The sequence below is a fragment of the Parasteatoda tepidariorum genome, chromosome 2 (genome assembly GCF_043381705.1).
Source record: "Parasteatoda tepidariorum isolate YZ-2023 chromosome 2, CAS_Ptep_4.0, whole genome shotgun sequence".
In the NCBI taxonomy this organism is placed as follows: domain Eukaryota; kingdom Metazoa; phylum Arthropoda; class Arachnida; order Araneae; family Theridiidae; genus Parasteatoda; species Parasteatoda tepidariorum.
Genome location: NC_092205.1, coordinates 8488017 through 8560105, shown reverse-complemented (window position 1 = coordinate 8560105; position 72089 = coordinate 8488017). Strand labels below are relative to the sequence as shown.

Below are 72089 nucleotides of genomic sequence, written 5' to 3'. Positions count from 1 at the left end.
GTGAAACTATCTGAAATATAAAAAAGAAATTTTTTTATACTGTTTTTTTTAAAACTAGTTTACATAAGAAGATTAGCAAAATTTGCATAGAAGCATAATTCTACAAGTAATTTCATTTCATTTTATAACCAGAGATGAAGAGCCAAGCCAATTTCATTCTGAATTTGCAATTATCAATGTTCAACTTCGTAACCTTGTAATTTTGAACATAAACCAGAAAACAAAGGAACTCCTGGATCAAGCAAATTTTTGTGCAGGGCTTTCTGATGGAACTGACACATATTTGTTGCTTTACATGGAAAGGAAAACTATAAAAACAGTGCACAGGCAGTCTGACTGCAAGGGGACTCTAACCCATGATTCGCAGGTAATTAGCAAAAGAATAAATAGTAAATTGCATCCAATAAAAAAAACCAAATATATAGTCTGCCTATGGAAAGAACTCCCCATATCATTCGTCTGGTACAGTGGCGGTGACTATGGTTATGAGGTTCAACTACTTCAAGAAGGGGTGTTAGGTCAATATTTAAGACAGGTTTTGGCTCAAGTCAGAGAGAGAAAGGGAATCAGAGGAAAGAGAAGGTCCCCTCTTTGAAATGCGGTGTTTCTTGTTTCCATAGAAGAAGACGACCTCGAACTTTGTGGCAAGGGTAGTTCTTTTTATATACAAAATAAACGTATTCTTTATGTTTTTGAATGTTAACAGCTGAATTTTTTTTTACTTAGAAACATTTGCAATAAAAAAGAAAAAAATTTACTTTTTGAACTGATTAAGTTCAAAAAGTAAGTGCTGCTAAGACTTTTCCAACAAGAATATTAAGATGAAAAATTGAATCTAATTATTTTTAATAAACACAGAACATAGATATACACTCAAAATTATAATTGATTGATACAATATACAATTACAACAATACTAGAAGTATTCATATGATAACAGAACAGAAAAAATACACATTTATTTATTTTCCCAAGTCAAATAGGTGTAACTCCTATTTTTAATTGAAAGTATATTTTTACTTAAAAAAAAAGAATAAATCACTGAAAATTAAATTTAATATTCTTGAATGATGTCTTAAACAATATACAAAAACAATTTTGAAATATTTGGATCTTTTAAAACATTGATTTCTATATCTTAACCTAATAAGTACATAAAAAATTTAATAGTCTTAATACGCATTTTATAAAACTCACTAACATAAGTCTTTGGTTGAAAGGTTTCTGTTGCAATAAAATAAATGAAAGTTTGTTTGCTTTCCACAATGATCAAAATTTATTTTTGCAAACTTGTTTACTTTATTATCTAGGGAAAAAATGAAAAAAAAAGGCATGCAAAAAATTTCCTCTAAAAATTTAGATAGCTGACTATAAATTATTAGATATCTGTGTAAAGGTCACTTCATTGTTCAAAACATAGATTATTTTATGGCTAAAAATGTGGCCGATTCAAGTGCCAAATTTACTTGAGATTATTGAAGTGAGTTAAAAAAGTTTTGTCACTGGTGAAACTTATGTTGAGATTTCTCATTTCCTCTGCCTCTATGTCCTAATAGTTCATCTTTTTTAACATCGTACAATGGGAAAAAATTCTTCTTAAAATTAATTAGTTATTAAAGAAGTTTATAAAAAGATCCTCAAGTCTTCCTCTTTTAACCTCATGGAAATGCTACGTTTAATAAAACAAATGTAACTTTTGATTAAATGATCAGATTTACACATTGATTGTTCTAAACATATTCACTATTTGTCAGGTATTTTTTTCAAAACACGAAGAAAAAAAAACATTTCATAGTGTCCAAAAATTAATGGACAGTTTTTAACAAAATAAATACAGTTAAGTTAAAAAAAAAACATGTAATGCTAGCAGAAAATTCACGTAACAGTTCCGGAATAAAGATATTGTTTACGTTCAACATTTAATCAACAGATGGCTCTGCAGGTCATAAACCTGTAAACAAATGAAAATAGTAATTTTTTTTAAACCTTTTAATAAAGTAAAATAAATTTACAAATTCAAATGTCCACTATCAGCAGCAATCACCTGTAGTAATTAGAAGAAAAAATTAACCTACACAATGAAAAAACAACAACATTAGAACAGTCTTGCAGTGCCCTCTGTCAAAAACTTCTTGAACCAAAACCACAGAAAATTTATGCCTGGTAACATAAAATTAATGCTATTGTTTTTTTTTTAACCATCCTGGTTTCCTGTTACAAATTTCCAAGAACAGTCTATCTAATTTAGTATGCAACACCCTTATAAATATTATATTACTTCAAAGATAAGTAATCATACAAAAAGTTATCAGATATAAAAAAAAAACTATTTATTACAGGTAAATAATTCTAACAATAGACAAATAAACAAATTTTACAAAATATATTTTATAACAAAAAACATGACTGAATGACATTTTCATGATTCATATAGGTTATAAGAAATATTTCAGTAAATGAATTAACTTATGACGCTCTAAATTAAAATTAAAAGATTTTTCACAAATGTCACATTTAAAAGGTTTTTCACCAGTATGAATCCTGATGTGCCTTCAACATTGTAGAGTAGTTACAAAAAGTACATTTATATTTTCCAACTTTTTCGAGCCAGCCTGAAACATAAAATAACTTTATAACACTTGTGACAGAATATAGTAAACATTCACATTACATACTTCTTTAATCGGTTCAAAATTTCACCTTCTACACTTTCGGTCAAAATTAAGATCATAGCAATAACCAGTCATTGTGCCTTTGCACACATTTATTCTACTATTCATAATGGTTTATTTATCAACAACTAAGAGAAATATAATATGTTTAATCAAGTATTTTTATCATAAAAAGTGAAACATCCTTTTATTTATCATAGAAAATTAGGTATGCTGCAACACATAAAAGGTGCAACAAGAAAATATGACAAAAATAAATAAAGCTCTAACTCAATGCTTTATTTAGGTCAACGAATGATCAGATCATCTCATGTAAAAGCAGATTAAATTCTTTTTTTTTCTAAAATTTTAGAGAATCAGGCACAGTTTTTTAAAATTTCACAAACTGGAAGCAATCCGGAAGAGTCAATTAGGTTAAAAAAATTAATAAAAAAAGAATTCTTAGCACAAAAATCTGCACAGGCAAATTTATTGCTGTAATTCAATATTGGTGATCGAAATGGGCTATAGGTGGTGCGCATCAGTCATAGCAACACTTTAAATGCTTTCAACATTATCATGTGGATAGTCATAAGAAAAAAGTTTCTCTCTGGATTTTTAAACCTATTAAAAATGTTTAAGCACAGAAACTAAATAGAACTCAAAACTCTAATAAACATTGTGTTTAAAGTAAAATTTAGTATATATTTATTACAATCCAAATATTTTCTTAACGGCAGGCATTGAACTTAATGTTCTTCGCCATGCTATAAGTGTTGCTGATTTTGCCTGGTGAGCACCTTGTGATCAGAGACACGGAGGCGAGCAACAGATACCCGTTTATAGGTTAGGCCACATACACACATGACAGAGGATGAAAACAAAACGGAGAGAAACGTCCATGACCTGAGCGGGATTTGAACCCGTTGGCCTCGCAGTCAGGCACGCTAACCGCTAAACACAATTCAAATATGAAAAGTATTATAGAAGAGAAAAACAATGTAAGACATTCTCATTAATTCGAGAAAATTCTAGAAATGAAACTGGTCTTTCTTCCAGACAGCATAATCAAGTGTTCAGATCGCAAATATTTTTACAAAATTATAAAAAAGATTATATCATAAAATATTTAACTTTGATACTTGTATGCTTTCTTCACTATTTCAACATACTGCATTTTGAGATTTTTAACATTGATTTTTGCTTTTTAATATGATTACCAGCAAATATAATAGTAATTATAGTTCGTATTTGATATGCATTTTTTTAGAAGTAAGCTGCATTTTTACTCATTAAAAAACTCAAAATATTTAAAGCTTAAAACATGCTTTTTTAAATAATAAATGAGCGTTAAGCAAATTAATTTCCACAAAAATCAAAGAAAATAGAAAGTATATGAATTTCAAACTGAACATACTCAATATTCAAATTAAATCAAAAAGAGAACGCATAAGTTTTAACTAGATATTTTACCAAGATCAAATCGATTGTATACTTTAAGAAAACATAACTGGTGTAAACGTAATATGGCAATATATAAATTTACAATGAGGTTTTTTCGAAAAAAAAAAATAATTTCAATAATTTGATGAAAAGGTCTAATTACAGTTTGAGTTTGATGGGAATGACGAAACAAACTTGAAAGAGATTGAATATAATTGAAAGGTATAGTTGTGAGCCTTACCGTCACTTGCTAAAAAATGAAAAATTATTAATTTATGTCTTTTAGATAAGAACTAACCGATAATAACCGTTACTGACTGTCACCTCTGCAACACTAAATTAATATTCTATTAAGCTTTAAATATATTCCCTTTTTCAGCTTTAATGCAAAATTCCTTTTATTACAGTTATTTTTTGGTATAAAAATTATTAAGCGTTTTTTGAAATATTTTTGAAAAAGAGGGACATTAAAGACCATCTATAATTGTTTTCTCATAGCTGCATACATTCAATATGTATTTTAAGAATATTTAATTGTTACTAACATGTAATTGTGGATGTCGTTTGGGCAGGGGACAGTGGGTAAGTGTTTCCCTCAATAAATAAAATTTTTTAATGAACCCCTCAAAATATTCAGATTGATAAAAAATTATGAATTACTATCATTTTAAATTCAACTAAGTCAAGAGAAAAGCAAGAAATAAAAAACAATTAATAATTTTGAAGGTGAGAAACGGTAAGAAATTTCTTTTGCCTTTTTCTTTCTGATGTATCTTGTTTTCAGACTATTTTAACTGTATAGTTTAATCTTCCAAAAAATGCAAGCCTGAAAACTGAACTGAATGGACTTTTGGAAAATTGCTATATAACCAAAAGAAAAACGATTCTTAATAAATAACAATAATAATTTAGTAAATTAAAAAAAAATTGTTTCTGCGCTGCTAAAAAGTTTATTAAAGAGAGGTTAAATGGCTTTTTGTTTGATACTTACTACATTTCTTACAGCACATGGGTCCTGTAATGCGTAAGCATATGATTTTTCAAACTACATTTATGTGAAAAGCGCTTGTTACAAATCGGACACCTAAAGGGTTTTTCACCAGTGTGAACTCTGATGTGGGAGGTCAACTTTGCTCTGTCCTTGTTTGAGTACTGGCAAAAAGTGCATTGATAAAATCCATCTTTCTTTGAAAAGGCTGCAATGTAAAATCACAAGCTGAATCGAATTTATTCTTTTACAAACAAAATTTAACTGACTGAGGATTACATAGAAATTTTTCCTCCATACTCAACTTTCTAATTAAATACAAGAGGTTATTTTGATTTTTTATTAGGAAAAACTAAAAGGTTAAAATGTTTTTAAGCTTCATAAACACTCAGTCAGTTAAAGAAATAATTTAATGTGATGCATATAGATATATNTTTTTTGAAAGTTGTTTACCTTACCATCATTTTGGAAATAATCATTAGTGTATTACTTCATCGTTTTTCCTTATTTTTAATATTATTTACAAATTTTTTTAAATTATTTTTTAGTTGGGTTTAACAATAAAAGAAACGGCTTTTTGTAGCGATTCAGAAAACCGGAAAAATCAGTTATCCGGAACAGCGATGGTCCCGACCGTTCCGGATAATCGGTTCCCTACTGTATATAAAAAGAAAATGATATGAGAAATTAAATAATAAGTAAATCTCTAACTCAATGTTTTATTTAGGTCAACGAATGATCAGATCATCTCATGAAAAAGCAGTGTAAAACAGATTAAATTATTTTTTTCTAAAATTTTAGAGAATCAGGCACAGTTTTTTAAGATAAGAAAAACTGAAAGCAATCCGAAAGAGGTTAAAAAAAATTAATAAAGAAAGAATTCCTAGCACAAAAATCTGGCACAGCAAATTCATTGCTGTGATTCAATATTGATGATCGAAATTGGCTATAGATGGTGCGCAGCAGTCATAGCAACACTTTGAATGCCATTTTTTAGCTTTAATGCAAAATTCTTTTTATTACAGTCATTTTTTGGTTTAAAAATTTCACGATTTTTTAAAAATATTTTTGAACGAGAGGGACATTAAAGACCATCTATAATTGTTTTCCCAGAGCTGCATACAAGCAATATGTATTTTAAGAATATTTAATTTTTACTAACATGGAATTGTGGGTGTCGTTTGGGCAGGGGACAGTAGGTAAGTGTTCCCTCAATAAATAATAATTTTTAAAGAACCCCTCAACATATTCAGATAGATAAAAAAATTATGAATTACTATCATTTTAAATTTAACTAAGTCAAAAGAAAAGCAAGAAATAAAAAACAATCATTTTGAAGGTGAGAAACTGTAAGAAATTTCTTTTGCCTTTTTCTTTCTGACGTATAGTTTAATCTCCAAAAAAATGCAAGCCTGAAAACTGAACTGATTGGACTTTTGGAAAAATGCTACATTGCCAATAGAAAAACGATTCTTAATAAATAACAATAATAATTTAGTAAATTAAAAAAAATTGTTTGTGAGCTGATAAAGAGTTTATTAAAGAGAGGTTAAATGGCTTTTTGTTTAATACTTACTACATTTATTACAGCACATGGGTCCTGTAATGCGTAAGCATATGATTTTTCAAACTACATTTATGTGAAAAGCGCTTGGCACAAATTGGACACCTAAAGGGTTTTTCACCAGTGTGAACTCTGATGTGGGAGGTCAACTTTGCTCTATCCTTGTTTGAGTACTGGCAAAAAGTGCATTGATAAAATCCATCTTTCTTTGAAAAGGCTGCAATGTAAAATCACAAGTTGAATCAAATTTATTCTTCCACAAACAAAATTTAACTGACTGAAGATTATATAGAAATTTTTCTGCCATACTCAACTTTCTAATTAAATACAAGAGGTTACTTTGATTTTTTATCAGGAAAAACTAAAAGGTTAAAATGTTTTTAAGCTTCATAAACACTCAATCAGTTAAAGAAATAATTTAATATGATGCATATAGATATATAATGAATATACAATTGGTTTTTGCTTGCATGCACAAGTTCTGTTTAATTGCACCGAGATTAAAAAAAACAAACAAACAAATAGTAATATGTAGTATGCACTTAGGTAATGAAAGTAAACAATGCTTTAAACTTTGACAATCCTGTCAAACAAGTTATAAGTCAGTTAAAGAAATAATTTAATATGATGCATATAGATATATAATGAATATACAATTGGTTTTTGCTTACATGCACAGGTTCTGTTTAATTGCACCAAGATTTAAAAAAACAAACAAATAGTAATATGTAGTATGCACTTAAGTAATGAAAGTAAACAATGCTTTAAACTTTGTTTGACGCAAAAACAAAAGAAGATGTTACTTGGACATCTCAGAATTGTGAATAAATATACCTGAAGAAGATAAGCTTCAGAAGATTAACAGATGAGAAAAATTGAAAAAATATATATCAAAAAGATTCCTTTAAATCATAATAATAAAATACAATTAAAAAATATTATAAAGAATAGTATATAATTTTAAAATCAAAGAAACCATGAACAAAAATAGACATTATAAATAATGTCTGAATCAGGGGTAAAAGTAGCTTCAAGTAAAATTTTCTGAAGAAATTATGTGGAAGCTTAATCTGTGCATCGGAAGCTCTTCGGAAAACAATACTCTTATAATGATAAAAAGTAAATTTTAACTTTTTCAAATAATATAGTTTGAAGGCTTTCAATTAAGAATCTCTGGTATAGAATAGAAAATAAAAATTTACTAATCATTGTATAAAAAAAGAGTATATGTACCTTGTTAGTCCGGATAGCTTAGGCAGAAACGTGCGAAATAATGCAAGATATGAACTAATTTATAGCAATTTTTTCAAAGGAACGTCTTTTTTTAAAAATAATCTCCGAAATATATTTTGTAAATAGAAGTTACAAAATTTTAGAAATAGAAGCCCAAAATTTTCGTGGCACAAGCATCCATGATATGAATGTCTCTAGAGAAACTGAAAAGTTCCCAAATTGTACACACAGTCAACAATTTAATTAATAGGGAATTCTGATTTAAGTAAACAGATTACATTTTTTATTTGATAAATTTAAAAAAAAATCATTTCTGTTCTAAAAATTTAAATTCTGTTAAAATAATGGAAAAAAATCAATTGATCTATTTATATTAATGTTAGAGTTCACATTATATCTGAAAAAAAAAAACATATTGACATTGGAAGAGACTGGATGAAATGGAAGAAACTAAAACAAACAATAGAATTGTTTTATAATAAGCATTATAAGAATAGTTCAAGTTTAATCAAATCAAATATAGTACTCAAAAAATTATTTTACATACATTAAGAAATAATTACTTTGATTTCTTAAGAAATTCAATAAATTAACTTTCCCTTCCAATTTCAGTTTTAATTTATATTTAAAAATGATATATTAAAGAGCAAATATATTATTGAAATTAGACATTTCTTTTTGAAAAATTTCTTCCATTTCTTCAGCTTGGGTTAGAAAAAAACATACTTCTTTTAGAAGCGTTTTCCCCCTCGTGTATAGCTTTAGAATATGGCTATCATGAAAAAATAGCTAAAAAGGAATTCTATTGTAAAATGCTTTTCTCTTTTGAATATCTTAGTTTCATGTCTTAATTGAAGGTTCCATTATTTCTTTAAATACTTATAAGTCTTACTTAATAATTTATATTAATAGTTTGTTGTGGCGTAAAAAATGAATTTATCTCCGGGCACTGTAAACCCTAGCTACGCCTTGACGTCTAAAACAGTTTTATGTAAAACAGTTATATGCTTAACGTTATAAACATGGAAAAAAAGAGACATTCAATAAATAAAATAAGTGGTAAAAAACAAATAAAAATAATAAAGTAGTTTTTTTGGACCCTATTTTAAAGAATAATATAGGATAGTATACTGCAAGATAAAGCAGTAAGGAATGGTTATATGTAGCGAGTATACATTTGTAAGTTAGATGGCATCTTCTGTGAAACAGGTATCTTCGGATTATGAATTTCTTCTCATGATTCTGTTCAAAGCTTGTCATTCATACCTTCAACCATTATATTGGTGACAATAAATGCAATCTGAACATACACATAATCTTAATCACTAGATGGTCGAGATGTATTTGAACTCATGCCAAGTCATTAAGTTAGAACTCAGTTCTAGCTTGATCACCAACAAAGAGAATTTCAACTGAGTTCAAGCTTAAAAACTTATAAACTGAAATCAAGCCCAAAGACTTTTAAACAGAATTTAAGATTGGAGACTTGTAAACTGAGTCCAAAAACTTGTTATAGCTTATTTAAGAGGTGTGACAGGTAATATAGTTGTTACACAACTTTTGGTTACTAATTAAATTAAACCATAAAAAATCTATCACAAGTTTCAAAAGAAAAAAAATGTCTATTGGGAACATCATGGGAATTTTTCATCTCAACTAGATAGCTCTCTTTTTATACTTGATATTTAAGAGGATGCAATACCGCAAAGGAAACCATTCATGTCAAATTCTTTTTTACCTATATAATTAATTTATAATTCAAGATAGATAAAGTGAGTGTACATAAACAACAGGGAAGTCAGCTATCTCAGTTGTTTATGTATATGTAACAATGAAGAATTACGCAGTGGTGAAGTAATCCCGCAATAAATAATTTGCCCTTCGTTAATTTGAAAACCTTTTTCTAACATTTTGAAACATTTATTTTAGGTTTAGCGTAAATAAATTTTTCTCTGAAGTTTAATTTTACAGTGAAAGAGAATTTGTCACGAAAATTTCCCTCCGCAATACAGCGTCCTCTTAGCACAAAATATTTTTTATAAAAAGAAATATCTTTCTACAACTACTGACTTCAGAGCCCTCTATCACACTTTCTTATAACTTAATAAATTAATATTTTAGACATAAATATATGGTAACTAACAGAACTGCATTAAAGGGATTATTCGTGTCTGTGTCATAAAGTTACTATCTAATTTTTATAGGTCAAAAGATAGCCTTTTCAAAGACCATGAGAGCATCAGAAAACCACTATATGCACTTTAATTTTAGCCAAGTCATCACTAGAATTGGCAAAGTATTAAAGTCCTTGAAATATATCAGGAAATTAATTTCAAACTAAATTTAAAAAAAAAAACGAGTTCAATCAATTTATATTTTTTATAATTGAATAAACTTACAATACAATAAACTTCAGAATACAACAAATTTTTAATTATGTAATTCACATTTTTTATCATTCAATAAATTCAGTATATTTTATATAAAGGCAAATATTTATTTTAAATAAAAAACAAATAGTAAATAAGTGGTCCAGATATAATCATTGTGAAAAGCTTTTTTATTCAAATATCATCTATGATGTTTACAAATCAAAGAAAACTTTTTGTAAAAAAAAAAAAGTATATATGTAAAAAAAAACATAGCTGCATAAAATAATACATATTATTATATGCTACACCATGTCAAAAATTGTACTAGAATAATTTATAAAATTGCATTATGTTGATAGATCGTAGTATGATATTTTGAAATTTTTCGGGAGTTCAACTTTATTCTCTAATGGAAAATCTGAATAGATAGGGTCCTCTGAATTTATTGCGAGGTCATGAGAGAAAGGTTTCATCTCTTCTCTATGTAAGACATAAATTTACTAAACTTTTTTTAAGAACTAAAAACTAAATAAAATTGTTTTATTCTGCTGAATATTAAAAAAAAATTGTTTAATATAAAATTGTAAATAAAAGGAATTCATGAAATGAGAAATTCAACAACTTTATTAAAAACTATCCATCATCATTCATCTGTAAAATTCACAAATCTTGATATGTTCATTTTTCTTTACTCACAGTTAAAGATTCATTAGTATACATCAATAACTAAATGATGGAAAATTACAGAATTCATCAAGAAGAGCATATTTATGAAATTTGATAAGGATTTTATTGAATTTTTAACACAAAAAATCTAACAAAGAAAAAAAGCTTTTTTTGGTTGCAATATATGAATGTTTTTAGTGTTCACTTACAATGTATAAAAACCATAAGCTATCGATCTAATGCCTAATTAAAGCGAATGATAATCTGAGTTAACTAAACTAAAACTTATAAGTTGTTTTTATGACAACAAAATATTAAAACTATTAATTTAAAGTAAAAAAAGCAACAGTTGAAATTAAGCTGTTCTTCTTGCAACCAAATAAGACTTGACAAATTTATAGCGATAGTTTTTCAGTAAATAGAGAAAATAATTAACTTATTTCAGAAAATCATAACAGATCCATTCACTTATAAGTTTGAATTCTATGGAATCTAACTGTCATGTGTGTTTTCCAGTATTTATAAAACAATAAATTTTACTTGTAATAATTACTATACACTTATTAAAAGAAAATCCAAGATAGTGAAATAAAGATATTGTCAAAAATAAAAATAAATGCCCATTTTCCTTTAAAAATAAACAACAACAAATAAATACGTATTTTAGAAATTATATTCACACAAAAGTCGATCATGATTAAGTAGAATCATGATTACAAATCATGGGGAATTGTTCTTAAAATGAGTATTCATATGACGATTCAAATGACTCTTTTGATTAAAACGTTTTTTACAAATGTCACACTGGTAGGGTCTTTCACCAGTGTGTATTCTGGCGTGCCTGGTTAAATCACCCTTCAACAATGTAGAGTATTTGCAAAAAATACATCGATGTACTACTGCATAATTTCTGAGCCACTCTGAAATAATAAGTAAAATGTTACATAGAAAAGATATCTCTTTAACACAAGTAATTAGTAATGATTAACTTGTGTAAAACGCAAATGACAGGTAATAACACTAATAATTAATAGCAGACAAATTATAAAGTAATAACTAAAAAGAATTATGCTGTTTATTTAGATGTATTTTTACCAAAATTATAATTTTTTTTACATGATATAAATTTTATGAACTATTTTTCTACAAAGAATAATAAGATTCACCACTCGAGTCTACTAAACATACCGTGGAATAACAATCAATGCAGTGTTCACTTATTATGTTGGGTGAGTAGAATAAAGTATTTTCATAATATATTTCAAGTTGCACAAAGCATTACAATGATTAACGAAATCGTAACATACAGATTAATTTGGCAGCTATTTTTCTACAACTAAACCCTGTATATTTATTATACGACATATTTTATTACAATAAATATTTTTAATCAAACATTATGTTAAATATAAAATTACAAAAAGTCAAAATAGATAACTTCTTTTTTTCGTAAAAAAAATTAAATAACAGGTCAAATATTTTAAATGAAATCAAAGGTCCAATCATGATTTGCAAAATTTCCATTTTTTATTTTATTTCACCATAGATCTTTGCACTCCCATTTATAGTACATGTAATATATTTACAAAATCAGGATGTTTAAAGGATTGTCTTTTAGAGTGTTTACACTGATGATTATCCTTATTTAGAGCACTGAAACAGTTGCAATATTTTTATTCACGTTCATTACTTTATTATTAAAAAACAGAGGTGCAATTATTTTATAAGTTTACCTTAAAGGGTTACATGGATTTTAAAAAATATATTATTTAAATGTTTTATCCAATACTACATCATGTCAAGAGTATTTTCAAAAAGTTTTAAGTCAGTGAGAATATATCTGTTAGGGACAGAGTATTAGAAACCCTTTCTTTTGTGTTGGTCTGGCCAGAAACAAAAATAGAAAAACAGAGTTTTTTTTTATTTACAAAACTCTATTTTTGAAGTTGATAGAGTTTATCAAAAAAATTGCATTAACCATAATAAAATTTTTTAAACCTACTCTATGTAGAACACATTATATAATTAATAAAGTTGATTTTTGGAAACACAAAATTTGTATATTATCTAAACAAAATTTACTAAAAATCACCTTTTTGCATATAACTCAAATTTAGATTTTTCAATTTAAACAAATTCAAATTTAGATTTTTAAAAAACATTGGTACATTTCTATCAAGAATAAATGATTAAATTTTCAATGAGTTCAGTGTATTTGCTTTTAATAGGCCAGTTCAACAAGAGGAATACCTTTTTCCTTTAATTTTCAAAATGTTTAGATGAAACTTTCATAATATAAACTATAAGTTTGAATATATTATGGTCAATGTAATGAATCAGTTAATACATATTAATAATTGACATTTATTTAATAATTACCAGATAAATCAAATAAAGTGAATAATCAATCAGAGTTTTTCACATTCACCAGATATTACTAGTTAGTGTTACCACTGGAGTTTGATCAAAGTAATAATTTATGCATAAATTTCTTTCAAATTTGATTAAATATACAAAATTCTCATTACAAAAAAATGTTAAGAAACGTTATAGTTTTGTGTTAATCTTAATATTATAAATGTTAAAGTTTATATCATGTGGAGCTTTGCTGCGATACATTTTGCTGATGTTAATTTATGAACTTGAAATTTCAATTATAATTATTCATCAATAAAAAAAAAAACTAATTGAAATTTTAGGGCTATTATTTTAAATAAAAATATAATGACCTATATTTCACATAGTCCTTTATTATTTTTTAAATTCCACTTATTTCTATAGCAACAGATTTATTATCACAGCACATCATATAAGAATTATGTTAGATTTGAAGTTTCAATAAATAATGCTTAATTAATCCTAATGACCAAACATTATTGACAATTATTGATAATAACCAGTTGTGCATAATTTATCACATATAATAAAAACTGTGATCATTAATAATCACTGGTTATTACTAATAGCTGCATTTATTACTTTAACCATAAAACTTTTTCGATTATATCGAAAAAATTGAAGAAAATATGTTTTATCCTTTAAAAGCCATGTAAGCCCATAATACTTAACATTATGATGACGCAAATACATTACAATATATTTGTTTTATAATGTGTGAGCATATGTCCTTTCAAACTACACTTATGTGAAAAGCTCCTGTTGCAATTTGTACACCTGAAGGGTTTTTCACCAGTGTGAACTCTGACATGTGAGGTCAACTTTGCTTTATTTTTATTTGAGTAGTGGCAGATAGAACATTGATATACTCCGTTTTTCTTGAAGAATACTGAAAAACAAAATTACAGTTATTATTGGCATTTTGTAAACTTATTGTAGATGAAAAAAATTAAGTTTTTGAGGAATAATATATTTTATAAATACAGAAAGAAGTATAATAATCACAAGTGAAAAAATTGAAGCATACCAATGTTTCAATCTTATAACTTAGTATGATTTTAATATTGCTTTGTATACTACTGAAGATAATTATTTAAAACATCAAAACTGCTGTATGTTAAAAATTTTTCTCTCTTTATGTTATGCTGTATATGCCAGTCCAAAGGAAGTTTAGCTTTATTTACACTAAAGAATTCTTTCCATCTTTGATATTGAAGTAGGTAATTGTAAAAATACAAATATTTCTTTAAATTTCAAATGCAATAAAAAAAAAATCTAAAGGAAGATTACATTCTTACAAAACAATTATACTTGTTTTAGCCCGGAATACATTTATTGTCCTAAGGAATTGATTATATGCAATAACACCACTCTTAATTTATATTTTTAGAAACCTCGTCAAAAATGAAACAAAATAGTATGCACCTGAAAGGTGCAGAGGAAAGGATGCAAAGGAAAAACAATGCAGTCAAAATCTGTCAACTTATTGCTAAAGATTAAGAACACCAAAACCAGCTTTATCTTGAAAGTGTTGTTATGCTATCATCTCTTAGCCAACATGCCAGAACATTTTCTCTTTCAACCCAGACAGTCACATATTTGTTGTAGTGTTCTGAAATGTTTGAAGAACTTGAATTTTTGGTTGAAGATTTCATTATATATATATACATTAGATTTGAGATACACTTTCATACACTTTAGATTGAGTTAACTTTCTCATAAAAAAGATATATGCATGACCGTATGATACGCAAGCACATGGCTTTTGATTATATAAACTTGATGGGAAGGAATATTTCTGAATTGCATGCCTCAATAATGCTTTTAAAAATTAGATTGCGGAATTTGTTTATAGCAAGAGGGAAAGTGTTCTGTTTTCGGGCTTCAATTGATATTTTAGTTAGATGTTGCAACAACTTGCCTTGGTGGATACTTCGTGGAAATTAACTCACATTTGCATGACACATAGAGGAAAACCATGAAACCTCCCAGGGTTAGCTCAATGACAAGGCGATTCTAACCCATGATCTGACTATGACTGAGGATATTTTACGTCAGAACTGTGGTTCAGTGATAGCCAGAAATGAAATTCTTATCAACCAGCCACCACTCCTATTCGAACCTGGGCAACCTCTTTGCGAGGGGAGCAATCTTATCCCTGAACCACCACTGCTCTAATTTAAAGTATGACATTAATAAAGCAATATGACTGCTTTATTAATGACATTAACTTTTACATACTTGACATAAATTTTTATCGATAATAATTGATTTTTAGAGTGATAAATGAAAATAAATGGCCAATAACATAAGCAATTTGCTACAAAATAAATATATTGCTTAATATTTGTGCTTTTTTTCATACAAAATTGCTTTGCACTAACAAAAAAAATATTTAAATTTCGATAAATCAATTATAAAAAGTGCTTTTAACAATAGACAATTCTCTTACAGATAAATATGTTTAACTAACAATGCAATTGAATTCAACATTGTATAAATATCCTCGCAATATTCATCAATATTTCAAATTTTGTACATTGTCAATAGACAATCATTCGCTATTCTATGCTCTATAAAAAATATTAATTAAAAATTCTTTTCAAGGAGTGAAAGTTTTAGATTGGCATTTATATGATTTGTCTGAAAATAAATACATTACTTAAGGTCAATAATAAACATTACACTCAAGCCAGAAGTTCTCGAACTAAGAGCCCCAGCACCATACCCATAACTTAATAATGAACGGTTGCTTTTTAAAAGAAAAAAAAGTTTCCTACATATATGCCCAGTAGCAGAAATCCTGCAGCACAGCAGCAGGTGCTGCAGATTATCAAAAACAGCAAATAGTGAAAAAATTGCAACAAGAAAAACAAACAAACAAGAACAAATAAAAACTGAAGATAAAACGAAAAGATTCTTCTATNGTATGATACGCAAGCACATGGCTTTTGATTATATAAACTTGATGGGAAGGAATATTTCTGAATTGCATGCCTCAATAATGCTTTTAAAAATTAGATTGCGGAATTTGTTTATAGCAAGAGGGAAAGTGTTCTGTTTTTGGGCTTCAATTGATAGTTTAGTCAGATGTTGCAACAACTTGTTGCAAATAAAAACTAAAGATAAAACGAAAAGATTCTTCTATCTTCATTTACGAAAATCTCTAACAGTTCTTTTTACATCTTACTATAGTTCTCTCCCCGCTTTTTTTTTTTTTTTACAAAAATAAAGACTTTTCTTAATGTTCATTTTCCAGGTTATTGTTTTATTTAGAAAGATAATAAATTTCATTTAAGGAAACTTTAAAAGCATAAATCAGAATACCATAAGTTACAATTCTTTTATTTCTTTCTTTAATATGAAACACTTTTATTTCTATCTGATTTCTTTATATGGCTTACTATAAGCTTACGTTTTTTCTACTTTTTGACAAAGCTAAAGTAGGATTTCATAAAATTTAAATAAAACAACACTAAGTTTTTTTGTATAACTTTATTATATTTAATGTTTTCAAATTGTGCTAATATAGATTTGATCAAGCTTAATTTTTACAATAATATTCACTGCCTGATTGTATTAAAGTCTTAGGCAAATTTGAAATTTCTAAGATTGACTCTGCAAATTCTACTATTTGTAAGATGCCTACATGTACAATATAAGTATCGTATTTCAGAGGGTACTCAATCCCTTTGCAACTTCATACTATTCTTGTGCGAAGCAGGCTTTTTTGTAATTGCTGCTCTAAAGAATAAACATTGGAAAAAAAAGACTGAAAAAGAAATAAGAGCATAAATCACAGTTTTTATATAGTCATCTTTTCTCTTATATTATTGATATTTACAAACTAATACTCACATATTAATGCCTTATTAATAAATACAATTAAAGAACTCAAGTGGATTTTAATTATGAGTTGTGTTAACTATGCTTATAATTTCCTCCACTTATGTATTTCTATAATTTCTGTTTCATACTGTTCACATAGGAAACATGCATTGTAAGAAATATTATGCTGTATGGTAACTTCCAGCTGAAGTATAATATAAATTAAGGCATTGAACTAAAATAAGAAAAATAACGTACTTGAACAATGTATTATTAATTTTAAACATTGACCCAACTTGCATTTTGCTAGATCATTATTAAAAAATAAAAATCAGAAAGATTTCTTCTGCAATTAAAAACTGAATATTTTCATAATTGTGTGGCAAAGAATATATCAGTGATAGATTGAAAGTTACAAACTGGTTTGTGTACATGAACACACTCACCAGCCGACTTTCATCTTCACACTGTAAGCCAGATATAACTTGGCCAACAGTGTTCATCATCATTTTCATCTCTGCCAGTCTGCTCTAAGCATTATTATTCGCAAATCATCTTAAATTGAATGCATTTATTCGGAATATTAACATTAAACATTTCTAATTAACATTGAATGTGTTTATTCACAACAAATAATAATTTATTTATAAACTGAAAAGCAATTATGCTTTATTTATATCATCATTGAATAAAGGACATACATAAATAAAGTACATACAAACTGAGAACCTAGAATCTAAAAACCAAATATTTTTAGAAAAAAACGAAATATTTAAATGAAAAAAAAAATTATGAAATATTTTAAATACTATTATTAACACATTTTGCTCATTACAATGTTAATTTATTTCATAGACTGCTAAAAAATTTCCACAATAAACATATAACTTTAAATGAAGCACATGAATGTTTTCGGTTCACTGTATCAGTATATTTTTACGGTATATTAGAATATTTGAATTATACACACATTAAAAAAAACAAGAATCAGACTTTAAAATAGCTCATTGGAGAAAAAACAAAAATACCAGTAATCCAAACAAGAAGCTAAAATTTCAAATTATGTTTTAAAAGTAATGAATACATCCACCCAATGAATTAATGATATCAAATCTCAATTCAGAGATTTGAAAACTTGTTTAATAATGAAAAAACTTTTAAAATAATTTAATTACTAATAAATTATCTTGTTATCAGTGAAGTATATTTTTACTGAAACTTATTTGTACATTTTTGAGTTGATGCTCCTTTCTTAATAAAAAATGAATTTCAGTTTTTAAGTTCAAGGAAAGTTTTTCGTAAATGAATACACAACTTTAAATTAATTATTTTTATTTAATGAAATTTACAACTTTTATTGAGTTTCTTTGCATAAGTAGAAAGTAGATGCTTCATCCAGAATTGTGATAAGTAGAGAAAACATACATGCATAATTAATTTTAGAATATCAATTACAAAAACCATTTATTTAATATATATTTAATCTGTAAATTAAATGAATGCAAAAACTGAAAATATTCAATATACAAAAATTTAAAAATAAAATAAAAGCACAAAAAATTTACTAATATTTAATAAATGTGTTTACTACAAAAATGTTAAGAGATAGTAATCAAAATTAATACAAGCAAGCAATGCAAGTTTTTAAAAAAATTATACAGGGTACGATTTTCATATAACCTGCATTGGTGTACAGTTCCATATCTCTTCAGCTATTGAAGAGCAATAAATAGAAACTGGAATTGATAATTTTACCTGAGCGGCAAGTTATAACTGCATACTTTTATTCTCAAGTACATAAAACTCTTAATGTAAGATGAGCACCAAAGAAAGAAAAAACACACAAAAATATAAAAAAAAATACAAAGTTACTTTTTTATGGGAGAAAAATTTAGCAGTTCTTTCTATTGTTAGTTTTTCCTTCTGAGGTGGATCTCCCCAACTTCGCTACATCACTGTGCATATAATGAAAGGAATTAAGTATTAAAAAAAAACACTTTTAAACACTTACGAGTTTAAAAAAAATTGTTCATTCTATAATGATAAACAGTAACAAAGACAGAAATAAGTGTCATAAAAAACAACATCACTAAAATGTCTTTGAATAACAATCACGAACAGTAAGAGTAAGCAGTATATTAAGTGTCCCTTAAATGAGTAGCCATATGACGTTCTAAATGCCATTTTTGATTAAAGCGCTTTTTACAGGCGGCACACTGATAGGGTTTCTCGCCAGTGTGCGTTCTGATGTGCCTCGTTAAATGTGTCTTCAATAATGTAGAGTAGTTGCAAAAAGAACACTGATATACTCTTACGCCAGATTTGGAGGTGTACCAGTCTGAAACGATAGATAGATATTGTAAAAAAAAGTAATTTTAAAATATTATATATTCTTGAAACAATTCAGTTATTATTTAAATAGATAATCATGGAAAGATTTTTTTTTAATCAGCTGTAATTTCTTAAAAAATAATACTGCTTTTAACAAGATAAGGAAAAGTATAAACTACTATATTATAAATAATACATGGATATTGCAGTAAGTGCTTTTTTATAATAATATAAAAATGGAGACCCAAAATTACGATTATCTTGTAAAATATGAAAAAGGAAAGTGGAATGCTAATTTCACATGTAATCCATAATAAATGTTTAAACTACAAACAAAAGCATACTTTTAAGTGGTAATAAAGTATGTATATTTATTAATAGATATATATATATGACAAACATAAAATTACAAAAATCAAACCAAATATTAGAAACATAAAAGATCAAATATTTACAAATATAAAAGTGGTAAAACATAATTAACACCGATTCCTAAAATTCGACGAAATCAAGTTGAATGTTGATTTTCAATGCTATTCAAAATAAATATATTTCCCTAATTCATTTCAATAACACAAAAGCATAATCTTTTTCTTAAGGAATTTTGATTAAAATATTAGAACAAATATTACATTACAATCACGAAACAAAATATTATCGATATAAAAGAAAAAATTTTAGTGAATAAAAAAGTAGAAAACCAGAATTAATAATTTTGTAAAAAGTAATGAAAGAGCAGTTTGGATGCTGATTTCCAATGCAATTTAAAATAAATGTTTCACTATTTCTTTCTATAGGGCGATAATTATTGTCAGAAATTACAATCAAATAGGCCAAGATTTGGCTGTTTTATTGTATTTTGCACCTGTTTTTGGTAGTTTATTGGTTTGGTAGCTAATTTTCAGAGCTGGCAGATTTAGTTGCCAAATCAATAAATTGCAATAAAACAGCTATTTCTGGCCCATTTGAATGCAATTTTCAAAGATATTTGGAAAACATAAAATTAAGGTAAATAAAAGTACAGGTTCAAAGGCACATGAATAGCCAGGCCATAATAGGCAAACATCTCTAACAGTGTATGATGACATTTCCCACCAAGGTTATGGTGGATGGTTCATGGGTTACTTAGCAATTATCAATTATTATGATGTGCTCCAGCTCCTCTTTAAATGTGAAAATTTTGAGCAGAATTACCTAGCATCAGCCTAAAGCATACACTTTTTGCTATGATATATTTTTATTCAAGTTTCAAACCTAAAATTAGGATAAACACATTTAACAATACTGATATAAACATAAAAGAAAACCAGAATTCAATTTTTTTTTTCAATTTGAAGATGGCAAGTTGAATGTTTTTTGTTCAAATAAAATACATTTCATCATTCTTTCTTTTAAAATAACTAAAAAAAAAACAGTTTTTGTAACAGTAATACTGGATAGAACAGTATTTTTACTTGAACAATAGAAAAATATAAAACTATAATAATGAAAGAAAATATACTTAAAACAATTTACTTTTTAGAACAAGATTTACTTTTAAAACAAATATTTCCTAAAATGGTCCAATTAATGTAAAAATCATAATCTATAAGAATAAAAATTAATCTTTTATTCTTAATAAGTGTTTATGCAGATGCAAATAAGTAAAACACTCAAACAAAAAACATTGCTGCAAGCAAATATAAACACAATTATTCCAATTAAATGTTAGTAAGGATACAATTTAAAAAGAGATATTTAAATGAGAATAAGTAAATCATATAATAAAAAATATTGAATATACAATGGCTCATTAGCCCATTTTACTTCTTCTTTTGGAAAATTAATTTATAATTTTATTCGCAACATTATGCATAAATAAATGTAGTATATTTCCTTTTTTTTTTTTTTTTTTTAAAAAAGGAATATTTATAAAAATTTTTTTTCAGAAATTTTATATTTACTTTAACCACTAGCTATAGAATTTTTAATTTTATAGGAAAAAAAATCAGTCATTATAGACACTAAACTATATAACAAATTATATTTTGGTGATAAAAACTCATTAATACACTCAATGTCAATTAGATGGAATGGTTTTAAATAGCATTTGGCTTATAACAAAATAGAATACAGTGCATAAAATACACTATATTTCACACAGTCATTAGCATACTCTGCTCACCAGTTTCACATAATTGTAATATTTAATAGATGAAGATAATTCAAACCTAAAAATCAAAGGTTTTTACATAAAACGGTACTCTGACAAAAAACAAACAGATTATTTATTACGTGTCAGATCCTGATTATGGCTCTAATACAAGCAAATTTTGGACACCTAAATAACACCAATAATGCATATAAAATAAAGCACTCTAATACTTACTATTGATGCATGTTTACAACATCTTAAAATGAACAAGCATATGACTTTTCAAATTACCCTTATGCGAAAAGCGCTTTTGACAATATATACATTCAAATGGTTTTTCACCAGTGTGAACTCTGATGTGTGAAGTCAATTTTGATTTGTCAATATTTGAATAGTGACAAAATGCACACTGATAAATTCCATTTTTCTTTGAGAACGCTGTAAAAGAAAAGTAGACCATATACTAGTAAAACATTTATTTAATCGATAAAATTTCAAGCATGTGGAATATATATGATACAAACATATAAATGTCTAAAAAAAAATCTGGTGTAAGTGTTTGAAAAAAAGCAAGACTTAAAGACCTTAATACTGATTTATTCATCAATAAATAAATTAATAAATCCTAAAATAAAAATTATGATTAAAGAAAAATAGTTATTATACATTTAATAAAATATGAACTAGTGAAAGAATTTTACTCATTTTCCAAAAAAACTAATTTAAATTTCATAAAATTTCAGCTCTTCCTATAAATAAATTTTTTATCAAATAAAGTTAAAACTTGTTTTAGCAATGAATACCAAAATTAGAATTTATAATTTGGTAAAAATAACAAACATTCAAGTATGTACGGAAGCCATTTATATTTTCCAGCAATCATTAGCTGTAATATAAAATTTCACATAAAAAGAAAAGAGAAATACAAAGCAATACTTTTATTTCAAAACATTTTTCAGCAAATTTTAATTTCAAACAATTGTAACAAAATTTTGGATAGATACAATAAAAAATATATCTAAATGTAATTTGTAATATATACAAGTCAGAAAAAATTATATGATAAAATAATGTTACATTTTATCATAGCACTTTTTAAAATAATAAAAGATAAAGGAAAAAGAATTAACACTGTTACACAATATTTAAAGATTAGTTGTAATATTAAATAACATCACAAAGAATAAAATTTCAGAAAATATTAAACGAAATGCCTTTTCAAATGTACAAAAGTTGTACAGCTAGTTTGTTAACCAAAATTATTTTAGAAAAGCAAACAGATAAATTTTTTTTTTTGATTTTAAAAAGGATACAAAAGCAATTGAAAATATATAAAAGCAATGAACAGTTTGTTTTATGTTAAAAATACAGCAATAGAGTATAAAATTTTCGTTTTAATATGCAAGCTTAATAATCAGAAACACATTGATATTTTATACCATGTAATCTATATATACAGTCTATGAACAGAATCATGAATATAAGTTAATATAATTTTTACACTGTAAATAAATTGTCATACTGTGTTTATTGTCTTAAACTCCAACAGCAGTATACTTCTAATATCAAAAATTATTATCAAAAAATATGAATGCAATTTTACTATAACATATGGCTATGTAAAAATGGTTAATGTTGGAATAAAAAAAACTATCCAATATTAACAAAACTGAATAAATATTAGATAATATAATGTTTGTAAGTAATAATCAACATTGTACTATGTTGTGTTAAACAATAATTATCTATATTTATGTATTAATGAACATTTTCAATATGATAATACAGTTGACTCGCGTTATAACGACCCCATCGGGACTGTCCCAATCTGGTTGTTATATCAAATGGTCGCTATATCAAAATGAGCAAATTTCCTTTGAAAATCGGTCACATAATGGTTTTAAACGTCATAATGCATGCTTAGACTATTTGTGGTATACATGTTATAAGCCAAAAAAGGATGGGACACATACATTAATAAAACATAATGACATTTTAACAATTGAATTACAACTGTTAACAATTAAGAATTTGTGGTGTGCTGGAACAGAGGTGTGCTTGTTCAAGGTCATCCATTCGACCCCACTTTCCAATAGGAAGTTAGAAAAGAGCGGTGTTCAAATTCAGAGAGGGTCGTTATATTAGGAGTTGACCTTTTTTACGGTCGTTATAGCAAGAGTAAAATAACGTTATCTTTTATGGATGTGAATTGGTACTCCTTCACAGGGTCGTTACATCATGTTGGTCGTTCTATCACAGGGTCGTTATAACACGAGTCGACTGTAATATATATTTCACATTTATTATATGGAATAATTTATTTAACATTTTCAATGTGGAAGATAGAATAAAAAAAAACAAAAACAGTTTTGAATGAAATAGATATAAATATCAATTCAGATTTAAGAAAACCTAATTATTTCTGTAAGGAATAAATATTATATATATAATTATAAATTAAACCATGCTACATTATAAATCAGAAGAAAAAATACTTGGAACTAAATTAAAACAGTATCTTAAGGTTTGGCTTTTTTCTAATAACCTTAGACTATTATTTTTTTTCTTAGAAAAAAAAATTCTTTATAGGAAAAAAAAGATTGGAATATAAAAATTTAATTAGGTTACTGGATATAAATGTCCACTGTATTTCTCAACTGAATTTGATACAATAAACTGTTCTCAAATTAGTCAATAAATTAATTAACTGTTTTATGAAAATCAGAATAAAACACTAGGAATAGATCCCATGAGTCAATAAATTAATTAATTATTTTATGAAAATCAGAATAAAACATTAGGAATTTTTATCCCATGAGTCACTAAATTAATTAACCATTTTATGAAAATCAGAATAAAACACTAGGAATTTTTATCCCACAAGTCAATAAATTAATTAACTATTTTATGAAAATCCGAATAAAACACTAGGAATTTTTATCCTATGAGTCAATAAATTAATTAACTATTTTATGAAGATCAGAATAAAACATTAGGAATTTTTATCCACAAAATAATACTTTTATAAATAAAGTAAAGTTGGTTTGCATTTTTTAATGCATAATTCCATTCATATATATAAAGTGATAAAGCTATCACAAAAAATACACATTTATAAAAAAAATAATTAAATAATATTCATACACAGGTGAAAAGTAACCTTTCTGTAAATAAGCAATAAAACATCTTTTACAAGTGTCACATTGGTAATGTTCTTCACCAATAAGTGTTTTGATGTATCTTGTTAAACATATTTTCATTATGTAGAGGAGCTGTGTATATTAAAAAATGATGTATTTCATATTCCTTTAGCCATTCTGAAACAATAAACAGAAACGGCAATTAAGTTTTTTACTTATAGGTTAACATAGAAAAAAATTATGCATAAGTAAACTATACTTAGAATATTAAAAATTAATAAATAAAACACGTTTGTTCAGATTTTTTTTCTTTAAATATTAAAAATGATAATTTTTTCCCCGAGAACAAATTTAGTTTTGAAGAGCATGATTCAAAAAAAGAAAGAAAAAAAAAAGAACTCAGAAATGCACTTATGTATCTAGTGACATCAATGTAGAGCAACACTTAAAAAAAATTCGCAAAACATCAAATATTATTTAAAAAAAAAAATCTATGTAATGCCTTTTATTCCGTGTTCAGGTGAAACATTTTCATGATTTTAATAAAAACCTTTTCATGTGGAATGAACATGTTTTAAAATAAATACATCACAAAGAATACCAGACTATTAAGCTTTGTATGATCAGAGAAAATCAAATAATATATTAATAGATAATTAATTTTAAAGACAATTAAAACAAAAAATAGAAATTTAAGTTTTTCCTAATTTATTTTGGAGTCCATTTGAAACATCTTTTAACATGACATCCATGAATTAGGCATTGTAAGTGCAAAGTTTTGTTGAAAATGCAATAGTTTAAAAACATATTATAAATCTTTTTTTATACAGAATGGCTCTTAAATAAGGCAGTTTTATGGGAAAATGGGATAAATTATTAACTAATACTTACTAGGTACTTACGCATATTACAAAATAGTGTTGTTATAGTGGATGAGCATATGCATTTTCAAATTATCCTTACGAGAAAAGCGCTTGTTACAATAGGTACACTGGAAGGGTTTTTCACCAGTGTGAACTCTGGCATGCATTCTCAATTTTGCTTTATTAATATTAGAGTATTGGCAATGATTACAATGATATAGTCCATTTTTCTTGAAGAATGCTATAAGAGAAAAGCATAGTATGAAAAATAATTTTTTGCAGATTATTTCCAATCAATAAAATATATTGAGCAACACAAAAAAGCCAATAATTTAATAGAAGCTTTTGGTAAAAATGAATAAATAAACTTTCAGAAAATTTCATCATTTTAATCAAATAAGTTAATGGAAACTTCCCTACCGGCAAGTACAAAAATTTGAATCTTTTATCAGTTAATAAAAATAACATAATTTCAAATTTATAAAGAAATTGTTCATATTTTACAATATTCTTTGATTTTAATATAAAACTTTATATAAAATGAAATGAGAAATTAAAATGTTTATTTCAAAGCATTTTCCTAAAAATTCCAATTATAATTAAAATTCTCTCTCTCTATATATATACATATAATAAAACTATTTAAATATAACCTGTTATGAATAAAAGTGTCTGCAAAAGAATGGTATATATTATCAAAGAATTTTGTCAAAATGTTGAAAGAAAAGCATGGGAAAAAATTTTAAACAATGTTTGAAATGTTGCTCTATATCAATAAGACTTCATAAAATAAATAAATCACAAAAGATATTTCAAAGAAACATTTATTGAAAGTACTTTCAGATGCAGAAATTTGTATAAATAGTCTGTCATCAAAGAATTTCTTGAAAAACAATCAGATTTAATCTAATATGTATCTTTTTTGGTCATCAATACACAAAAACAAAGAATAAGTAGTTTCACATTTCAAAAAAGAAATAAATCATATTTTTATATTTAACATCCAAACTCAAAAACCACAAATAGATAGATAATTTAAAGCTGGCCTTTGTACAGGACCAAACTTATAAACTGACTTCCATCTTTACATTGTAATTAAAGTGACTTGCGTTTTTTATAATTTCCCCCAATTGCCAATTCGTTATGTAAAAAATTATCATTGAAAAATACTAATACCTATACTAAGAATACTTTTGTGTAGTAAAAGACAGGTATCAAAAGTAGCTGAGGTTACCAAAACTGGGTAGAAAATAAATGCCTGATAATAAAATGTTAGTTATATTCAACATTGCACTGTTTTGAAAAAAAAAATTATTTCTTATAGATTTATTAAACATGTAAGAGCAGAAACAACATAAGTATGCAATTATATTTCATTTATCTAATTTTTCAACATAGCAAACCGAAAAAAATAAAATAAAATATTACATACCTACAAGTTAAATAGCACCAAGTAATAATTAGAACAAAATTAGTGGAATGACATTTTCCAGCAACTCAGATTATAATTCTTTTACATATTTAAAAAAAAGTTTGAATCTAAAAAATTATTAGTTACTGCACATTAATATTACAATTATCTCTGACTCAACTTTTCTTAACAATCCACATATTAATCTACAAATCAATAAACTAATTCATAAAATATACATATGCAACTTTATGAATACAACAATACCAAATACATTTAGAATATATTATGTTATATATATATATATATATATATGTATATATATAGNACGTATGGACCTGTTCAAATATATATATATATATATATATACACAGTGGAGAACAGATTTTACGATTTCAGTCAGACTAGCGTTGAAAAACGCAAGAAGCATAAAATTGTGGTAGAAAATGAGCATATTTTCAAAGATTAACACTATTGAGATACATTTTGTAATTTTTACTTGTTTTTTTGTTGTAGATACAATTTCAACAGTATCCCTCTTAATAGTTACTATTGTTTGCAAATTTATAATTTTACTTTTTGGTTTATATTTGCCAATATTATTTAAGAGTTTTATGCTCTGAAACTATTGATCAGTTGTGGATATATCCTCTGATATTTTTTACTTTTCCTCACTATCAACAGGAGCTGGCATTAAATAAAATATTGAAGGAATAGAAAAGTAATAGGATATGGGTTGAGGTCAATATACGTGTCCGACATATTTGTGAAAAATTTATAACAAAGACATGGTATCTACTCAATTTAAGAAACAAATGGAGATGTTTTCTTACCTCTGACATATTATATATATCAGTGTTTTCACTACAGTGCGAGGATCTCGCATATTTTTTTTCTTTTCTCGCATTAAAAAATTATTACCACGAGAAATTCTCGCATTCTATAAACCAACTTCAAAATTCTCGAATTTCTCGCATTTTGAAAAAAATTTCTCATTGCACCATTCAGAATAAAATCTGTTTCACTTTTCTTCCTGTATCTTTCATTATATTCAACATCTGCCCCGTTATCTAGCCTCCCTATTTACCAGTATTGTTCAGAACCTTTAAGAGCAACAGAACACCATCCCTCCGAACCATGGAACCTCTTTCAGAACGCATTTCTCTGCAACCACGTGTTTACCGTAGAAAAGGTTTCTTCATGTAAGACGTTCACATTTTTTGCACCTTGTTAAGGAAATATCTTCTACTCCGAAACGGACAAATGAAACAAATGTGAGTAGAAACGATCAAAACGAAACAAATAAGCATTTGAGCAACCTAATGAGAATAGCTGATGAAAAAGTAGATGTAGAACATTTTCCATATGATGATGCAACAAAAATATTCAATGCTTTAAAAATTAGAAGATGTTAAAAATTTATTATAATTAAAGAAGTGATTTTTTTTTCAAATCTCGTTGTGAGTTTTTTTTTTGTTTTTTTTTTTTTTTTAATTTTTAGAAATCTCACTTAATTTTTTGAAATCTCACCCTGTTTTTGAGAAAGGGGGAGAAATTCTCACCCATTTTTTTTTTCTGCAATGAAAACACTGATATATATATATATCTCAAAGAGATATAAATATCAATATATATGTCAAAGAGATATGAAATTTTTTAAATACACATTGAACGAGGGAAAGAAAAGTTCAGTTTAAACAATAATAAAGCAGGTTAAAAAGAAACAATTTTGTAATTCTGTAATGGTATGCCAGTCTAAATGGTACTTTTAACTAAAACATTTTTTTACAAGTGTCTCATTGGTTTTTCATAACTATGTGTTCTGATGTGCCTTGTAAAGGTGCCTTCAATATTGTTGAGTAGTTGCAAAAAATTGATTTATTTCATTTTTTCTGTGTTATTCTGAAATAGTAAATAGAAAATTTAATAAAGCATTTACACATATGCTTAAAAAAGTGCTACATATGAAGTATTACCCTTAGAATATTAGGTACATAATAAATAATTAAAATGAAACATGCAGTTTGCTAAGATGCTTTTTATTAAATATTAAAAATGGCATTTTTCTTAAATCCAAGAGAAAATTCCGGTTTTAAAAACCAGCAAAAGTGGTCTCAACATAATGTTAAACTTAAAAACGATTCCTAGCATCAAGTTTAGTTAAAAAAATAATTCCATGTATAATGCCTATAATTTCCATATACAGTTGAAAATTTTTTATAATTATCAAAAAACTTTTTAACATGAAGCTTACAGATTTTAAACAAAATACATCACAAAGACTATCTACAACACTATTAAATTTCGTACATTCTGTGAAAATTATGTATACCTAGATGATCATTAACAAAAGCAATTACAGTAAAAAAAGTAAAACTTTAAGGTCCTTAACATTTAATTTGGTGTCTTAGTCTATTGCAAAATATATAATTAAAGATGATATAAATGAAATATGCATTGCATGAAATTTATTAATGCCAGTTTTTGTTAAAAATATTTATTTTTTTATTTACATATTTATACTAAATTCATCACAAAGACTACCTACGACACTATTAAATTTTGTATATTCTGTGAAAATAAAATTATGTATACCTAGATGATTATTAACAAAATCAATTAGAGTAAAAAAGTTAAGCTTTAAGGTCCCTTACATTTATTTTGGTGTCTAAACCTATAGCAAAATATATAATTTAAGATGATATAAATGAGATATGCATCGCATGAAATTTATTAATGTGAGGTTTTGTTAAAAAAATTCATTTTATTACTAACATATATATTAGTACTTATTACAAATTATATGTACTAACATAAATATTTGTAGTCTTTCAAAAACACAGTACCGCTTAGTAATTTACGGGATTCATGTATTTTATGGGTCTTATGATAAGAAAATTTCTAAAAGCCTATTTAATAATACAAAATATGCATAAAAAGTTTTACAGAAAAATGAGATCAACCAATACTTACTATTTATACACATTAGAAATTTTTTTTGCCAGAATGAATGAGCATATGAATTTTCATATTATCCTTGCGTGAAAAGCACTTTTGACAATATGTACACTGGAATGGTTTTTCACCAGTGTGAACCCTGATGTGTGTGGTCAACTTTGATTTGTCAATATTTGAATATTGGCAAAATGTGCATCGATAAACACCATTTCTCTTAGAGAATGCTGCAAAAGAAAAGCTACTATATATATAATAGTAAAATAAGTCTTTTATAGATAATTTCGAACAAGTGAAATGTGTTAGACATAAAAATAAATCCTGGAATATAATAATATGTGATTTATGAAAAAAGTAATCATACATTAAGTTAAGTTTTAACTGCAAACAAAAGTTTTAAAAATTTCCACACAGATCAATTTAAATTTTATGAAATCTTGCACTTTTTCATAAAAATTTAAAAAAAAAAAAGTTGAAACTTGCTTTACCAAAAAGTACAAAACTTTGAATTTATATCAGTCAGTTAATATACTAAAACGTCAAATGTATAAGGAAGACATCTGTATTTTCCAGCATTCTTTTTATGTAATATAAAATTTTGCATAAAATTAAATGAGAAACTCAAAGTAATTCTTTATTTCGAAACATTGTTCTATAAATCCCAATTATATGCAAATATAATAAAATTATGTTTCCGTTTAATAAAACACATATTTAAATATAACTTGTGATGTATACAAGTCATAAATTTTTTTTTCGAAGAATGTTATATGAAGGCAAAGCATTTCAAATATATATAAATTAATTTATATAATAAATAATTTTCAAAATATTGCATAAAAAAAAAAAAAAAACAGGGAAATATTTAAAAAAAAACAATATTTGAAATGTTGCTATAAACTAATAATACTTAATAAAAATAAATAAATCACACAGAACATTTATTTAAAACACTTTGAAATGCAGAAATTTGTATCTAGTCTGTCATCCAAAGAATTTTTTGAAAAACAAACAGATTTAATCTTTATCTTTTGAGTATCTTTCTTGGACAACAATACATAAAATAAAAGATAAGTAGTTATACATTTCAGAAAAAAATAAGTCATAATATTTTTACCTTTAACATTGAAGCTAAAAAAACGCGAACTGATTAATAATTTGAACCACAACTGTGTATAGGAGCCTGCTTATAAAGTTGACTTCCATCTTTACACTGTACCTAAATTGACACAAAGTTTTTATCATTCTTTACACGACCTTCTACATTTTTATCCTAAGTTCACAAGGGTCGCAATTAATGGTAATTTATAATCTGTGTAAATTTATTAATCACAACTTTTCTTGTTTGAAAATAGTATTCACTCTTTTTATGAAATGTAATTTCCTTTGTGTGGTTTATTTTCAAGTTAAAACATGTGGTCTTCACACTTATCTTGCTGTATGTTATTTATAAAAAATTGAGGCCCGTAACAAAATATTATTTTTAATGCTTTTTGCATCAATTAAGAATAATTTTAAACATTTATATTGATATAGAAAAAAAAGTAGCATTATCACCAATTTCTCAGTTAGTTACTAAACTCTTATTAAAATTTATAAATTAAAGAATTGTCCTAAATAAGGAGAAATATTGCTTTTGCTTTGAGTTAATATTCCAGGTTTTTTGCACACTCACAATATAATAACTAGACACAACAGCATCCGTTTTCCCTTGAATCCTTAAGGCTGCCGTATTAAACGTCAAACAGTGGTGTGGTTTTAACATACGTTTGGAAGGGATTTATCTCCTTCTGTCATAGATGTATTTTTTTCCAAATGTTTAAATTAAAAAAAATCAGTAATAAAAATTTTAAAACTACATCCTACTTACCGTACAACAGCTAATTTATTAAGTAATGTATAATTTTGAGGAGGGTTTTGTCCCCCAAAACTACGCCACTGTCATCAACTGTATATATATTACTAAAAAACACCAGTTCAAATAGATACAAAACTTTCAAAAGAGACATTCATAAAAAAAAAACTTTCTAAACAAATTTAAAACAGGTCAAAAGAAACACTTCCGTGAATGTGTATGAGAGTTTAAATCACTTTTTTGGTTAAAACATTCTTTATAAGTCTCACTAGTAGAGTTTTTCACCAATATGTGTTCAGATGTGCCTTGTTAAATGTGTCTTCAATAGTGTAGTTTCCAAATAAACAATGACGAATATCCAAATTTCCTGCACCATTCTGAAATAGAAACTACAATTAAGTATTTTACTCATGTGCTTAAATATTGTTGCTTATATAGTAGCAGGGCTCGAAAAAACTCAGAAATTTCACCCGTCCCCGAGGACGGCTTGTCCAACAATGTACCCGTCCTCCTTTGAAACTAACCCGTCGCTTCTAAATAAATACAAATACAATTTTCTCTTATTTATTACAAACATTTATATAAATTGCACAATGAGTTAGTAGTTACTAGGATTACAAATACTAGGATAACATTATACAGTAATAAAAGAAATACTAGGTTACTAATAGTAAAACCTAGTATTTCTATTATGAAATAATTTATTTCTATTATGAAATAATTTATTTCTTTGATGAATTAATTTAAATAATAAAGGTTAAGTTATCTGTCAATTATCATGTCAATTTATCCGATGGTACTGCATTTTTTAAATGAATCAAGTATGACGTTTGCCAGTTCCACAATCAAGCCAATGATTTACAGAGGTTTCTACACAGAAATCTGAAAGAGGTTTTCCATTTAGGTAGATGTTCATAAATGCGTTTAACGCTTCTTGTTTAAGACCTGCAAGTAACGTGTTTTTTTGTAAATTCATTGCTGAAAAGCCCCTTTCAACCGCTGCAGTACTCCCAGACAGAGAAAACATCAATTCCACTATGCGCAGTATGTTGCTGTATTTCGAGATTAGAGGGTCATTTTAGAAGTGAGGCGCTAGACTCTTGTAAGATAACAAAAATTGAAAATGTATCACGAACATTAATGGGAAAATGGCCGTCCGCGCGGACGCTGAATTCGAGAAATTTGTCGTCCGCGGGGAATTTTTGACCGCCGAGGACGGGCGGTTTTTCGAGCCCTGTATAGTAGTATATTTAGAACATTAAACAATTGAAAACTAAAACATTTTGTTTCAAAAGATGTATTTTTATACAATATTAAAAGTGGTAATTTCTTTCACTCAAAATCTAGTTTTAAATCTGCTACCATTACATTCAGTTTCTAACATTGGCATAATTCTGAAAAGACATTCAGTAATGAACTCTAGAAAGTATAAAGTGACCTCAACATAATGTTACAATTAAAAAAAAAATTGCTTAGCATAGAGTCTTAAAAAATATTCTATCCATCAAAAGATATATATATAAACTAATAGACTTTGTATTCCCATAGGAAATAAAATTATGTATACTAGATAATTAGCGATAAAAAAAAGAAAGTAAACGAAATTAATTTTTAAGCCTTTGCACTAATTTTGAAGTTTTCCTCTATTGCAATACAACTTCAAATTTGATATAAATGAACCATGCATTGTATAAAATTTATAAATGCAATATTTTGTTTGAAATATTCATGTTACTTTGTAAGTTTTTTTTATGCATAAAGGCAAGTACGTTTTAATCTATGTATGTTATCGGTCTTAAAAAGCTAAGACAATTTCTAAAATCTTATTTAATAACCGAAAATATAAACAAAAACAGAAAAAGTGAGATAAGTTATTGAACATTACTTACTATTTATGCACATTGCAAACCAGTTCTGTCAGAATGGATGAGCATATGGCTTTTCAAATTACCCTTATGTGAAAAGCGCTTTTGACAATATATACACTGGAAGGGTTTTTCACCCGTGTGAACTCTGATGTGTGAAGTCAACTTTGATTTGAAATTATTAGAATACTGGCAAAATGTACACTGATAAATTCCATTTTTCTTGGAGAATGCTATAAAAGAAAAGCAAAACATATACAAATAAAATAATTGAAACAAACATGCGAAATATAATATCCAACAAATTATAAAAACACACAATTTTTTTTAAACAAAATACAACATAAGTTTCTTTTTTTTTTTTTTAAAAAAAAAAGCAAGATAAAAAAAGACCTTAGAATTAATTTATGCATTGAGAAAAAATTAATCCTAAAATTTAAACATGATTTTATTAAAATAGTTATTATACATTTAAGAAGATTTAAACTGGTAACTGAATTTTAAAAATTTTCCAAATAAACTAATTCAAATTTTAAGAAATGTTGGCCTTTCTAATAAATAAATCTTTATCAAATAAATTGAAACTTGCTCTTTAATAAGTTCAAAAATTTGAGTTTTTATCAGTTGGCAATAATAATGAAATTTCAAAGATATAAAGAAGCTATCTGTGCTTTCCAGCATTCTTTAAGTAAAATATAAGATTTTACACATAATTAAAAAATAAATTCAAAGTTCTTTATTTCAGAAATATTTTTTACAAATCCCAACTATATAATACGATGACAAAATTCTATATATATGTAATAAAACATTTATTTAAATATTACTTATGTACAAGTCTTTAATAATTCTTTTAAAAGAGTGGTATATATTATCAAAGCAACTTTCAAAATAGTACATAAAAAGCAAAAGAAAAACTTTTTAAACGTTGCTCTATACCAATAAGACTTTATAAAATAATCACTAAAAATATTTCAAAGAAATATATTGAAATTCTTTTTTGAAAAACAGATTTAATCTTTACCTCGTGTGTATTGTTTTTGGATATAAATATTTAAAAACAAAGGACAATTTGTCTTACAATTCAAAATGAATTTAAATACAATATTTTTGCTTTAACTGGTGAGCTTTATAATATGCTCTTAATGTCAAAAATTATCACTGAAAAAATATCCGGCAACATACTAAGAAAACTTTCATTTAGTTAATCACAGCATATTAAAGGTGTTTAATGTTGAAGTCAATATGTTACCAAAACTGAACAGAACTGTATAAATGCCAGACAATAAACTGTAACTAATACACTGCACTTTTTTGAATTAAACAAGAAGTTTTTTATATTTATTAAACACATGGAGCAAAAACATAAAAAACATTTGTATTTTATTTATCTATATTTTAAAACAGCAGATTGATTGAAAATAAAGCACAGTTTGAATAGAAAGAGATATAAATATCAGTTTAGGTTTAAGAAAACCAACTTATTTTCCCAAGGAATAAAATAATCACAGATATGAATACTAGTTAAACAGCACTAAGTTATAATAAAAATAGTGGGAATAAAATTAAAATCAATATTTAAAGGTCTACTTTTATTCTAACAACAAAACTTAAAAATATTATAATTTTACTGCACAGTTATGTCCCTAGTATCTCTCAACACAAGCTAACTTTTTTTTTAACATATTAATCAACAAATTAATAACCTATCTTATGAAAAATTAGCATACAATTTCAGGAATTTGAACCTGTACTTGCATGAAACAAGATAAGAAATATTTAGAGTACAAAAACTAACATTGACAAACACATTAAACTACAAAAAAAAAATTACAGAATAGTACAAAGAACTTACATTAGTCAAAGAATACTCACAGAAATACGAAATTTTCAACCAACACATTCAATCAAAAAAAGAGAGCATTTTAAACAATAATAAAGCAAAGTGAAAAGTAAAAATTCTGTAAATGTTCAACAGTCTATATGACATTTGATTAAAACAATTTTTACAAGCATCACGCTGATAAGGCTTTTTCCCCAATGTGTGTTGGGATGTGCCTTATCAAACATTTCTTCAATATTGCAGAGCAGTTGAAAACTAAACATTGATGTACTTCACATCCCTTTCAACATCCTGAAATAGTAAAAACAACTAAGCATACATGTTTAAAAAATTATTACACATAAAGTACAGTGAAACGTTCCAGTAAAGACCACCTCTGTTCATGATCACTTTCGGGAGACACGAAAATTTTTCCATAGAGTTTGTGTTGAAGAAAACCTTTAGAAGAGACCATCAAAACCTCTCCCAGCGACCAGGCACACATCTGCACCAAATGTAGAAAATTGTCAAATAAGTAGATTAAAATATATTCAAAATATTTGTGAGTGGCTCTTATTTAGAGAGCTCTATTTGAAGAAACAATCTCATGTTGCAGTCAAAGTGCACTAGAGACGATGCTATCAATGATTTACTTTTAGAGTTGAGAGTTAAATTAGAAAAAAAAGTTATTTTAGAAAGAACAATCATCTCAAACAAACAAAACTTTAATTTTTATGATATAAAATTAAATGCAAACTTGCACAAGAAACAGAATTGTTTATCTATTTAAAATAGCTTCATTATTTATAATTGATAAATTTGCTTAACACAAAATTATATCAGAAAAGATAATTTTTATGGACGTTAAATTTTATTCATAGATCTGCCTTTTCAAGAAGCCAACAGAAGTGGCATTTCAGTACTGAGAATATGACACTGACTAAAATTACAATTACAATTGATAACAATTTTGAAATCAATGGAGGTAACCTCTAAGAACTACCAACCTCCATCAATGACCATTTTACTGCAGAACGGACAGTGGTCACTCCTGAAAGGTTTCACCGTATCATACTTAGAATATTAGGTAGTTAATAATTGAAAATAGAAAATAAAATACAGTGTTTGCTAAGTTGCATTTTAATCAAATATTAAAAAAGGTATTTCTTTTCATTCCAAGATCAAAATCTTGTTCAAAACTAACAAAATTCTAAAAAATAACTGAGAAATGTATTCTTGAAAGTATGTTTCTACTAACCTCAACATAGTGCTAGACTTAAAAAAGTTTGTTAGCATCAAATCTCGTTTAAAAAAAATACCTTATAACACCTATAATTTCCATATACAGGTGAAACATTTTCATGATTATCATTAAACATTTTAACATAGAAGTTACAATTAATACCACATCAGAAAGCTTACAACTCAAATAAACTTTGTAATCCCCGTGAAAAGAAAATTATGTAAGACTTGATGATCTTAAAATGAAGAGTCTGTTTGCGTGTCTCTCATGTAATTCCAGAATTGATTCATTCTGAAAAAGCGAAATGCCAGTGCATGTAGAAATGGCGTTAGTTTTGCTAAGAGAAACTTAAAAAATGCTATACTGTTATGTACTGGCACCAATTATGCTTAATTTAATTTGGTAATAAGTACTAATTGAAACAAAAAAGAATAATTATGTATGGAAAAAAACAGTGCAATGGAGAAATGATTCGTTTAAGAGAAGCATACAAATTCACCATACTATTATTGATGCCAAATATGCTTAAATAATTTTGTCAGTAGGCACAATCGGTTAATATGGTAATCAGTTATAGGTACCAAATACATTAATATAGTATTATATTAGTATGTTTGATACCTATGAAAACTAAACCAATACTGTTAAGTTACTTAACATACTATGGAAAAAAGTATTTTACAGCTTCTTAAAAGGGATAAATAACGGGAAAAAAATTGCTCGATTGTGGCAATTTATGCACTTGAACAGCAGAATTGTTACTGAATACAGGAGATCTGTATTTTGATGGGAAGGACTAATAATAATGTGTCTTGCTTAGTTTAATTAAAACTACTGGAAAGGGCAAAAAAATGATAAATTTTAACAAAAAATTTTGTTATTTTAATTGTGTTGGTACACGCCTTTTAGTTTGGTGCATAATTTTTCATCCTGTACAAAGAACAGGTATTCAGCATTTAAAGAAAATAAGTTAAGTTTAAGGACCTCTAAATTTATTTCGATCTCTTAATCTGTTTCTTAACATCCTTTAAGATGAAATAAATGAACTACGCATTGTATGAAATCTATAAATTCAAGGTATTTGAGAACATTTATGTTGACATTAATAAATATTTGTCTTTCTTAAAATAAGAGTTGCTCTGAGGCATGACTATTTTGATTTATGGGTCACATGTAAAGCAAATTTCTAAAGCCCTATTTAATTACACAAAATTACAATAAATGATTTTACATTTTTATTCATACAAACTCTTATTTATACAGTATACTCTAGATATCTCAAACTTCGATATCTCGAAAATTTTGTTATGTCAAAAAATATTTTTTCCCTTGGCATTATATATCCACCTAATGTTAATTCAAATAACTATGTCAAAGATTTTCTTCTCAAAACCTTGTTATGCCAAATTTCTTGAAATAGAAAATAAATTTTTTCGGAAAAATCACAAAGTTTATTGTAAACCAATTCTTTTCTAGTAATTGCATAATTATTTTTGTCTTACTTTTAAAAATAAAATTATCATTGTTGTGCTTAAGACTTATAGTCAACTATCATTACATCCATATTTATCAGTAATTATTCTTACATCTCATGACTTTTTTTAGATTAATACTTAAGAATATATTTTTCTCCCTTTAAGAACATGTTTAGATCTGAACTTGTTATCAAAACTCAAAAACTTTTTTTAGCATCCCTACAACTTTTAGATACAGAGAGTATACTACATAAACTTTTATTTAAATAATTTTTTTTTATTTACATAAAATATTTATTTATGAAGTCATTTGATTAAAAGTTTCAAAAAAGAAAAGTTTTCATTCTGTTTAAATATTTACAGAAAAATGAGATAATTTATTAAAGAATACTTACTAATTATGCATATTACAAAATAGTGTTGTATTAATGGGTGAGCATATGCATTTTCAACCTATCCTTACGTGAAAAGCGCTTGTTACATTTGGTACACTGGAAGGGTTTTTCACCCGTGTGAACTCTGGCATGCATTCTCAATTTCGCTTTATTCTTATTTGAGTATTGGCAATAAATACATTGATATAGTCCATTTTGCTTGAAGAAAGCTGTAAAAGAAAAGCATAATAACTATCATAAAAAAATACTTTCACAGATAATTTCAAGCATATAATTTGTTGTTCAAAGCTAAGAACTTAAACAAAGACTTTGTAAAAAAAAAAGGCAGGAAATTAATTTATGCAACAAAATAAAAACATATTTCTGTTATGCAACAAAATAAAAATATTTATGTAACAAAAAAAAAAAACGAAATTAATTTAGGCAACAAAATAATTGAACAAATCTCGAAAAAAAATTTCTGTTTTAAAAAATAGTTATTATAAATATAATAAAGCTTGAGTAGGTTTGAATTTCATCATAAAAATTAACGTCATTTCAAACATATAAATAATAATATTTATATTTTTTAGCATTCTTTGAGTTTAAAATACAATTTTATAAAAAATGAAATCAAAAATAAAAGTGAATATTTATTTTAAAAATTTTTTTACAATACAAATTATAAAACTTTCGATGAAAAAATGGTATATTTTATCAAATAAACATTCAAATTAATAAAATAAGACATGGAAGAAAGAATTTGTAACAATAATCAGTAATATTTCAAATGTAACTCTTTATCAGTGATACTCATATAATAAAAAAATATCATTTGCATAATATATTTTTTATAATTATAACACATTAACAAAATTTCATATACATCTAAAAAACACGTAATTAAATATCACTCGTAATCAAGGCTTTAATAATTCCGTTAAAAGAGTGGTATATATTATCAAAGCATCTTTCAAAATAATACAGAAAAAGCAAGAGAAAAACTTTTTTAAAGAATATTTTATATGTTGCTCTATACAAAATAAGACTTTATAAAATAAACACAAAGAATATTTCAAAGAAATATATTAAAAGCACTTTCAAATGCTGAAATTTTATGTATTGCTCTGCCATTTAAATACTTATTATGTTTTTTTTTCTTGAAAAACAGATTTAGCTAGAGCTAATCTTCATCTTATGTGCATTGTGTTTGAACATCAATATTTCTAAACAAAAGACAATTTGTTGTACATTTCAAAATGAATTTAAATACAATATTTTTGCTTTTACTTGTGAGCTGAATAATATGTTCTTAACGTCAAAAATTATCATTGAAAAAATATCCTACAACATACTAAGAAAACTTTCATGTAGTAAATCATAGCATATTAAAGGTGTTTAATGTTGAAGTCAACATGTTACAGAAACTGGACAGAACTGCCAGACAATAAAATGTAAATAATACACTTGACTTTTTTGAATTAAATGGGAATTTTTTCAATATTTATTAAACACGTGGAACAACAACATAAATAAAACACTTATATTTTATTTATCTATATTTTAAGACAACAGATTGCTTGAAAATAAAGCACAGTTTAAATAGAAAGAGATATAAATGTCAATTTAGGCTTAAATAAACCAACATAATTTCTCAAGGAATAAAACAACCACAGATATGAATACAAGTTAAACAGCACTATGTTATTATTAAAATAAAAATAGTGGGAATAAAATTAAAATCAATATTTAAAGGTTTACTTTTATTCTAACAACGAAACTTAAAAATATTACAATTTTAATGCACACTTATGTCCCTAGTATCTCTCAACTTAAGTTAACTTTTTCATTGACAAAGGACATATTAATCAGCAAATTAATTAATAAATAAATATTAATTAACAAACCATCTTATGAAAAATTAGAATACAATTTCAGAAATTTGAATTTTTGCTTGCATGAAACAAGATAAGAAATATTTAGAATACAAAAACTAACATTGAAAAACACATTAAACTATTAAAAAAACCTAGAATACAAAGAACTAGAATATATGACATTTTTGATTAAAAATTTTTTTAGAAGTATCACGCTGGTAAAGTTTTCTTCCCCAATGTGTGTTGGGATGTGCCTCATTAAACATATCTTCAATATTGCATAGCAGTTGAAAACTAAACATTGATGTATTTCACATCCCTTGCAACATTCTGAAATAGTAAAAACAACTAAGCATACATGTTTAAAAAATTATTACACATAAAGTACAGTGAAACTTCCAAGAAAGACCACCTCTATTTACGATAACTTTCGATGGAAATATTTTCCATATTGCGTTAAAGAAAACCGTTAGGAGAGACCATTAAAATCTCTCCCAGTGAACGGGCACACATCTGCATGACATGTGGAAAATGACAAATAAGGAAACACAGAAAAATATAAAAACAAAAAATTTAACAAAACAAATAAGTAGATTAAAATATATTCAAAATATTTGTGAGTGGCTCTTATTTAGAGAGCTCAATTTGACGAAACAAAGCCATGTTACAGTCAAAGTGCACTAAAGACGATGCTATCAATGATTTACTTTAAGAGTTGAGAGTTAAATTAGAAAAAAAAAGTTATTTTAGAAAGAACAATCATCTCAAACAAACAAAGCTTCAATTTTTATGATATAAAATTAAATGCAAACTTGCACAAAAAACAGAATTATTTATCTATTGAAAATAGCTTCATTATTTATAATTGATAAATTTGTTTAACACAAAATTATATCAGAAAAGATAATTTTTATGGACGTTAAATTTTATTCATAGATCTGCCTTTTCAAGAAGCCAACAGAAGTGGCATTTCTGTACTGAGAATATGACACTGACTAAAATTACAATTACATTTGATAACAATTTTGAAATCAATGGAGGTAACCTCTAAGAACGACCATTTTACTGCAGAATGGACAATGGCCACTCCTGAAAGGTTTCACTCTATCATGCTTAGAATATCAGGTAGTTAATAATTGAAAATAGAAAATAAAATACATTGTTTGCTAAGTTGCATTTTAATCAAATATTAAAAATGGTATTTCTCTTTACTCCCAAGATCAAAATCTTGTTCAAAACTAGCATAATTCTAAAAAATAACTTAGAAATGTACTCGTGAAAGTATGTTTCTAGTAATCTCAACATAGTTCTACACTTAAAAACGTTTGTTAAAAAAATTCCATATAATGCCCATAATTTCCTTGTACAGGTGAAAAATTTTCATGATTGTTATAAAATGTCTCAACATAGAAGTTACAGTTAAACGATAGAAAGAGAAACTACTATATAAACTTTTATTTAAATGAAACATTTATTTATGAAGTCATTTGATTAAAAGTTTCAAAAAAGAAAAGATTCACAGAAAAATGGGATAATTTATTAACTAATACTTACTAATTATTACATATTACATAATAGTGTTGTTATAATGGGTGAGCATATGCATTTTCAACTTATCCTTACGTGAAAAGCGCTTGTTACAATGGGCACACTGGAAGGGTTTTTCGCCAGTGTGAACTCTGGCATGTACGGTCGATTTGGTTTTATCCTTACTTGAGTAATGACAATAAATACATTGATATAGTCCATTTTGCTTGAAGAAAGCTGTAAAAGAAACGCATAATATCTATCATAAAATAATACTTTTACAGATAATTTCAAGTATATCACATTTGTTGTTCAAAGCTAAGAATTCAAACAAAGACTTTGTAAAAAAAGAGGCAGGAAATTAATTTACGCAACAAAAAGAAAAAATGCTTTTATTATGCAACAAAGAAGAAAAAAACATTTATGCCCCCCCCCCCAAAAAAACGACATTAATTTATGTAACAAAATAAATGAATAAATCTTGAAAAAACAACTTCTGTTTTAAAAAATAGTTACTACAAATTTAATAAAGCTTCAATAGGTTTGAATTTCATCATCAAAATTAACATAATTTCAAACATATAAATGATATTATTTATATTTTTCAGCATTCTTTGAGTTCAAAATACAATTTTATAAAAAATGAAATCAGAAATAAAAGTAAATCTTTATTCTAAAACATTTTTTACAATACAAATTATAAACCAAAATTCTGGATATATCTAATAAACATGCATTTTAAATAATTTGTGATAAATACATGTCATAAAAAATTCTTAGAAAAAATGGTATATTTTATCAAATTAACATTCAAAATAATAAAACAAGACAAGGAAGAAGGAATAAAATAAGAAAGATTTTGTAACAATAATCAGCAATATTTAAAATGTAATTCGTTATCAGTGATACACATACAATAAAAAAATATTATTAATATAATATTGCAAAAAATAATATTTACGTAAGATTGCAAAATTTTTTATTTAATTAAATATTGGAAAAATATTATTTTGGTGAAGATAGGGTAAGGTTCATAGGCCAGTTAAACAGTTTGAGCTAGAAACTGTCTGCTTTAACAAAGATATTGATTGTTTAGTTGTTTACAATATCTCATTCTCAAATAGCCATAGATATGCTACTTTTTTATAAATGATATTTTTCAAGAAAAAGTTAAACACCCAGTTTAGGCCCACAAGTGGGGTAAAACAAGGTACGCATGTTTTCTCTGTGGAAAATGTAGGCATATTAGAATTTCAGAGAAAAAGTAGCAGACATTTCTCTCTTATATGACAATTTAATAAAATTATGCATGAAATTTACATGCGATACAGTCAAGGTCATACTCAAGGGAAGGGAGGGAAATAGAGACGATTGTTCTGGGGCTCGGGACAGTTGAGGGTCTGACTAAAATATTTTACAAAATCTATAGTGTCTCGTAATTTATCAAAAGAAAATGGCACAGAATTTCTTTATATTTATATAAAATCTACAATTTTGTATAAAGTTTCTTCAAACATTCCAGGAAATATGAAAATAAGGCTTTTTGTGCTTTGAGGATGAGGCCCTCAATAAATTTTGTTCCGAGACCCGTAAAAAATTTGTTCAGGCTTGGATGTAGCTAGCTTCATCCTCCACTGTACTGCAGCTTACGTGGGATACATAAAAACAAACTTATCTACCTGGATGTCGGGAATTAATCAACAACAAGTCCATACAGTAGGTCTTAGGTCTTTATTCATGATTAGTAAAGTATAATTCAGAGTTTTGCTAGAAAACAGAATTAATTTAATTAAAATCAAGGTACCTAGCTTTCCCTCCAACCTGGTTTACCCCACTCTTCCCTACATAATGTTGCAAAAAATTGTATTTAAATAATATTGTAAAAAATATTTCAATATATTATTATAAAGAAAAGTATTTAAATAAATTTCCATAGAAATATTTATAGAAAACATCTCCATAAGAGATACAATTTTAGATCCAATCTGTCTTCTGAATAATCTTTAGGAACCCAAATATGCTTTAATTACATTTTATGGATTATTAAAAAAAGGAATATTTTAGTTGAGTTAGTAGCTGAAATGTTCAACTCAAGCTTCTTATTTTAAAGCTCAAATTAATACTTTTTTTAAAATTTTCACAAAATGTTAGAAAAAATTAATATTAAATTTGAATGTTTTATAAAAATTACAACTTTTCAATAATTATTTAAGTAATAATTCAAATGATTAAAACTATTTGTCCAAATAATTGTTTATAAAATTATATACTTCTTGTTATCTTTTTACCTGCAGAATTAAACTTTTAATTAACAAAAATTTTTTCAGACTTCTGAAAATTAATCAATCACAATTTTCAGATTAAAAAAAAAATATATATAATTTTTTTTTTCATATGCAAATATAATAAAAAACGAGAGATAATTTGAGTCAGGCCCCTACACATATCCACACTCATAAGCTGATGTTCATCATTATAACAGAAATTAAATTGACTTATACTATTTATTATCCTTTATCCTCATTACCAGTGTGTTCCTAACATCAAAAACTATCAGTAAACGACTGTCCTACTCTGTACAGTGAATACATTTTACTGTAAAATATCGTTAATAGTAAGTACTGTGTAAACATTTCTATAGAAGCTAATATATAGCTAAAACTGGACTGAACCGAATAAATGTTAAACAATATAATGTAAGTAATAATGAACATAAAATAAAATATTCATTACTTAAATAGATTTTTCAATAAATTTTTCGAGTTTCTTGAAAAACAAGAATTTTTTCATAATTAAAAGACAGGGAGCATAAACAAGATAATAAAAAATTTTTTCAACATAGCTGATAGAATAAAAATAAGCACAGTTTTAGCTATAGAAATACAAATCAATTTAGGCTTAAGAAAACTATCTTCTGTGTTTTATAGGGAATAAAATGTCATGAAGAAAAATTTTTAATGATTTTATTTTTTTCAACCAGTCTATTCTTTCTGACTTATTTAATTAAAGTCATGTATTAGGTAGGTAAAAGTCATGTATCATAAAAGCCAATGTTAATAGGTTTCTGAATCTAAACGTTCATTGTATTTCACAGCTCCAATCTAAACAAAATTTTGTCACGTCTACATTTTAATATACAAAATAATAACGTTATAAAGTATTTTATATTACCTTATCTTTTATAAGAGAACAAGATATCACTTTAAAAATTCTTACTCAGATTAAATAACCTATTTTATAATTAGAATATAAATAAAGAAAAAAATAATTTTTATATAAATAAAAAATAATTTCATCCAAATTTTTTTATTATTTTTCTGTGTATATATATGCATACACCACAGTGCAATATTTGACAAAACAACTTTTAAAAAACAGATTCACCAAAAAAACAATTCATTTTTATAAAGGTCAAAAGTACTTTTTCTGCATATGTGTAATTTTATGACGATCTAAATGACACTTTTGATTAAAACGTTTTTTACAGGTGTCACATTGGTAGGGTTTTTCACCCGTGTGTGTTCTGATATGTCTTGTTAAATGTGTCTTCAATACTGTAGAGTAGTTGCAAAATGTACACTGATATATTCCATATTCCTTGTGCCATTCTGGAAAAGTAAATAAAAACAGCAATTAAGCTTATAATGAAAACTTTTTTTTTATTACAGTTTTAAAATGGAGTTTTAAAATTTGACATAATCAAAATTAAAAGAAAATAATTATGTTTGCTCAGATGCATTTTCATCAAATATGAAAATGATATTTTTCTTCACTGCAAAACAGCTTTAATTTTGAAACCCGAGTGATTTACAGAAATTTTTAGAAATGTGCTCTAGGGAATTACCTTCTATGCGACCTCAACTCATTGTTAAAGAAATTTGAACATGAAAGGAACATAACCATTTATTGAACACCATGCGTTCAAATGCTGTACTACATGAACACAATTCATAATGTTGTAAAAATTGAAAATCCAAAGTAAAGTTTATCAAGTATAACGTTTAATTGATAATCCAACTTATGTCTATTATTTCCTTGTTCATATAAAAGATTTTTCATTATTACAGTGAAATCTCCGGAAAGACCACCTCTATTAATGACCACTTTTGGGAAGCTCTAAATTTTTTNTCGAAGTCGCTCCTGTGTTGCCATTAGCAGTCGAGAGTATGCAGGCGTTGAGAGTGTAGACGTTGTGTGAATGTTCGAGACGAGACTGAGAAGCAACAGCGCAGGAGGTGAATGATGCATTCACAAATAGCAAGTCAACTGTTCAATGTGAACTATTCATCGAAGTAGGCGTTACTTGCGTAATCAAATCACGTCGTAGGTCACCAATGTGGGGGGCGGAGTTATCGACCATGCCAACCGTCATCTATCAAAAGGTACCTCGTGATAGAATCAAGTTAGCATGCTTTATATACTAGTGAATGATGTTAAACTTTTGTAGTGGTAGTTACGCCACAGCAGAGATCTTCCAGCGACCGAGCAAACCTCTGCGCCAAATGCGGGAAAGGTCAAATAAGGAAACACAAAAAAATATTAACAAAACAAAGAAATCGATTTAAATATATAGGTAAAAAAATATTTGTGAGTAGCTATTATTTAGAGAGCTCTAGTTGACGATACAATCTCATGTTGCAGTCAAAGTACACTAAAGAGGATGCTATCAATGATTTACTTCTAGAGTTGAAAGTTAAATTAGAAAAAAAGGAAGCATCTTAAACAAGCAAACCTCTTCTCATTTTTTAAAGCTAACTAATTTTATGATATAAAATTAAATGCAAACTTAAACAAAAAACATAATTGCTCATTCATTTAAAATTTTACTATTACTATTTAAAAATGTTAAATTTGTTTTTAATCATAATTTTATCAGTAGGGATCACCTTTATTGGCGCTAAATTTTATTCATCGATACGGTTATCATAAACCCAACACAAGTGGTATTTACACAATAAGAAAATTGCATTAACTAAAACTAAGATCGTTAGCGAAAAATCATGTACCTTCGATTACTTTTGAAGTCAATAGAGGTAACCCCAAAGAACAGCCATTTTAGTGTGGAACAGAGAGTGGTCGCTGCCGAGGTTTCACTGTCTTATAAAACTCCCTAGCATCGATAGAACTGGCTCTTTGAAACAAACCATTACTTGAATTAACTATAAACTACAAATTAATTTATGCATTTTCTCTGAAAATTAAAACTATGTATTTTTAAACATAGTTCAGATAAAAATTAAATACAATAATAAATACTTTTAACCACTTTATTCCTTATTTAAACTTTATGTACTTTCAGAAGATAATTTTACATGGTATGAATGAATCAAGCATTTTGCAAAATTCATAAAAATTAACATAAATTTGTAACAATAAACACATATTTGTAATATTAAACTTTTTTAAATACAGTACAGAACCCGTTATCCGGAAATCAGAAAACCGGAACAAAATTCAATAAATTTTCTTGCCATTTTTTTAAAAAAAAAATTTTCTTCCTCGTAAGAATTTACGATTTTTCTTTCTTTTTTTAAAGATGTTTACCTTACTATCATTTTTGAAATAATCATTAGTGTGTTTTTATTTTTATTAGTGTATTTTTATTTTTAAGATTATTTCCAATTTTTTATATTTTTTTAGTTGGGTTTAACAATAAAAAAAAACTGCTTTTCGTAGCTATTCAGAAAACCGGAAAAATCAGTTATCCGGAATAGCGATAGTCCCGACCGTTCTGGATAATCGGTTCCCTACTGTACATAGAAGCTTTGAAAGTACAACTGATTTATAATACATGTTAAGAATCTTATACTTAGCAAGTTTTAAAAACAATATTAATGAACACTGATACATTTGTTTCAAAAATGTCACAACACACTCTTTGGAGAGGTAGGATACATCATCAAAAATGCCAGAAAAAAGTTGTAGCAAAGCTAAAATGACACAAGAGAGTGGTTAATTTAAAACCTTTATTGAATATCATGTGTACAAATGTTGTACTGCATGAACACAGTTCATAATGCCACAACAAATGTTCAACATTTACATCATCAGACATTATGGCAGCAGTGAGGCTTGCTTGCCAGACATGATTACATATTAGGAGATTCTTTAATTGTATCAGAGATTAAAACCACATGACCTATTGCCAATTCCAGAGGCTCACGATACATTATAGCAAACTGCAGCAAGAATTTGAAGCACAATGAATCAGAAATTGAGGCACAATGCGTGCTTCTAATCATAGGGTCAATTAGAAGCACTCATGGGACGGGATAGCCTGATTGGTACGGCATTGAGCCCGTGTCCAACAGATCGTGAGTTCAATCCCCGTCGGCAGAAGACTCCCTGCGTAGTAAATGGTGACTTGTGCACACTTAAATTTGCCCGGTCACTAAATCCTCCTTGTTCTCATAACAAATCATCTCTGGGGGTACTGAATTTAAGATTGATAGTACTCTGGTTCAGGTCAAAATTACGATCTGTGGATGAATGCATGAATGGGACCGTCCTATAAATAGGTTGTGGCTGAAGTTGTATTCTTGGTCATAGATGGCGCCACTGTAAAACAAGAAACGCACTCTCTCCCTTAAATTTGCCTCGTTTCATCAAGCAGTCTTGATGGTATCGGCAAGTGTCATTAGAAACAACAACAGAAGCACCCATGCAGAGTATAGTACAGCGCATGCTAGGTGCATTACAACATGGAGATGCAGAACACTATCTAATGGCATTAAAGGTCATGAATTGCTATGCTATTTCCTACTCTCGTGATATGCCTTACCTCTTCTTAACGTTTGTAACATTTCTGAGGCATATACAAATAAAGAGTATCAGAGTAAAATCAGATTACAATACTTACTATTTCTACATATTACAAAATAGGGGTCCTATAATGAACAAGCATGTGACTTTTCAAATTACCCTTTATGGAAAAGCGCTTGTTACAATAAGTACACTGGAAGGGTTTCTCACCAGTGTGAACTCTGGCGTGCATTGTCAACTTTGCTTTATTAATATTTGAGTATTGGCAAAGAGTACATTGATATATTCCATTTTTCCTGGAGAAAACTGAAAAATAAAAATACATGATAAGATTACTTTTACAATTTAGTTTAACCTTCCGCCGCTCAAAAAAAAATTACACAAGGAAAAATTAATTTAGAAATGCATAGGAGTCTGCTGGTCAAAATATGAGTATCTAAACATGTGAATACCAGAAGACTACTGCATTTTTCACTGTATAAGTCGACTTAAAGAGACATAAATTTCAACTAAAGAATCAGGGTTGACTACCATACCAATAATATGAATACTCTCATGTCAACTTTTTTTTTCGTGAAACAAAAGGAATGATCGTTAGCTTAAAATTTATCTAGACATTTATCTAGAAAAATACAAACACAGGAAAAATAATACAATTTTACAATCGAAACTTTAATATACAAAAAAAATTAAGTATTTTTGGAATGAATCTTTTGAATTGGTACTAATGACTTCAGAAATTTAAAATGATTATGACAAGCAGTATCATCATAATTGTTTTCAACAAATATAAATTCAAGGGTAAATTTGTACACTAAATGCAATTCCTATTTTGAAATGAAAACTTGGGGATCAACTTCTATGCAGAAAAACTGTTAATAAAATTTAGGCACTCAAAATGTTTAGTTATTCATGAAGAGATGATTTGATTTGCAAACTACTTAAAGACTTCCTTTGTTTCTTTTTTCAGTCACAACACTTGAAGATACAACATAATGAACAACAAATGAATGATTTTGAACACAAATGATAAATGACTTAATGCAAAAAAAAGGAATTTTGTTATTTATAAATAATAAGCTTCAAAATAATTCAATAGTTTTAATACCTATGAAATAAAAGCATGTTATCATTGCTCACAATTATAAAATTTGTTTATCTAAAGACTTCTATGCAAAAAAAGAATCTAAGAAAAGAATTCTATGCAAAAAATAATTTTTAATAATCAGATATTTTTTTTATTTAATAGATGAAACAATTTGAATCATAGTTATTCCAATTTCAACATTATTTAAAAAAAGAAATTTCATAAAGCAAAATACAAAATTTGAATAGAATTGGCCAAATAGATCCAGAGAAATACAATTTCAAAGAAATCATATAAGTAAAATTCAATTTCTCAAGAACTACTCAACCAATTTTGCATTTTGCCTTATAAAATTACATTCTTTAAAATTTTATAAAAATTAACAAATCTTACAATTCAAAATTGCTTTTGACTATTTTTAAATAAAAAACTAAAAAATAATAAATGATTAGGTATTAAAAATTATTATATGCATAAAACTGTTTTTGGATAAACGAATCTTATGATTGTATGCAAAAAGTTTTCCGTTCGCTTAGTTCTTGAGATATGATGAAATACACAAAAAGTAAAATTAACCCCAAGGGAAGCATTAACATTAACATCAAGGGGTTCAAACTTCGGACAAATTTCTGAGATTGTGTCTACAGCCTATATTTCAAGAATCAGAAACTCGAAGCCGTCAAAAAACGCATGTTTATTCAGAGCGTTTTTGTGTCTGATATCATAACTTAAAATATCCTCTACCTCCACCTTGAACCATTAAGATTGAGTCTTAGAACATTAAGATAGAAATATTAAATCAAAACTTAGTAAGGGTGGTTCATTATTTTTCTTGCATACTATAGATCCTTTTTTGACAAGGATTGTAAAAGAACACATATTAAAGGCAGTGAATAAAAACACCCAACATGCATACATAGGTTCCCATTTATTACTTGTTGCTTGGATTAAAAGTTTAATTACTTAACAATCCAGTAATTGAATAGTAAAAGGTAAACTCTGCTATCACTTGAAAATATCTTTGTAAAAAGTTTCAAAACAATAATAAATGCAATAAAATAAAATCAAATCTGAAGAAAAAGAAACAATATTTTTCCATTATTTTAATTGAAAATAAACAGCAGCAAAGACAAAAAAATTTTTCAAAATTATTTTTTACAAATGTTGTGACATTCAGTAAAACTAAATGAGCATTATAATTCTTTAAATGAGTTTATTATTTATTAGGATCACCCGACCAGCATACATTCCTTTTAATATGACGCTGCAAACTCTGCTTAGTAGTGAAACGTGTTTTACAAGTGTTACACTCAAAAGGTTTTTCTCCTGTGTGCTTTCTGATGTGCTTGTTTAAACACGACTTGCTATATGTTCTGTAGCTGCAAACAGTGCATTGGTGTAATATTCCACAAGCGATGAGCCATTCTAAAATAACAATAAGAAATCGAAATAAAGCTTTTTGCATGCATAAACATAATAAAGTAAATTAAACAGTAATAAAATAAATGATGAGGCATTCTAAAATAGCAAAAAGAAATCAAAATAAAGCTTTATACATGCATAAACATAACAAATTAAATTAAACAGTAATAAAATAAATGATGAGGCATTGTAAAATAGCAAAAAGAAATCGAAATAAAGCTTTTTACATGCATAAACATAACAAAGTAAATTAAACAGTAACAAAATAAATGATGAGGCATTCTAAAATAGCAAAAAGAAATCGAGATAAAGCTTTCTACATGCATAGACATAACAAAGTAAATTAAACAGTAATAAAATAAATGATGAGCCATTCTAAAATAGAAAAAAGAAATCGAGATAAAGCTTTTTACATGCATAAATATAACAAAGTAAATTAAGCAGTAATAAAATAAATATTCTCTTGTTATTAAAGCCATTCAGACAAAGGTCAAAATCCCCGCAGGACACGTTGCGTCAAATTCAATTAAAAAATCACAGAAGAAAATGCACATATAAAGCTAAGAGCAAAATCATGCTAATAACAACATAAAATGTATAAATTGCACAACTAAATGCATACATGTGTAAAATCACTAAGACGTGAAAAATAAACGGAAAAATTTATAAAATTCTTCAGCTATTTTAATGATTGATGAGAAAGATGTAGTTTGTTCAGGCAGGACATGTTGTTTTATAATTATGAACTATTAGAATACAATACTCTCATTCAGGCATGGACATCAGCATCATGAAGCTGCTTAATACAAAAAAGTCTCATATTTCCCATCTCTTACAATGGGTGAAACAGTTTGATAACTAATTAAACCACATCCACAGTTCATTAGATAAAATACAACAATGCCCAACGAATAGCCTATCTCCAATGCATAGATAAGTTACTTTTTTCCCCACGGTTTTTTAAAACTATGCTAATAATAAGTGGTTAAAAAACCATAAATATAAAACTATACGGCTTCTTAACGATATTAGTTGTAAACAGTTTCTAAACTGTAAAGATAAAAAAGGATTTTTTTATTTTTATGGTTAATTGGATGGACAAACTGCAAGTTTAGGCGGGGAATCAAATATCAAATATTTAGGTACACGCAAACATAAAACAAGTACTAGTACTCTGTTTTGGGAAAGCCCAAAAAAACTTGCTGAACTATTATTGACACTAGACATGCTGAATTAACTGGAATAATAGATACCTTATATACTTTAAACCTTAATAGATACTTTATACCTTCATTTTGAAGGAAAGGAGTGATAAAGTTTTTTTTTACTCTTTTTCTACAAAAATGCATCAAATTATTAAAAAGCCCAAAATAGAGTAGAAAACTTACACAAGATGTTTGGAATTAACTGCCTTTTATATATATATTCTAAGAACCTTAGTTAAATATTAAGTAAAAAATTTATGCACATTGGGTATCAAAAATTCATATTCCGAAAAGAAAAAACAAAAATTTTATCAAAAATTGGCAAATTATTAAGTTGGTTAAAAAGATGAAAAAAGAAAGGCATTATGTTTAGGCACTCTAGTGTGACGATCTTCATATGACAAGCATGTGCTTCATACGAGGGCTTCATGTACAATGCAAATATGCAAAATCAAAAAGATGTTTGGACGATAGGTCACCTTAATCTACTGTCAAACTATTAGTATTATAACATGTATAATTGTAATGTAATTATTGCATAAGGAAGAAAGTTTTTCCAAAATAAAAGTAAATTAATGAGATGTACTTACTTAAATGAAAACTATATATTTTATTCATCACAATATGATATATTATAACATAAATTGCTCACTAATTCACAAAAAAATATAAATAAAATATGCATCTTTTGCTATGAGGATACAAAGGTAAAAAAAAAACTGCATCCTAACCATTTTTATAAAATTTGTTACATATTTATATTCTAACACTGAATTTTACACCAGTAAATGTTATGAAAACAAGCTTAATTTTTTAAAAAAAAAAAAAAAAAAAAAAAAATNTAATAGGTAATGAATAAAAACATTTTAATTAGAATTAAATAAAATTTTATTTAAATATAAGCCCATGAGAATTATTATAGAAAGCAAAATTGATGAAAAGAACATTTTCAAGTTTTAGAGTAATCAATGTATTTCCAAGTCAAACGTTTCATGAAGAACAAAATGCATTAGTAAAAAGGGAAAAAATACATCAAACATAAAAATATTCTTACAAAATTAGCAAATGCAGGATTAAAAATAGTTCCTTTATAAATAACCACAGTAAGCTATAATGGGTTTGGAAGTAAAATTTTAAGTTTTATTAGAAAAATAAGGATATCGATATAAATGTATTAGTTTCAACTTTAAAATTATTACAGGGATGCACATCTGTTTTACACAGTTGTGTGGCAATATTTTTTGGAATTAAATTGGATAATTTTTCTTTAGTGATGTTAGACTGTAAAATGAAACACTTGATTTACATTCAATAGTGTTTTTTTTTTAAATAAAAATATTGATCATATACCTTCAATATATTGAATTAAACAGATTAAGAAATTGTAAGAAAATAATTAAGTTTATTAAAGTATCATAATAACTTGGCATTTCACTACCTAATTAATAAATGAATTTGTCTGCAAAAAAAATTTATATGCCATTAAGAGACCAAAAATCTGGACTTTAGATCTTTTTTCTCACCAGGAAGTAATTTGAAATCAAGTAACTGTGCATGTCTTCTAAATAAACAATGAATTTTAAGTTCTAACCTAAAAACTACTTAGGGAGCCACTGAAATCTTTAAACAAAAATATTTTTGATATTCAAATTTTTACTGTCTTTTCAGTCACAAAAAATATCTCTACACTAGATCTGATAATATTAAAAAAAAATTGTTCAGAACTTTTTCGTTTTCAAAATTGCGAGGAACAAAAATTGGCTGGTGCATTTTGAAAAGAAAATTCATGCCCTAGGTTAATTCAACTAAAATTTAATTTTCACAACACTAATAAGGAACTTATTTCAGTGATCCTAAAGCAAAAACATTAAACAAGAGTTAATCTATAGTTTGTCTAAGATAAGAATTCCTCCCGCCACGAAGTCTGAGGCCGTCTGGTGCTATGGAAACAAGAATGGCGAATTTTAGGAAGGGTAACTTCACTCTTGAACTAACACAAAAGACCGAAGAAAGAGGTTCCCTTTCCCTCGCCGAAACTACTCCAAAACAGTGATCCCGCACCCCAACTTGAAATAGTCATACCTCGTTACCCGGCAACAGGTCCAGACGAATGTGTGAGGGAGTTCTCATTTTAGACAAACTATAATACATCTTACATGAGAATTCTTTTAAAACTAAAACAAATATTTTAAAAAATCTTTGGTAATGAACTGAAAAGTACATGACTGGTGGAATTAATGTAAACAAAAAGCATTTTTGTTGACTGAGTGATGGCCTGGCTATCCGACACTGTGCTATTTACGCATTACAACATGTACTTTTTATAATGGGTCAGCATATGACTTTTCAAATTAGACTTCTGTGTAAAGCACTTGTTACAATTGGGACACTGGAAGGGTTTTTCACCGGTGTGAACTCTGATGTGTTTGGTCAACTGAGCTTTATCAAAATTCGAATAATGGCAAAATGTGCATTGGTACACTCCACTTTTCTTGGAGAACACTAAAAAATAAAGAATAAGATGTAGTAAATTTGTACTTTAACTATCAATAAATGGTATGCATGAACATTAAAAAAAATAATATAGCATAATTTTTTTTTAAGACTTCGTATAAGCAAGCATAAAAAGTAATGTTTTAGTATATGAAAATTCCTACTTATAAAAAATAATTTTGAAATCTGAATTTCTTTTAGTGTTTGTCATGGAGCATGATTGAAAAGAGACTTTTAGAGAGAAGCTGAAACATTTTAACGCTCATAACAATATAATATATACTAACTCTTGATTTTTATATGTTGTATTTTAAAAAGAGAAAATCTTAAAAAACATAAATTTGAATTTCTGAACTCTTTAAAACATTTTAACTTTTCCAGACTTCATAATAATATTTTGGTATATTGTTAGAAATTTTTAGCACATATACACCTCTTGTCGTACTTGATTACTAATGCAGCAGTATAAAAATGTATAAACAATGTAGAAAGTTACATAAGTAATTTTAGCAATTCTTTAATTTGAATCTGAGTGTTATATAAAACATGAATATCATTAAAAAAATCAAAAGCAAATCTTTATTTTAAAACATAAAAATTTTTTAATTACATCCTGAATGCTTCAGGATATATTCATTTCAAAAATCCTCTTTTGATTAACATTTGATATATACAAGCTATAAATAATTCAATACACAAATTCGTATGTCTTATCATAGTTACACAAACCTAGACAATAATGTGCTTAAATTGTCACATTTTTTTAGCAAACTTTATCATACACTATTAATAAAATATACAATACTTTATGTTCAGGTACACACATTTACAAACAATTGCACACTATTATGAGTTAATTTTTTTTATACTAGTTTACCAAACTAAATGATTTTCTAGCAACAAAAATCTATTTAATAACTCTTATGAACAGTAACATTAGAAAATAATTTTTTTAAGCATTTATATTAAAAAATAAATATTTTTGTTTAAATTGGCAATGGTGCAAAAAGGAATTTACTTTGAGTCTAGGACCAGATTTTGCATATGAATATACCATCTAGTCTAGTTTTGCAGATGGTGTTTTCTATAAAAAAAAAAGCACAAACAAATCCTAGAACCAAATTCCATGTACCTATACTTAGTAAGTCACTGCGAAATTATAGTTTTTTTTTTGTTAAGCAATATTTATGGAAAGCTGATGTTATTATCAGACAAATGAAAGTACGAGCTCTGATAAATTATTAATTTACTATGAATAAATTCCTAGTGAATATTCTCTGAAATAATTTACATATTATTTTTGAAATAAGGAATGTAGTGTTCTTATTTGTATTGAAATTGCCATTCTGGCATTCACATTCTTTATTGTTTGATGTGTGTAGTTTTGTGAGCACTGGTACTAGACATTCTATTCCTGCATACAATGATAACTTTATACAGTCTTTGCTAATTTTTATTTTGTAAAGATAATATTAGTACTGTAAAATGACCACTAATAAACACATGAATTGTAAGAAGAAAAGAAATGAAGCAAAACCATCCATATATTATGAGTTAAAATATGTTGATAGGCAATGTTTATCACTCCTTCAACACCATTGCCAATTCATCATTAATTATCAATCATTATCCGTTAATATTATTTTAAATACATTGTAACTCAGCAATGCATTTAGATATAAATTAAATATCTGTATAAATTTTTTTATTAAAGTTAATTCACTGGAGTACTGCAATGTATAGTGTATCTAATCTAAGAACTCCTCCCGCCACAAAGTCTGAGACCGCCTGGTGCTATGGAAACAAGAATGGTGCATTTAAAGGAGGGTAGCTTCACTGTAGAACTGACACAATAGACCGAAGAGACAATAGACCCTTCACCCCATAGTCACCGCCACGGGTCCAGACGAATGTCTGGAGGAGTTCTTATTTTAGACAAACTATAGGTATATAGTAAAAAAAAACAACAACAAACACTTGATAAAGTAAAAATATATCAAAAAAGGCACTAAAAACACCTATAAATATATAAAACATTATACAATAAAACGAAAAAACATAAAAGTTAAAACTGCTTTCTATAATGAGTGAGCATATGGCTTTTCAAGTTAGACTTCTGTGAAAAGCGTTTGTCACATTTGTTACATCTGAAGGGTTTTTCCCCAGTGTGGACTCTGGTGTGCATTGCCAGCTGTGCTTTGTTGATATTTTTGTAGGAGCAAAAAGTACATTGATATATTCCACTTCTCTTAGAAAATGCTGAAAAACGAAAGCATAAAGTTACTGCTATATCAGGTTTAATTTGGGAAAACAAGAATTATTTTCCAATACTAGAGTTCAAACAAAGAAACTTTTGCACATTTAGTATTAGGCATTAAACTTTTTAACACATTACAAAAGATCATTAAAAAAAATGTACAAATTTAAACTACGTTAAACTTACGCAAATTTCAATATGAAGTATAAGCAATTGTATGGTTCCTTTTTAAATGAAATAATGAACTGAAAAGTATTTATTATTTACCATCTAAAAAAAGCATCCCTTCATGACAATAAGCAAAACAAAAATTGATGTTGGAATTTTCTTCTGTTAATCATAAAAAGTAAATTAATTTGCTATTCTTTAAAATGATTCCCTTACTATTATAATAAAAAAAAAATCATAGATTTTAGTAACAACTGTGGTGTATAAAAATTTTTACATAGTATGGAATATTTGGTTTCAGATCATAATCCTTGGCTTATGTGGCCGAGTCACAAAACAGTTTTGACCATATTTGTATTCAATTCAATCATATTACATTCAAATCAATTTGAAAGTAGTATTTTTTAATCATAATTAATTCTTTGCTTTTGTGAAAGTAAGATTCGAGTCTGTTTTCATCCATTGTTCCAAACGTTATGACAACTTCAAATCTTATATTAACAACTTCCTTGCAAATATCACTTGAAAAGTATAATTAAAATATTAAATAAATAATCACAAGAAACTGAAGCGGTAAGATATTACTTAATTAAAAATCTTTATATGCTTCAAAAATATGCAGGTGAAAACAAAAGCAAACATGTTTTAATAGCTCAAAAAAGCGATTGAAACTTCTGAGTGCTTAAAACATGCTGGCTTTTAATTCCACCTGCATATTTTTTAATCAAATGAAGTTTTTTTTTAATCAAATGAAGTTTCTTTAATCAAGTAATATAATTAAAATGAATGATAAAAACTTAAAATAAAAATAACAGAAAAACTCATTTGGATTTACATTGTAACATTCACAGTACAAACAAAAAATATTTTTATTCATTCTACTAGTCACTCATTATTTGCATGATCAATAATTCTTATCGTCACAATAATATTGATCAAGATAATCATCGTGAATGAAAATGTAAAAACAGCCTATATATATTTAATTTTAATGCAACCATACAATTAAATTTTTTTAGAAAATAATCAAAACAAATAAGCAATATGTCCATAATAAAAATAGAATGTCTAAGTAATTTATTAACAAAGTACATCTAATTAACAAAGTTTTAAATATTAAACTCTATAGTAATTTACATAATCAGTGAAGTAAATAAGCCTTTTACTAACATTTATTTTCGGCAATCTTTGTGCGTGTAATGACAAAACTTTAATATGGTTTATCCATAGTAAAAGAAAATATCGCTTATCACTGAGCATATCCTTTCTTTCTCACACGATATTACAATAGCCTAATAATACAGCTTTAAGGTAGTATTATTTTTGGAGGATAAAATAGTTCCAAAGTAAGTTCATGCCTCAATAATGCTAATGGTAAGTAGGCGACTACAGTTAGAAATTGTTTGTTCCCTGAAGTAACTCCCATGAGCAAACAGAAAGAAGGATGTATGCAGAGGTCCCTCTGTTGTAGATAAACCACACTTAGGTTTAGGCATTACTCATGTTCTGTGTTTTATTCAAGTTTTTTGTTAAATTTTTTTTACATGTGTGAGTAACAGTGCAAAATTGCATTTTATTTTTTTTTCCCAGCTCCCTCTGCAACAAAAATTAAAATTTAGAAAAACAAGTTCAGAATTGTAATACGGATATATATATATATATATAAAAAATAAATAAACTCATGAAAAATTATGTGAAAGAGTTTTATAGAAAAATAAATTGCTACATTAAAACTTTTTATAAACCATATTTAAAGAAAGAATTAATCTTTCATAAGCTATACAGGTTAAATGTAAGTACACAAGCAAAAATTAAGTACAATTTTATAAGGAAAAATATCTTGCTTCATTAATTCATAAAATTCTCATGACACAATAAAAAAAAAGAAGTTTAATGAAAGTTAAAAGAGCAATATAAATTGATAGTTAAACATAAAAGGATTTAAATAAAATTGATAAATTTTTTTCATGAGATATTAGTTTACTTATGATAAATATTAAGACAATGGTAAAAATATTTCCAAAACACTTGAAGTTGAGACCTAACAAGCTTTGCAGATAGTTCTTTGTTAAAAATAAAAAACTAAAACTTATAAATAACACAACACACATAGTAAACAGATTAAAAGTAATTAGATTAAAGTAATAGCTACATATGGCACATCATTCATAAAATCAGTATTAAAAAGAAAGCACTTACATTAAACAAATTAAAAGCAGCAAAATTTAAGTTGTAGCTGCAAATAAAAATGTTAGTCTGTTATACACAAGCATTTATAACATACATATCTTAAAATCAGCTTCAGTCAAAAGAAATTATTCTATAAATGAGTAATAATATGGCGGTCTAAATGAGATTTTTGAATGAAGCGTTTGTTGCAAATGTCACAGTGAAAGCGTTTTTCCCCAGTATGTGTTCTGATATGTGTGGTTAAGTCGCTTCTTCGCTATAGAGTAGGGGCAAAAAGCACATTGGTGTATTGTCTGATTTTTGTTCCATTCTGAAATAGCAAACAAGAATTGCAACAAAGCAATTCATTTGCAGTGTATTTTACATACAGAGGAATTGCTTAAATTTCAGCAAAGGATAAAAGAATTGAAAAACAAAACCATTTGTTGCAAGTTTATGAATAAAATTCACATTTTATACACATCACAGAGGAGGATACTTATAATGAACAGTCATGTGACGTTCCAAATGTGACTTTCGTTTGAAAGATCTGGTGCAAGAAGAACACTGAAATGGTTTTTCACCAGTGTGTATTCTGATGTGCCTGGTTAAATCTGTTTTATTGGAGGCAGAGAAGGGGCAAAATGTGCAGGAGTATTTTTCAAATTGCTTGAATACTGCTGAAACACAGAAACAGAAATATCAATAAATCACAATAATTTTAAGCATATTATTATACATACATTATGGAATGAATTTAATAATTGCTTTAACATAACATTTTGACATTCCAAATTCATTCTTCAAGAATCAATGAAAAGTTAAACTTTGACTGATTAAAAAAGCTCAATCAGACTAAAAATATTAATAAATAATATTCACAATTAGCAAAGAAACATATGAGTGGTGCGAAAGATGTGAAAATGCTAGCTGTAAAAGATTATTTTCTTGTGTAATGGTACAAATTTATCCTAATTCTTGACTTAACTTGTAACGTTCTGACCATTAGAGACTTCAGAAGTGTTAATTGACTTATGTTACTATCTTCTGAAAATTATGTTAGAAAATACAGTGTAATGAAGTTGAAAAATAAAGCTCAGTGCACATTTTAAAAATTTTCAGTGTTAAAATTGAAACATGTTTTATTGTTTTAACTGTTCTACCAGCTCCCTTAAATGTTAGCAATGATGTTAAAATGTCTAGAATTTAACAATTAACAATGGAAAGGCGAATTTTTTAAAAAACTTTTTTGGAAATCAGTAATTTCTTTGGAAGAGTTCAAATTTAATCTACATGGATCAGACGGTAAGCAGTGTGTTAGGTTAGGAGACAAGACAGGTGAAGCTCATCTTCCAGATAGCCTATCACCTGCTGTTATGTACTCAGTGAGTCAAATGGTCTGGGGAAGCATATCCAGCAAAGGTATTGAACGATTGAGCTGTATTACACAAACTGTGAACACATCCGTTTATATAAACATTTTGGAGGAATGTTTAAAGCCAGTTTTTTTAAAAATGATTTTTAACATGCTAGAAATTGCATTTTTCAAACCCTGCCATACAGATAAATCGGTAAGAATTTGATAATTCCTACAGATACAATACATCCAGAATTTGATAATTCCAATAAAAGCCTGTTGCTAAGCTGTGCTCCTGGAGGATCCACAAAATATTAAAATATTTATCATGTGTGTATATGCATCTAAGAACATGTAATTTGATTTCAGTCTTGTAGAATTTACAATAACTAGAATATTTTCATTTCAATTTCTGTGTTCTACGTTTTGCTGAAATTGTATATTTTAGTTTTCAGAGTACTTAATTGTTAATAATTCTAAAAAAACTCATTAATGCTAATCCTACAGTTTTATTTGATGGTAATAATTTCATTTTCAAATAAAACGCACAAAACCTACACACTATTTGTTTTTTCTGCCTGCCACTGCATTGTAAAAGAAAAACTTTAAGCTACACACATTATAAATCTAAATAAATACAGTGCACGTCAAATTTTCTGTCCAACAAACCACTACACATATTTTTTACTCATTTGACAGCTTTGGAAATAAACTTCTTTATAGTCTAAAGGTAAAAAAAATTAAAATTTGAAACTTGGATAAGTGAAATTTTTTATCTATATTATAATTAAACATGCTCTTTTGCGACTAAAAAGTAAATAGAGTACAATATTTGATTAATTTAATGGTTCAGATAATATAAAAAATATCAGTATGCATAAATATTCTTCTAACTACATCAAACTATACATTATTTTGAAAAAATACATATTTTAAAAGCTATATTATTCTATATATTGCTGGGAACAAAAATGCCCCTTTCAGCCATTAAAGTGAAACATAAAATATTTTTTTTAAATATTACATATTCTAAAAATTGCTTTTATACATTTATTTCTTACATCAAATAATAAAGAGCTACAAAATCATGAAATAAACCCTCACCTTGACTTCTTTGCCTCAAAGAGTATACAAGAAAAGGTTTTAATTTTGGTAATTTATATATATATACATTTAGAAAGTATGTAGGAAATTATAATCATTTACTTTTTTTAGAAAACTTTATTGAGGTTATGGGCATATTCTATATTTTTATCATATATTTTCTTTTTATCTAATACTTTGATAGTAAAAGATGTAAATTAATAAAAAGAAAATTTATAATACATGAAACATTGTAACCAAAAAAATATGTTTGAAATACAAAATCTTCAGAAGAGAAAACAGAAGTCTATAATATGAGGATATGTATGATAATATGCATGATATCAAAAACAATATTTTCAAAGAAACTAACACAACATTTTTATATCATTAAAAAAGAGTTTTCATCAAAAAACAGCCTCAAATACTATTTAAAAATATTGCAATAAATTTAAATTTAACGTTAGACAAAAACCAATTAATTTTATACTTTTTAGACAGCATGAACAGTTTTTACTATTTTTTAGTCCAATTAATCTTAAATTAATAACCCAGCAAAACTTTTCAGGTAATCAAATCAATGCTTTAACCCTGTGATGCAGATGAGATGCCTTTTATATATCTTTTTCCTGGTGCTCTAATTATTAGCAAAAATATATTTTGGTATTTTTTAATTATGAAATACGGGTCAATATAATTTTAAAAAATCCGTTAGATTATCGGAATTATATTTGTACAAAAATATAAATTATTGTACTAAAATATAAATTATACTTCAAAAAAAAATTATTTGACATTTATTTATCACTCATACTGAAAATTAATCGAAAATTGATTTTGCAAATTAAAGATATTTCAATGCTGAATAACTGTTTCTCTTTGATCTAAATAAGTGCAAATTTAAAAAACTATTGTTTGGAAATGAGCTGTGTTTGGAAGATTTTACCTTTAATGCAGAACAAGACACCAGTGTTCAATGTTGTATTTTATTATCATCAATTATTAAAACGCTAAACATAATATTTTTCACTTATTTTGACCTAAATTACTGTGTCAAAAGGTTAAATTAATATAAAGTCACAAAATAATTTTTAAAAACTGAATTCAGAATGAAAATTTAAAGATTTAGAAATTAAAAATATAAAAGTTTTCAGGCTTTATACAAAAAGAACATAACAAATTTTGAAACAAACAATAATTAATAGAAGGTGTATACAACATTTTTTCCTAAAAAAGGTATCAGTCACATAAAACAGAATATATAATACAAATTATTACAGCACATTTAAAATAAATGAATTAATTTTAGAAAATTAGGTATACGCCACAAAAATAATGAAAGATAAATACATATTCTTTAAAGCATTATATTTAAAATAAAAATTAAGTAATAAATTCAATGAAAAAAAAAGATTAACACTCATATTAAATCATATTTTATACAAAAAATAAAATAGCTGTAATATAGAATAAAATTTTTAATTTTGGCTTATTTTTCACAACATGATGAAGTAGTTCTTAAAAAAGTCACACAATTGAAATGCTCGTAGCAATAACAAGGAATAAATAGATATTGGAAAGCAGCAATTGAAATTTGCAATGTCAACAGGTTAATATGGTTCGTCGTAACATCACATGGGAAAGGACTAAACTTAAATCTGCATCCAGTTCTTGAACTGATTGTTTTAGCTACCTTGTCCACAACAAAAAATGCATAAAGATGGAAAAAAAATTATTATATTCCTTATTATTGCTGAGCTCTTTCATTATATGATATGAGGAACGTCACAAACATAATTTTTCTTAAAATGAGTTGCCATATGGATTTATAGAATAAACTTCTGATTAAAACTTCTATTACTGAAAAGGTTTTTCGCCAGTGTGAATTCTCAAATGTCTTTTTAGAGTAGACTTCTGATTAAAACTTTTATTACAAAGTAAACACTGAAAAGGTTTTTCTCCAGTGTGAATTCTCAAATGTCTTTTTACATCTTCTCTACGATAGCTCGAGTAGGAGCAAAATTGGCAATGATATTTTCCAGCTTTAATTGATAATTCTGAAATATTAAAATAGAAATTTATAGTTATATACTTGCATCACACAAAAGAAATAAAAATTTTTTTAATGTGCACAATGTTTAACAAAAATTTTAGTACATTGCCATGTTAACTCATAGGAAGGCGTTACTGTAGGGAGTTGAGCAAAAAATATCTAACAGTTAACCAATTTAGAAAGATTTTGATCAAAATTGTCAGAAATGGTGCATCTTTACTATTTATAATGTCAATGTAAAAATTCTGAATGAATTGAAAAATACTTTTTTTCAAGCACTGTAACATTATAAAAAGCATTAAATGCATGAGTAATATTATAATCAATTAAAAAGAAAAACAACAACACAAGAACAATTTTGAACACAGAGCTTGAAACTACACTTTATCATAAAAGGCTTACATTGATGAACTTCCATTAATGGCTATTACTTGTTACTTTGAATTATGTATAACAATTGCTCCATAATAACAAATCAAATTATCTGAAATCAATGCACAATTTAAAGTTAAAGTAATTTTTTTTATTACCAGCCTTAAAAATGCATAAATAGAAAATAGCAAAAGATTAATAACTCTTGAAAGTATAAGCGATGTGTTCATAATTATAAAATGCGCATTAATCTTTTAAATTTCTCATAAAAATACAGAAAAATGAAGGGAATGCAGCAGACTCTTACCTTTTTATGATAAATTTGATCGACGGTACGCTGAAATGAAATTGTGTTTGAATGAAGTGTGATAGTGTTGAATAGAACAACGTGAGAACCACACTTTTGCATGATATGTGGCGAAAATTGACAAGGTAAACAAAAAAATCTCATTTTCGAAAAGGGAAAATTAAGCAATTTTTTAAATACACCCAATGAAAAAAAAAGCATCTTTAAGGGCTTTTAAAAAACGAAAATCGCAAATAAGAACCGCTAAGAACCACGTATAAGCTCATTGTTCAAAAAATTAGCTATCCCTAACGCATCCAATTTAGGCATTTTGTTTAATTGGTTTATTTGAGAGCAGAAAACCACCAAATCACAGGGAAGCTAATTTTTGTATTTACCCACTGTTGGAACATGTCCCTGTTTTCAAGTTTACAAGGCACTTAAGGATGTGTGAGTTTTTATAAAATCAGTCCAGGTGGATGAACTTTGCTGTTTTCTTGAAAAATAGAAGTATGAGAAGTTTAACTTAATTTAAGAAAATGTTCTGAAACATTTTGAAGTGGTATTCCAACACAAAAACTTATAATTAAACATACACAGCATGGAAGAACATAGCTAATAGTTTTTAAAAGTATTTTAAGGCGTACACTTCAGAGTTAATACAATTAAAAGTCTTGAGACCATAAAATATGGTTAACTTAGGGGAAGATTTTGGCTTTGTAAGTAAATAAAATGCTTTTCCACCATTTTGTTTCATTGCAATAAAGTAAATTTTATGTTAGATGAAAACCAATTATTTTTATACTTTTTAGACACTGCAAGTCTTTACTATTTTTTAGTCTAATTAATCTCAAACTAATAACCTGATACAACTTTTCAGGGAACCAAATTAATGCTTTAACCTTGTGATGCAGATGAGATGCCTTTTATATATCTTTTTTCTGGTGTTCTAATTACAAGCAAAAATATATTTTGGTATTTTTTAATTACGAAATACATGTTAATATCATTGCAAAAAAAAATCTGTTAGATTATCGGAATTATATTTGTACTAAAATATAAATTACTAAATATAAATTATTGTACTAAAATATAAATTATAATAAAAAAAATAATAATTAGACGTCTTTTAATCAATCATATTGGAAATTCATTGAAAATTGATGTTGCAAATTAAAAATACTTCGATGCTGAATAACTGTTTCTCAATGAGCTAAATAAGTGCAAATTTAAAAAAAAATTACTGTTTAGAAATGATCTGTGTTTAGAAGATTTTACCTTTAAAACAGAAAAAGATACCTGTGTTCAATGATGTATTTTATTACCATGAATTATTAAAATGCTAAACATAATTTTCCCCACTTATTTTGACCTAAATTACTAATTCAAAGGGTTAAATAAATATAAAGCCACAAAATAACTTTTAAACACTGAGCTTAGAATGAAAATTTAAAGATTTAGAAACTAAAAATATAAAAGCAGTATCCAGATTTTATACAAAAAGAGCATAAAAGTTTTTGTAATCAAAAATAATTAATAGAAGGTGCATACAAAATTATTTTTCAAAAAAAAAATTATCTGCCACATAAAAAGGAGTATATAATACAAATTATTACAACATATTTCAAATAATGAATTAATTTCAGAAAATTAAGTATATGCCAAACAACGAATGAAATATAAATACATATTCCTTAAACCATTATATTTTCAAAAAAAGTTAAGTAATGAATTAAAAAAAATTATTAACATTCACATTAAATCACATTTTATACAAAAAAAAAATAAATAAATAAAATAGCTGTAATATAAATTAAATTTTTTGATTTTAGTTCATTTTTCAGAACATGAAGCAACTCTGAAAAAACTTACACATTTGAAATGCTTGTAACAATAACAAGGTATATTTAGACATTGGTGAGAACAAATTAATATTTGCAATGTCAACAGGTTAGTACGGTTCTTCTTAATATCACATAGGAAAGGACTAAATTTAAATTCGCATCCAGTTCTTGCACTGATTGTTTTAGCTACATTGTCCACAATAAAAAATGCAATAAAATATTTAAAAAATTGGATTTATACCTTATATTGCTTTCATTATTTGATATGAGGAACGTCATAAATAATTTTTTTTCAAGTGAGTTGCCATATGGGTTTTTAGAACAGACTTCTGATTAAAACTTCTATTACAAAGTAAACACTGAAAAGGTTTTTCTCCAGTGTGAATTCTCAAATGCCTTTTTACATCGGCTCTACGACAGCTCGAGTAGAAGCAATATTGGCAATGATATTTTCCAGCTTTAATCAATAATTCTGCAACATTAAAATATAAATTTTAATAAAAACTTATAGTTATATTCTAACATCACATAATACATTTTTTTTTTAAGTATGCACAATGTGAAACAAAAATTTTAGTACATTGCCATGTGAACTCATAGGAAGCTATGTGTTCATAATTATAAAATGTGCATTAATCTTTTAAATTTCAAATAAAAATACAGAAAAATGAAGGGAATACAGCGGACTCCAACTCGTTTCGTAATAAAATTAAATTTTTTGATCAATTTTGCAACTTTTCATTGACTGTAAAATATCTTAAATGAGCAGCTTGAGTGCTTTTTTTTTAAAACTAAACTTTACGCTATTTCATGTTGATAGATATTTTAGTTCAGTGCAGCTACTAGTTATTCTGTAATTAATATTTAAAATAGCTCAACTGGCCGCAACTTCTACAACACATATATTTTTTTTTATCTTCTCAGTTATGCTCTTTAGTGTCCATTTAAAACCTTTCCCAATAATTATATGTTACTGTGTCGAACACAGGAGTAAAAAGAGAATATTCTCATTCTCTAAAAAAGAGAGAGAAGGAAAGATCACTAGGGTGCCTCGGGATTGTGAGACCCGTGTTTACCTAAAGAAGGTAAACCCCTGAGGATAATACATTTTTAAGTGAAGTACAAAACTTTTAAATTTCAATATTTAACAACTGAAGAAATTTATGAAATAGATACAAATATGAAATCAGCTTAAATTTTTCATAATTTAAATAAAGCTATAGTGTTGTTTTGCTTTGAATACAGATTGTCCAGTTTAGAAAATTGCACCCTCTTTCAGAAAATAAACTAAAAAATATACCGTCTTCCAAAGATGATCAAATTGCAAAAACCTAAAGTTATGGCACATTCATAATAAAATAGTGAACTGGTACTCTGTTAGAAATACTTTATCAGTTTAAGTGCAGATAAAATAGTTTTTTCCAAAGTAATATCTTCCAAGGATAGCAGTTGGCATGCAACAATTTCTTTGCTTTATGCGCAAGTATATTTCCCTAGTTCTCTTCTGTATGGGCTTTGGAATCACCAAGATCTAAGGGCGAAAGATGTAACATCCAGTAGAAAATATTTAAAAAAAATACAATTTACTAGCATGTCCTGAGCATTTTGGAACTTACTTTAAAAGTAATATTTAAAAAGAGTTTAAAGAAAAGAAAATCGCTACAGCTTTTCTTCAGTTATATTTTTTATTAATAAATACTTTTTATAGTTTTTTTAAAAAAAATGTTAATATCTTATCAAATTAACAGTCACAGATTTCTGAGTATTCAACAGGCTCTGAAGAAAAGGTATTCTGAAGTTTCTTTAATATTTATCATTACAGGTGGGTAACAACAACAGTATCCCAAAGGTAACAAAGGATGTTTAAATAAGAAAGGAAACATTCTTTATGGATAATGCAAAAACATAGCACATACAATTTATGTAAATCATAAGAGATTGTGTTTAAAATGCGTAAGCTTATGCATTTCCATATTTTGCTTTAAAGAAAAGCTTTTCTGACAAATGTTGCATTGAAACGGTTTTTCGCCAGTGTGAGTCCTCATGTGTCTTACTACATCTGATTTTCTAAACCTTGAATAAAGACAAAATCGACACTGATAGTTTCCATCCTTCCTCTTTAAATCTGCAATAATAAAACAAAAATTTTAATAGAGATTTGCACCAATCGCATTTCAGTAAACCATACAATTAAAATTATTTTTATTGTTTTTAAATCATTTAGATACACTACCATGTTAAAAAAGAAACTAGTTTGCAAAAGAGGAACATTCTTTTTTACCGATGTTTTCTGATAGCACAATTATAAACATATATAGAACTATTTTCCATGAAAAAATTACATTTATCGTAATAAACTGAGTCTACTGTCAATACTGCAAAATTTGATACGTTTATCGAATTTTGATAAACGTATTAAGTCAATAAGGGCATTTTTATTATTAGATCACCTTCCCTTCGGTCAAAATATTAGAATAGCAAATACATTAAAAAGAGAATCTTAAAACCCAAATATTTCTTTTCAAACTAGAAAATATTTTGTAGATGGGACCATGGACCACTTACTTCTGATAAAAGAAGTAAACCTGTTAAACATAAATTTAATATAGTTATGATGCCAAAACTCTAGAGGAGGGTATTTAAGAAACATTTGTCAGTTATACTTATATCATATTATAACTATCCACATTCAGTTCGTGAAAAATAATAATAATAAAAAACTAAAGGTACAAGGTGTCAGCATTTTATTGTTAGAGTTGATACAAAAGCAAAATTGATTTTTTTAAATGTTACATATTTCATAATTGTAATTGTACCAAAGGAAAAAAATCAATAGATTTTATACACAGAAGTTTTGCACAAACTATTGAAATGTTTTTAAAGCGTTACACAATTGGAAAATTTTTATAATAAAAGAGAAATAAAATGAAAAAAAAAACAATACAATTTCTTTGTTTATTGCATTTTACTAAATTTATTGAATTATTTGATTATTGAGTTATTTGACTAAATTATTTGAGAACAGCAACATTAGACATAAAATTTATAACAATAATCTATTGTAAATATATTAAATTAGTAACAACAGACATTAAATTTATAACAATAATATATATTGTAAATGGTATATTGTATTAGTAACAATAAACATAAAAATTTATTTTAGACATCTGTTATACTTTTTTCGATAACATACAGAAAAAATAATGTTTTTAATTTTTTAAAACCTTCACATAAATAAGAACAAAAGAGTTTTTATTGAAATTAGAAGACTGGGAGAACCTAGAAAAATCCTGAAGAGGTGGTATCTAGTGTAAGTTAGATAAAATAAATTGTGTTACAGATACAATTTTTTAATCTAACTGTTGACTCAATTCTCGGTTCTGAGTAGAAAATGTTCTTACTTTTTAAGGTTTTTTTTTTGTTTACAGCTCGTTGAAAAATGCAGTTTTGTTTATTAATGCATATAATTATTTACAATCTACTACTACTTACTAGTAAAGGTACAAAATCTTTTAATAAAGAAGTTCCACACAGTGGATTAAAATATTTCGAAAATGCATTTAAAAATTTAAATAATATTCGAACACTTAATAACAGACTCACCAACGAATATTATTAAATAATAAAAGTATAATAATTATTATAATTGAAGTATACACATATATGTAATAAATACACATAAAATACACAGAGTGCCTAAAACATGACTAGCAATATGAAAAATCAGTTAAAGACAAATAGGAGACTAGAATTCATGATTTGTTGCTTGTTTCACAGGAAAATTTAATCACACCAATTTTTTAAAAATTATTTACAATTTTTTTTTAAATAGATGACATGGTTGATAATAACTGTTAAAACAGTTTTCTGCTGAATGTCCGTAACTTCCAATGGAAAAATTTGCTAGCATAGCTCTTATGTTCTACATTGCTTTTGCAAATGGTGGCTAATTTTAAATTTAAAAATATTTTGTTTGCTTTACATTTTTCTAGTTGGCATCACCATTTGCGGATGAACAAAGTTCGAATGAATAAATTTTCTTTTTCTTTAAATAGAACTTTCTTTTTCTCTAAGCAGAACATGACAATTTTAAAATTAAAAATATTTTGTTTGCTTTATATTTTTCTCATTTAGCAGCATCATTTGTTGATGAACTTCATAGTTAAAGTTGAAATAAAATGAATTCTCATTTTATCTAAACAGAACATGACAAACCCAGAATTTCTATTTAATTTTGTTTTTCTGCAATTGGTTTTTCAAATGCTCTGTCATTTTTGGGACAACTGATCTTTAAGAAATAATTTTATTTCCAGAAAATTATCCTCAAATGCAATATTTTAAAATATCAGGTTTCTTTTTAACAGCTTAAGCAATTCACAACATTTAACAATTATCATGAATTCATAATAATAGATACAAACAAACCCTCAGTGGCGTTTTAAACAATTCAATAAATTTATAATCAATAAATTATTTCTTGCAAAGAAAAGGAACTAATAGTTTTAGGAAAAACCAATATTGTTAATGAATGCAAGTTACAGTAAATTCTCTTTGAAATGAGTAATCTTATGTATTTCCATATTTTGCTTAACGGAAAACCATTTATAGCAGACATTACATTGAAAGGGTTTTTCACCAGTATGAGTCCTCACATGTTTCGTTAAGTGTGACTTATAAATAGTTGAGTAATGACAGAAAGGACATTGATGTCTTCTTCCTTTTTTAAAAGAACCTGCAAAATCAAAACAAATTAGTGTGCCGTTTATGAACTTTAACATAAGCTTAATAGTTCCATAATTCTTTTCTGAATTTTGATAAGGCTAATTCTTTCAATCGATTTATATTAATAAACAAAAACTTCTAAACCTATAATCATTCGACAGTTACTTTAAAAAAATTTAAAGTAATTTTTTTCATAACAAAGTTCTTTACTGCACTAAATAATTCAAGATAAAAATATTTTTACAAAACAAACTGCAGTATCTGAGTTCGGTTAAATCCAAAGCGGGACAGAGATATTCAATTTTTTCTTTCAACTGATAGATTTTCGAAATGTGAAAAAAAAGTAATAAAAGTTTTAAATTATTAGAATGGCAACAAACTTAATTACAAGATTTAAGATAATTTGAAGCAGATTTAATTTTATAGATTGCATCATAGGTAAACAGTTTTGCATTGATGGAAAAGAGGAACTTGTTGATAAAGCAATAATCTGTATATCTTACTCAGATGTGAAGTATTCACAAAGTACGAGTACCTTTAAGCAAGTACATTTTAATATCTTAAGCTTTAATTGTGAAATGTGGAGTAGATTTCAGGAATAAGTATGGAAAATGGTGAAATTTTATTGACTGAATGAAACTATCACTGTCGTTAAGCACATTTAAAGCTAAACACTTTAACTTAAAAATGATTAGCTTGCCTAATACATAATCTAACATTGAGATCATGCCTGATTTATACGTTTGGAGACCCCAAAATAGTTTTCAACATAGCAGATAGTAGCTGTTGTTA

The 72089-nt window shown here is 26.6% G+C and overlaps 1 protein-coding gene and 3 long non-coding RNA genes across 5 annotated transcripts; all 4 read right to left on the bottom strand.

Moving 5' to 3' along the window:
• LOC107456387 (uncharacterized) lies at window positions 1–5416 on the bottom strand. Its single transcript, XR_006224794.2, has 3 exons — window positions 5086–5416; window positions 2531–2612; window positions 1–10 (listed from the first exon to the last, which is right to left on the bottom strand). It is a non-coding gene; the product is annotated as an uncharacterized lncRNA (long non-coding RNA).
• Window positions 5417–22188: 16772 nt separating this feature from the next.
• On the bottom strand, window positions 22189–33957 carry LOC107456392 (uncharacterized). Of its 2 annotated transcripts, XR_011636076.1 has the most exons (5): window positions 33721–33957; window positions 31847–32208; window positions 29995–30203; window positions 25639–25851; window positions 22189–24924 (listed from the first exon to the last, which is right to left on the bottom strand). It is a non-coding gene; the product is annotated as an uncharacterized lncRNA (long non-coding RNA). The 2 variants fall into 2 exon arrangements; XR_011636077.1 differs by lacking the exons at window positions 22189–24924; window positions 25639–25851 and adding an exon at window positions 28487–28923.
• Window positions 33958–34409: 452 nt separating this feature from the next.
• Window positions 34410–38960, bottom strand: LOC139424938 (uncharacterized). Its single transcript, XR_011636075.1, has 2 exons — window positions 38632–38960; window positions 34410–35830 (listed from the first exon to the last, which is right to left on the bottom strand). It is a non-coding gene; the product is annotated as an uncharacterized lncRNA (long non-coding RNA).
• Window positions 38961–42669: 3709 nt separating this feature from the next.
• Window positions 42670–67060, bottom strand: LOC122268938 (gastrula zinc finger protein XlCGF8.2DB-like; the record flags this gene model as incomplete). Its single annotated transcript, XM_071178140.1, has 4 exons — window positions 42670–45622; window positions 48874–55027; window positions 63876–64074; window positions 66859–67060. Coding segments are annotated over 3 exons (633 nt in total), but the record flags the coding sequence as incomplete, so codon positions are not given.
• Window positions 67061–72089: the final 5029 nt, after the last annotated feature.